At 34.8% G+C, this 72,089-nt stretch overlaps 3 protein-coding genes and 1 long non-coding RNA gene across 5 annotated transcripts; 1 reads left to right on the top strand and 3 right to left on the bottom strand.

Moving 5' to 3' along the window:
• The first annotated feature begins 4,606 nt into the window (after positions 1 to 4,606).
• LOC135218501 (uncharacterized) lies at positions 4,607 to 9,852 on the top strand. Of its 2 annotated transcripts, none has more exons than XM_064254856.1 (3): positions 4,607 to 4,765; positions 7,479 to 7,542; positions 8,510 to 9,852. In XM_064254856.1, exon 3 carries the CDS (start codon positions 8,874 to 8,876, stop codon positions 9,756 to 9,758), a length of 885 nt encoding a protein of 294 aa, XP_064110926.1. In that variant the 5' UTR covers positions 4,607 to 4,765; positions 7,479 to 7,542; positions 8,510 to 8,873; the 3' UTR covers positions 9,759 to 9,852. The 2 variants fall into 2 exon arrangements, with proteins under 2 accessions (XP_064110926.1, XP_064110925.1); XM_064254855.1 differs by having other exon boundaries at positions 8,507 to 9,852.
• Positions 9,853 to 28,101: 18,249 nt separating this feature from the next.
• Positions 28,102 to 30,371, bottom strand: LOC135218165 (uncharacterized). The gene is made up of 2 exons (XM_064254314.1): positions 29,303 to 30,371; positions 28,102 to 28,553 (listed from the first exon to the last, which is right to left on the bottom strand). The coding sequence occupies exons 1-2, from the start codon at positions 30,369 to 30,371 to the stop codon at positions 28,102 to 28,104; spliced, it is 1,521 nt and encodes a 506-aa protein (XP_064110384.1).
• Positions 30,372 to 31,591: 1,220 nt separating this feature from the next.
• LOC135218280 (uncharacterized) lies at positions 31,592 to 32,648 on the bottom strand. The gene is made up of 3 exons (XR_010315273.1): positions 32,334 to 32,648; positions 32,085 to 32,201; positions 31,592 to 31,607 (listed from the first exon to the last, which is right to left on the bottom strand). It is a non-coding gene; the product is annotated as an uncharacterized LOC135218280 (long non-coding RNA).
• Positions 32,649 to 32,696: 48 nt separating this feature from the next.
• Positions 32,697 to 37,168, bottom strand: LOC135218164 (circumsporozoite protein-like). Its single transcript, XM_064254313.1, has 3 exons — positions 36,947 to 37,168; positions 33,835 to 33,979; positions 32,697 to 33,661 (listed from the first exon to the last, which is right to left on the bottom strand). Exons 1-3 carry the CDS (start codon positions 37,001 to 37,003, stop codon positions 32,697 to 32,699), a joined length of 1,167 nt encoding a protein of 388 aa, XP_064110383.1. The 5' UTR covers positions 37,004 to 37,168.
• Between the last annotated feature and the right edge of the window lie 34,921 nt (positions 37,169 to 72,089).

Below are 72,089 nucleotides of genomic sequence, written 5' to 3'. Positions count from 1 at the left end.
TACTCAAATCGGCGTATTTCTTCTGTTTTGTCACTTGAAAAAGTATGATTTGTAATAGAAATACATTTTCACACATACATTCCTGAAATGCAGATAAAGACCGATCATCCTGACCCTCGTCTACAGGAATGTTTAAAAATTACTCCGAAAAAGGAAATTTAAATCCGTTGTAATTACGAGAAAAAAATATATATATCTGTGTGTATATATAATATATATATATATATATATATATATATATATATATATATATATATATATATATATATATATAATATATATATATATATATATATATATATATATATATATATATATATATATATATATATAATATAGATGCAAAGCAATACAAAATATAACTAGTTTTACATTGCATGAATATGGATTTTTTTCCAAAAATTTTTTATTATATTTTAAGCAGCATGAATTTACATTTTCTCCGTTTTTCATATCCTTAGAAGACACAAAGGAACGTGGAAATTATGAAAAAAATGTTTGAAATACTTTCAACGAAGGATCCCGACTATACAAATGTTAAAAAGGACCCTTGAAGTTAAAGAAAAAGTTGCATGGAATATTGCCAACGTAAAAGTTACAGAGCAGGAAATACTTATACCCAGCCTCAAGGGAGTTTCATTGCACCCAGTAAGATGATAATGCTTATATATCCTTATTTCTGCATCCAACAGGAATAAAAATATGGTTGTCAATGAGTTTAGGAGAAGTTCACAAGTACTCTAGCTGTATTTTCCCCACTGAGTAAACACCCGTTCAACCCGAACCTTTCTGCACTGGGACCTACTGCCTGTAAGGCCCTAGGGACATCCTAGGGTAGCAAGTTTCATCGTGGTACAGTTCTCATTCAATGGACAAATCTATTATGCATGGATGATTTTGGACTTGGGTGAAAGAGAGCCTTCTGTCATTTAGGTAAATTTCATAGCCAAAAGGGTTTAGAACTCTCTAGTCTGCATTGCTCTACCTTAGACTTCGGTCTGTTAGAAGCTTAAATAGAACATTTTGAGTGTGGTAGTGACCACTGCTGTAAATCTTTTTTCAGTATCTGCTACCGAGGGAAACAGGTTATTGTTGAATAAAATTAAGTATGTGTTTTGGTCTGAAATGAATTTTATAATTTTGAGTGTTTGAGAAAAATAATGCACTCCATAAGATGCACAGATCAAAGAACCGCAACACCAATTCACAGTTTTTATAATTGGTTGGTTTTGCGACAACGGGAAACCGTCTACTCGCTCTAGAGAGCAGAGACGTGACGACAAAAGTTTTGAAGTTTTATTCATGCTTCTGAGAAAGGTCAAGTTGTTACCTTCACGCTCCAAGTTCTTCACCATGCTTGTTATTTTGTATACCGTCAGTCTGAATGCTTTTCAGAATTCAAAACTAATGCTTCCTATTTTACGATTCATGTAAGATCTGCGCTGGAGTTCGGGGGTCCTGTTATCGCATTTCCAGTGCAATTCAGTTCTGTGTTGAAAATGTTGAAGGGCAGCAAGGAGTATCATTGACCGACTTGATGTTTTGACATTTTTATTTGTCGAATTTGTTATATTATTGTCCATGTCAGACTTGTAACTCCTGCAAAATTCGACAGTTCTTCGGCGTGTTTTAAAATACGTTTGCCTGTAATAAGAGATACTCATATATGTGTGAATTTCAGTTATGAACAATAAAATTTTCCACTGTCGTCAGGTTTTGAAATATTAATAGACATGGTTACCTCCAAAGAGGAACTCATCATTAAGGGAAATGCTAATCAATGGAAGATGATGAATTAAACAAAAACCAGTTGAAATTCTATACGAAGTCCAAAATATGACGATTTTTTTTAAACCTTCAGTAGGAATTCAGTCACTGGAATGTTCCTGAGCAATATTCTATTAGAAACATAATTTTTTTTTTTTTTTTTTTTTTTTTACCATATATCACTTAATGGTCCACTGGGTGATCGTGTAAAAATAATGAAGTGAATGAAGAAACAACAATAAAGTTAGGAAATCACTGCATTGGGAGATCTGAAGCCGGATTATAGGATCAATAACATTCAATTAAAAGGGTCTAAGCCTTCAAGTCTAAAACTTTGTCCTTGACGCTGAATAAACTACTAAATAACATCCCAGAACAAGAAGTAATTTTTTAAGTCGTATTTCATTATTGGTGGTTTTACCAGGCCAGAATGGGTAACAATAACTGTGGTAATAATCTTGCGAGTGCTGTTTCTATTTGTGATATGGCGTTCAGGCATAGTTGAAGACGGTGTTTTATCATAGACATCTGAACTTGTCGCCTGCGACAGTTTTGTTCCAGACATCTTCGTTACATCAAAGGTCATGAAAAAGGTACGTCATGCATAGATCATAGGCAAACATGGTGTATTATTGGCATACATACGACCTTGCGGCTGGAATTTTATGGAAAGAATTGTTGAATTGTATAAACAGCAACCCGCGCATTGCTATGAAACTAAATGTGTTGGCTACTTGCTGTCCGTTAAAAGCATATGACTTGTTTAATCGTCCTGTAAAAGTGATTATAATTATGATGACAGGCTTTTGGTGAGAAGATTTTGAGATAGCAATGATTTTGTACTTTACATGTTATGTTATATTCTGAATATTTATCAAAAGTACTAACTGTTGCAAGTGTGGTTACCGTTTACTAAATCTGGAGTACTGAACTGCTTTAGTTTTGGGGCTACTCAAGTACAATTAAAAACATTTAATTGTCAATTATAATAGACGTATATGAGAGCTAAAAATCATTTTAAATTTTCATGCATACTGGTCTTATATAATGGCGACATTAGTATTCTGTTCATGAGAGGTTAAACTCTGAATGCTCTTTTAGATTTGCAATAGTTGTTACCGATGTCTGTATGAGTGAATTATGGGTACAGAAGAGACCTGGATCCTGGGCAGCTCGATAACCACAAAACTTTCATATCGCACATTTAACTCTTATCTACATCATGCATTATCATAATTAGAAGCTCTTGAATACTGGCGCACTTATTGAAAGGAGTGGCCGTGGTAGTAGTTACTATCAGACCGACAATGACTTCCGGACAAACTAGATTTCGGTTCGAATATTGTCAGCCAAGCAGATATCCGAAGTTGCTCAATTTTCCCTGCTGGAGATTCCCGCATACGTATCAGCTCTCAGAGTTACTCCTACTAGCAATAGTAAAATTCCAACTTCAAAACTACTATCGATTAATAGATTTACTGTCCGGTTAAGACAAATTCACTCTATGGCTTTAAAGTGTTTTTTTTTTTTTTTTTTTTTTTTTTTTTTTTTTTACAGATTGTAGTACAATGTATCCATGCCCCACCCCCCACACACAACATAACATTATATATAGTATATAATATATATATGTGTGAGTGTGCGCGCTTGTTTGTGTGTGACATAGATAACCTTATTCTACAATTTTTAAAAGAAAAATATTTTAAGCAAGTGAATGAATTTATATATCCATCTATATAAAAATATTACATTTATATATATTTCTATATAAAACACTATACCTATATATGATATATATATATGTATATATAGATATATATATATATATATATCATATATATATATATATATATTATTTATATATATTTATGTATGTGTGTATGTAACCCAGTATAATAGTAATTAAAACATTGATAATGATATTAGGTATGTGCAACACGAATGAGTTTCATCATGAAAATATATCTCTTTGTATCTTGGGAAGTTGTCTCAAAGAATGTTTATTTTCATCCACTGAAATTGTTATTTCTAATGAATGTCTAATCATCTCACATATTTCATGGTTTCTACTTCGTATTTGTCAGTGCGTAGAAAGCTGTAAAGGAATATATTCCAACCATAACCGGATTTCACGGTGACGACTTCCAGCGCCCCAGTGGCGTGGTCGGTATGGTGTTGGCGTACCACCTCGGTGGTCGCGAGTTCGATTCTCGGACATTTTGCGGGGAAGACAAAACATGAGAAATGATGAGACAACCGATACACGTGTTTCTCTGAATCCGGTAAAAAAAAAAAAAATTCTGATACCGCTTCTCCAGAGACGAAGTGATAAATTCATGGATTAGAATAATCCGAGATATGTAAACATTCACTTTTTTTATTAATAATATTGAGAAAACGAATATGCTTAAAAGGATCTACCACTCTGTGAAAGAGTCAGATCTAAACAAAGTAAAACTAAACAGATTAGTCGTGGACTTCCAAGTAAGCATTAAATGAGGCTTGCTTTGGCAAAAGCTTCAGATCTAAAAAAAATAAAAAAAAATAAATAAAAAAAAATAAACAAATAGGGGCGTACATTTCCAAGCAAGCATTACATGAAACTTGCTTTGGAAGCCACATTAAGTCAAACCGTCTTATTAACCACTCAAATAAATAAAAACTATAAAGGCTAGATAAATTTATAAAGGCTGAAATCTTCTGTCTAGTGAATGAAGCAAGAACTAATGTAGTAAAGAGAGTGGCTTGAACGAAGACGCTTCAAAGGAAAAGGAAATCCGGTGAAAATTTATCTTGCCTAACGCTGCCGTGGGATCGGCGCTGGTAACCTTTTCAGTCTTTGAGAGCTAGGGATTCAGCTAGGAGCACCATCATCAGTGCAAAGGGATAACAAGGAATAAATAGACGAGGAATCGACACGAACATGAAGAAGACCCGTCTTTTAACGCTGCATTTACTTCTCACTGTAGTTCTTTTAGCTCAGTTGACGTCAGGAGAGGTACGTTCGATATATTCTCCGTTGCTCTCAGCGAAAGTTTGTGATTAATGAGCAGCTGTTGTCCTGAGTTGTCCACCTATAGGAATTTTTAACTGTGGAATATCATTGATTATTATGTGAAATTTCATCGCTAGAGAAGGAAGGTGTGTCTGTGTGTGTGGTTGTGTTATGGGAATAGTAAGTAAAGTCTACGGCCGATGTCCTTCAGATTGTGAGTTCAAATTTATTAAATTTTTCTAAGTAGAATGGTCTTTTTTTCAATGTCTGTTGCTTTGTAATTATCACCGCTCTTTACCCTGGCTTCTCCCACCACAAGTCCACCACCAATATTATATCTCTCTCTCTCTCTCTCTCTCTCTCTCTCTCTCTCTCTCTCTCTCTCAACTTCTAAAAGATATTTCAAAAATATATTATCACTCAATCTCTCAAAACAAATATAATAAATTAAGTATCTCTATAAATAGGCCAATCAGAACTCTCTATAAGTAGTAATGGGACTCCAGTTTAAATGTAAAAAAAAGAAAAAAGGTATCTAGCAACGATATTTTGTTGTATGGAAATTTGAATATATAATATATATATATATATATATATATCTATATATATATATATATATATATATATTATATATATATATATATATATATGGAATAATTATCACATCGAACCGTGATCCATTTATATATCAATTCAAGCTACAAATGTCCTTTATATCTAAATTCACTTTACCTCCCAAATGATATATTTTCATATATGTACCGAAGGGGAATTTTTTAATTGATAATAATTTCGTCCCCCCATGGGATCGAACCACCGTCCAAGTGGACGGGGACGAAATCAGGACAGTCAGTGACGCGTTCACTGGGGGACGAAATTGTATTATCAATAAAATTAAAAATTCCCCTTCGGTACAATATATGGAAAATATATGATTTGGGAGGTAAAAGTGAATTTAGATATTAAAGGACATTTGTAGCTTGAATTGATATATATATATATATATATATATATATATATATATATATATATATATATATATATATATATATATATATACATATATATATATATATATATAATATATATATATATATATATATGTATATATATATATATATATATATATATAAATATATATATATTATTTCGTTTATATATATATTATATATATATATATATAATAGTATATATATATATATATGTATATATATATATTTATAAATATATTTATAATATATTTACAATATATTATATATATATATATATTTATAATATAGCTATATATAATAGATAATATATATATAGATATACATATGCTATATTTATATATATTAATATATAGATATATTATAATCTTATATGCATATATAACATATATATATATATATATAATATATATACATATATATATATATGATATATGATTTTATAATGATATTACATACCATATATATATATATATATATATATATTATATATTATATATATATACTCATATATATTATATATATATATATATATATATATAATATATACATACATATATATATAGTATATATCATATATATATATATATCATATATATATATATATATATATATATATATATACTATATATCATATATATATAATAATTTATTAAAGTATATATATTATATATATATATATATATATATATATACTATACTATATATATATATATATTATATATAGATATATATATATATTATATCATATATATTATATATATATATATATATATATATATATATAATATATATATACACACATATATATTATATATACTATAATTATATATATATATATATATATATATATATTATATAATATATTATATATATATAATACTTTATGGCTGAAGCGGAATGGTGCCGCGAATACGTGTATATGACGAATATTATAATTCTATCAGCATTCGAGCATTCAAACGACACGTGAATTTTGATTTGAGGAAAAAAAAAATGAAAGTTACCGCAAATTGTAAGTTTTTCCTGTTGTAAACAATCTGTTGTGAACAATGAGCATGCCCTTATGGGAGCGAAAGATACAATTTAAAGTAGAGTTTGTGATTTTTTCCACGATAATTCTAAACTTATATATGAAAGAAAACTCACCGTCGATAACATTGTCTTTGCTTGCCACCTCGGTGGCCGCGAGTTCGATTCTCGGGCATTCCATTGAGGGGTTAGAGATGCGTATTTCTAGTGATAAAAGTTCGCTCTCAACGTGGTTCGGAAGTCACGTAAAGCTGTTGGTCCCGTTGCTGAATAACCACTGGTTCCATGCAACGTCAAAACACCATACAAACAAACAAAACAACTGAGACTGCTCAGACTAAAATTTCCGGTCATAACGTTGGAAGTGTTTGGTGGTAATTTTGTAGCAATATGATGAAAATGTGTGATGGTTACTTTTCAGTAAATCACGACAGTTTCAATGCCCTAGGCCCGGTGGGTCACTTGCCTAAGGGACAATTTCAAAGATTAATCTTTTTCTTCCTACTCTTGTTTTCCTTGAGGCCTGATTTATCATGGCCTATATTTGTGGCATCCTTGGGAGCTTTCTGTTGTTTTCTTTTCACTTCCCTGTTCTTCTTTCCCTCTTATGTGGTGTATTGCGCTTTAGGAGTTAAAAGTCACTTACCCTAGTTAGTGGCCCACATTTACAAATAGCTTTTCTCGATTTCTTACAGGTGAGAGAGAAAGCCCACCAAAAGAGCTGCAGTAGCGGCAGTCGGGGAGAATCTTGTGGTACAGGTAGGTAGAGCACCATTATATGGGAGTACTTTATTTCAACCAATTATGATAGTTGGATTATAATGAATTTAATTGTTTTTCTTGTACTTGGATTATAATGAATTTAATTGTTTTTCTTGTACTTGTATTTGAATTATACTGACTCGGAAATTCTCTGTAGAATTCTATCTTAGGAATGGTTACTTTTGAATAGAAAAGCGTTTATTCAGATATATTGAACATTTTTGGCAACTGATTCTTTAAGCTAAATGACGGCTCAGCAAGTTATTAGTTTTGCTAATGATAAAATGCATGCTTACTGTACAAATATAAAGTTTCTCTCTCTCTCTCTCTCTCTTCTCTCTCTCTCTCTCTCTCTCTCTCTCTCACTGGTAAATTTAACAGCAGAGATTACACCTGTCCATTTGAACTAATTTCTCTCTCCTACTTTGCTGATCAAACAATTCGATTATTCAGATCAGTTCAGTACTAAATAATGCCTGATTTTCATGGTGGCTGATGTCATCCGACATTAAACTTGGAAATTCTCTGTAGAATTTTATCTTAGAAATGGTTTACTTTTGAATAGAAAAGCGTTTATTCAGATATATTGGAAATTTTTGACAACTGATTCTTTAAGCTAAATGACGGCTCTGCAAGTTATTAGTTTTGCTAATGCTAAAATGCATGCTTGCTGTACAAATATAAAGTCTCTCTCTCTCTCTCTCTCTCTCTCTCTCTCTCTCTCTCTCTCTCTCTCTCTCTCTCTCTCTCTCTCTCTCTCTCTCTCTCTCTCTCTGGTAAATTTGACAGCAGAGGTTTCACCTGTCCATTTGAACTAATTTCTCTCTCTTACTTGTTGATCAAGTAATTCAATTATTCAGGTCAGTTTCAGTACTAAATAATGCCTGATTTACATGGTGGCTGATGTCATCCGACATTAAACTTATTGCTTTTTTCCTTAAGTGCCATTTTTCATTTTCAGAAGAAAGGAAAACCAGATACGAGAAGGAGAGCCAAAAGAAATATATGGATGATGATATGATGATGATGAGGATGATGATGAATCAAGTGATGAAGAGGACGATTACAACGGCGACGATGACACCGAAATTGATGAGCTGTCGGTAGCAGACGGAGATGGCGTCGACACTCGAGGTTCTACGAAGAAAACGGAGGCGCAAGAAAAGCGGACTAAGGATAGTACTAGAGCCGATGGAAAGAGTTCGGAGGGAAAGAAGAACAGGGAAGCGAAAGGAAAGCATCAGAAAGCTCCCAAGGATGCCACAAATACAGGCCATGACAAATCAGCCTCCAAGGAAAACAAGAATAGGAATGACAAAAGCCGGCATATGAAAGGCGACAAAGCAAAGACGACGGGTGACAGTGAGACAAAAAAGGGCGAAAGGAAAGAAGGGATTGGCAAGAAGGGATATGATCCAAAGAATCCCTCTATGAAATCAGGGGAGACATCAAGAACGGAGCGAGATGTAGGCAACAAAGGTAAGAGCGGGGAACGGGCTGACATAGGAAAACCGAAGAAAAAAGGAGGAAAATATACAGGAAATGATGAAGGTTCTCCTGAAACAGTAGCTGAAGCTGATGAGAACGTAGATGGCTCAACTGATGATGCCAGCTTAAGAGAAGACCGTGCTGGAAAACGGAAGTATGCCTGTAATCTACGAAAGGAATCAAAACTATCCGGATCCAGTGAAACTGACGTAGAAGGAAACCCCGTAGAATGTACAGGGGAAGCCGATGAAGTTGTCAATGCAGATGAAAGTAGAAATAGTATTCCTGAGGCATCCGATGCTACAGAGACAACTGACAAAAGAGACCAAGATACAAATAATGACATTCACGGAGCGGGCTCTGACAGTGATGACTATGCCGGCAGTGAAATGAGTTCCTCAGAGTCTACCACAGCAACCCCCGGAAGCTATGAGCCACCCCCTTTCCCGCAAGTGACACCAGAATTTGATTCTTCAACTGGGAAAAGTGACGTGAATGAAGACGCAACTGACACAGAGAGCTTGGAAAGCCACTTATCAGCTGGTAGAAAAGTGGAGGTTGATATCACCGATGAACAAAACGAAGAAGTCATTCATGATAGTAACATGGATAACCTGGAAGACTCTAAGAATCTGCTCAATATAATGAAAACTCAGCGGAGGCCGAGGGAAATATACAAGAAGCCGATGATTCGGAAAATGAAGAAACGGAACCAGAGCTTTTAGTTCAGGAAAATCCAGATACACTGGATACAGAAGATGCTTTTGGATTAGACCATGGGAAAAAGTAAGTAATATTCGTGAGTGATATATATATATATATATAATATATATATATAGTATATATATATATATATATATATATATATATATATATATATATATATATATATATATATATATATATATAAACAGTGCTTTCAAAATGTAAACTACAATTATTTACGTTAATGAGTTACTTATATACTGATAATTGCATTTCTTGTTTCCATGAAACAAGAAATGAAGTTCTGAAATTGTATATTATGAGATATGAAAGGTTTCAGTAAATATGATTATGATTACTGTGACTTGATTTATAAATTTCTTAGAAAATCTGCATTATAAGTTGAATTTCTGTAGTAATGTTTGGGCATTTTGACAAATATAAAAATATAGATTCATCGCAGTGTGAAAGGACCATAAATGAATCTAGCTGTGAACACGATACAGAGGCAAATAAGAAGGGCTACAGTAAAAGTAGTTTTTCAAGAATTGCTATTCTTATTTTATCATTGAAAGGTTCAAGGGAATATGACGGAGTTCATTTGGATATGTATGACGAATTCTTATTTTTGTTATTATGTGAACTGTAAATAACTAAATTTTCAAACAACTGTACCTAATTAAATATTTAGAAATGAAGATTTTAACTTCCTAATTCTAAATACAACCAGAAAAATAATGTTATATTAAAACAATTTGTATATATATGTATATATATAAATGTGTGTGTGTGCATGTGTGTCTGTGTGCATATATATATATATACACACACACACACACACACACACACACACACATATATATATATATATATAATATATATATATATATATATATATAATATATATATATATATATAATATATATATATATATATATATATATTTAACATATATGTGTATGTGTATTGGTTTCAGGAAATGAATTTTATGTTTATACTTTTTATTCTTTTTATCATTATAATTTAACATGATATCACTTATTTTAGAAAGGCCGACAAAAGACTATTAGCCTACTGGAGTAGTATCCTCATATATGAGAAAGATAGAAAAGATGAAAATATCACCACCAACAATTTTAATGTTTATCAACGGTAAAGTTTATTTACAGCCTCTCTTCAACTTTAGAGCATCCCCAACCATAGACTTTAGAAAATGAAAGACTTCTGTTCCTGGGCGTGTTACATTGTTGCAGCTCAATATATTATGAACCCTAACCATTAAAAGAATAAGTAGCCCGAAGTGACTCCGAAGTCAAGGGCACTAACAGTGATCAGTGAATTCTCTGTTCAATTTGAAAGATGGCCATTCGAAGCCATCTAGTAACATTAGGAATGTTTTAGTGCAATGGATAATGCCACCATGTGGTAGAAGGTACTAAAATTATTGTGTTTTTCTTTCCAGTGAATAGTGGAATATAGGCTTCTTAGTACTGGACTTTTGAAATCTGAGAATTCTGCAGCAAGAGTTACATTATAGCCATAGTGTACTATCATATTCTTTTAAAGATATCTATATATATATAATATATATTTATATATATATAATATATATATATATATATATTATATCAAATAATATATATATATTATACATATCATATATATATTTATTATAGATATATATATTAATGTATATTAATATAATGTATAATTATATTATATATATTATTTTATATTATTTAATATTATATATATGTATTAATATATATAGATATACTATATGTAATATATAGATAAGTATTATATATATATATAATATATATATATATATTATATTATCTTAGATGTATGGTATGTGTGTGTGTGTGTGTGTGTGTATGCGTGTGGGCGCGTCTTTCCGTGCTTCCATGTTGTTTTCACAGATATATTCGTTGTATAAGCTATCAGGAATGGCACTGGAATAGATTGGCAGTAGATATGAATTTACCTTTATCTCTAGGCTAACAAACCAGAGGTAATCAGCATTAAATTAATGCATTTTATGGCTTGGTTACAGTGCTCTGACAAGTCAAATAAGGTATGGCCAGCTCAGTTGTCATGCCATAGACAAATGATCTTATCATGTCACACCTGCGTAACTACCTCACGCCAAAAGGGTCGGGCCATACACCGAGAGATATATCACAAGATAAGCTTCGAACGATTACGAAATGTAATAAAAGCTGTTATCACAACAGCTTGGCGATAAATTCTGAATGATTGATATATGTGAGATTCGGCAGCAATTTTTTGTAAATGAGGCATACAGTTGTGAGGGCGTAACGTGAATTGGAATATGTTCGACTTAAAAATTTTATAAAGAATATTATTCATTTAGATGAAGCTAGACAGGTCGCTTAAGCGGTTCCGCATGAAAGTCAATTGCATCATTACACTATTTCATGCTGTACATGATTATGAATAAGAATATGTACACACACACACACACACACACACACACACATATATATATATATATATATATATATATATATATATATATATATATATATATATATATATGTTTTTATTTCTTGCATTCCTTCTTTTTGCCACACACTCATTTCCTTACGAGGAGAAAAATCCACTGCATTAACACTTAGTCTTTTAGTAACCCATTACTTTAGACTAATTACAAGGAACCTAATTCACTTACTTGACAAGTGAACAAGGACTTGTGGAGGTAAATCGATGTTGTCTTTATTCCCTTAATACAAAGGATAAGGAAGATTAGGGAAGGAAGCCTAAGAGTGGCAAAAGAGGACTCAGAATAGGAAGCCATCTGAGGATTCTTCATCACACAATATAAGAGGAATAAAAAAAAAAAAGTCAAAGGAGTGAGGGGCAGGTCTGTTGCCATTATAAACTTCAACCAGAAACGAGGGGAATTTGTGAAGAATTGGATAAAGAATAATAAATAGCAACTATTGTCTGAAGTTAATCCAATACTCATACAAGTACATGCATATATACGTACTATATATACGTATATATACTTATATATACACATGTATGTATATGTGTAATGACATAGTATATATACGTGCCAAGTCTAGTAAGCTATGGTGAACTCACCTGTCTAGCCAGAAACAAATGGTCCATATCTGTCACACCTGTGCAACGACTCGCAAAACTTGTGTCGTTGATATTCCGAGAGATTTATCTCGAGATGAAGTATAGACGATTATCATATGGAATCAGAGTTATGAATAGATATTGAATGGTTGAGTTGTGTGCTTTGTTTGCAACTTTACAAGGTCACGCAGCGCTGGAACGGAAATTGAGAGTAAAAAGGAATTAAAGGTGTAACAGATGGAAAAAAGAGAAAATCGACGGAAGCACAGTAAAAGGAATGAGAGGGTTTATAGCTCTGGCCCGAGGGAACGTTAAAAAGATTCTTAAGTAATGCCTACAGTGCACCACGCGAGGTTCACTGACGGCACTATCCACTATGGGGTTATCTTAAGGATAAGGAACTGCATAGGCGGACTTCTGGCATCACCATACAAGAGGCCATTATCTAGATTCGACAACAGTCATTGTATATACATTCTTCCTTTGTATTTGAAAAATAATGACAAATTAACAACTGATGTCTTGCTTTATCCGATACACATACAACGTATGTATATATATATATATATATATATATATATATATATATATATTATATATAATATATATATTATATCTATATATAATATAATATATATATATTATATATATATATATATATATATATATATATATATATATATATATATATATGTACACTTCTGACTCACCACGGGTCCGAACATCGGTTTTTCTAGTGAGAGACCACTATAAGTCAGAAATTTGATACTGTGAAACACAGTCCCATGTGTTCATTTCCGTATTATTTATATAAATAAATAAATTATATATATATATATATATATATATATATATATATATATATATATATATATATATATATATATATATATATATAAGCGAATACCACAGGGGAAATGACAGCCAGATCATCAGTAACAAACGCTTTTTCCTGTTTATTCAGGCATCGTCGGGGCACAAATGAAGTACAGTTGAAAATAAAAGGTTACAAGGTAAAACAAAAAGGTCAAGATTACCAAATGTTGTATTATCAAAAGGGTACAAACCAAAGAGATAATCCGGGATAACTTGGTCACAAACTAAAACAATATGTTTAACCATAAGAGATACGGAAACTTAGCCATACAGAATCCAAAAACACGTATAAAACTCGATATATTAATTTTGTTGCTTATATTTATTAACAACGTTTTAATTATGAAGGTATCGAGTTGAACAAACCAAGACTTAAATTTAGAACTTTTCCTGTTAATAAGGTGATCTAAATCTCTCATATATTCTCGCAGAATATAGGTGTTGTTTGATTCGTTGTGAAAGTGATTTTCCAGTCTGTCCGTAATATATTTTATCACACTTTTTACAAGGAATTCTATATATGCAGCCAGAAACATCTTTAGGAGAATTTTTTTTTTTACTCTTAACATTAAAATGACTGAAAACAACATTTATGTTGAAAATCTTTGAATTTCTAAAAAATTTTCATCATATGGTAATTTGAGAATGCTATGCTTACTCAGTTCAAGTTTATCATTAGTTAAATAAAATGTTCTAACTCTTTTCCATGCTACATCTACAAAAGTCCTTGGGTATTTACGTTTCAAGGCAATATCATAAAAAGTTTTAATCTCATCGTGAATATGCGGGCTACAGACACGCAGATCCCTTAGGAACATCCCAGAAAAAAAGTAATAGAAAAAAAAACAGAATTGAGCACTTTGTTGGTGATAGGAATAATAATGAACCGAAGAGGCATTAGTTCTTCGATGACGTCATCAACCTAATGTTCCGACACCTGCAAACACTCGGCAGTCCAGGCGTGCCATTTCATCATGCTTTTTTATTAGCATAGCATATTCATTATGAATGTCATTCATATATTGTTATCATCATTGTTATTGATAATATAGGCATTTTACATGATTGACTACATGCCTACGATAATAAATCTAACTTATAGGATCAAACACACACGCAAAGAAACTTACTTAACAAACCATATCTAGAGTAAGTTATGTTACTTAAAACAAAAACCAGGCCACCCCCCCGGTAAATGCCCCTTCTCCCCTCCTTTTTCTTTCCCCTTTCTCTCTCTTATACTTTTCAGTGGTATTCATTCATTACTTAGAATAGACACAACCTCTCTCTCTCTCTCTCTCTCTCTCTCTCTCTCTCTCTCTCTCTCGACATTGATATTAAGACACACTGACGTACACGTTGTATTACTTGTAGTTAAAGTTATCAGTACAATCCATTATCATCCATTGAACAGGAATTTCACGTTCATAGTAAGATTATTAATATAATGGCGTATCCGTTTATGTCCACAAATGCAATTATGCACACGGAACTTATTTAACTTTGTGCATCTAATAATAATAATAATAATAATAATAATAATAATAATAATAATAATAATAATAATAATATTATTATTATTATTATTATTATTATTATTATTATTATATTATTATTATTATTATTATTATTATTATTATATACTGGTCATTAAAATCCCGTATGTCATAAGTTTTTATTTCCTAATTACTCACTGTCAATAATGAAGGTATTTAATTACCTGGAAATCTCATTTTAATAGTAAGGGTGTTTTGTTCCATAATTTATCATTATAAAACAATAATGTAATTATATTGATATCTTTCACGCAAGCACCTCGCACGCACATAGGGTTGGGTGGAATTTACTCCAGAGAGAGAAGAGAGAGAGAGAGAGAGAGAGAGAGAGAGAGAGAGAGAGACAGGAAGCAAGTACCAGATACCATATCGCTTTTGGCCTTATTATCGTTAGTTCATGAGCTCTCTCCTATACGACTTAGTTTTAAAAAAAGAGGAGAAGGAGAGAGAGAGGAGAGAGAGAGAGAGAGAGGAGAGAGAGAGAGAGAGGAGAGAGAACTCTAAAACGAGTCCAGTAAACAGCCGTCGTTGTCAAATAATTACAAGAAATACAAATGTAGTTTTAATCGACTGATTACAGTGACAGACATGCCTCTCTCTCTCTCTCTCTCTCTCTCTCTCTCTCTCTCTCTCTCTTTCTTTGTATGTACACAGACACATATATATGCACACATACTAATGTGCATATATATATAGATATATATATATATATATATATATATATATATATATATATATATATATATATATATATATATAATATATATAATAATAATATAATAATAATATAATAATAATATATATATATATATATATATATATATATATATATATATATATATATATAATATATATATATATACTATATATATATATATATATAGATATATATATATATATATATATATATATATATATATATATATATTATATATTATAATTAATATATATATATATATATATATATATATATATATATATATATATATATATATATATATATATATATATATAATTCATACAGACATGCATTATGCCCATATAGAAAACTCAGATGATTAAATTTGTATATTAATAAGAAAAATCTTTTGCGTTCCAGGTATTCTCATAGTGGCGTTCTGTCACGATCGCAGAACGTTGGTGACAACGACCTGACGTGAAGAAACAACGACAGCAAAATGTCGACCTGTCTCACCTCGCCAATGCAGTGGTGTATAGTATATACTTTTAACCCAGGTCACGACCGCAACGTCGTGTCGTGTAGAAAAAGGGAGTCGTGTTGCCCACGGTGGTCGTATAAGAAGGGCATTTTGCCGTGGTCGAGGAGTGTGAGAGCTTGTATGCTTATGTTTATGTCTTGCAAAGGCTCCAACGAAAGCCAGTGGGTCATATATAGGTCCCAGGTTAATTTCTAAAGTACGTAGATCTGCTGCTAAAGAAAATATCAAAAAGATAAGGTAAGTGTTGACATTCTTCATTCTATACATGTTGAAATACTTGAAAGATTTAAGCTAACCCTAATGAATAAGGAAAGAATATAGGTTCCAGGATAATTAAAAAGTTTCGCAGATCTGTTCCTTAGAAAAATGTCTGAAAGATAAGGTAAATTCCTACATTAGTAGGCTAAGGATGATGAGATATATGGTCAGTTCAATTTAATCCTTATGGAATGATGAAAGAAATCCCAACGGGATTTTTAAAAGGATAATCATTGATTTTTTTTTTCAAGACTTTCACGAAAGGACTTCGACACCTTCGAAGATTATAGATACACACACTTTCTGCTGGAAGCATGTTATTTTCCAAAGTCAAGACCAAATGCATTCCAGCCAAGCAAGGCGAGAGGTGACGACGAAAAGAGGAAGAAGAATGCTGGAAGAAAAGGGATTGAGCCATCGGCATGCATACTTAAGGTTTACGGTAAGAGTGTAAGAGCTTCATCTTCTTGAAGTATGTTCGTGAATTTTGTACACTTTGTTTACATTTTTGTGAGCACGTGTATATGCACACACACACACACAAAAACACATCATCAACACACACACACACACACACACATATATATATATATATATATATATATGATATATATATAATATATATATATATATATATATATATATATATATATATATATATATATTATATATATATATATATATATATATATATATATATATATAATATATATATATGTGTGTGTATTCTATATATACATTATACACACACACACACACATCAACACACACACACACACACATATATATATATATATATATATATATATATATATATTATATATATATATATATATATATATATATATATATTATATATATATATATATATAGTTAGTGTGTATGCATGTATATATATATCGTGTCGAATGATTCAGACGTGTACGTGCTGTCAAAATAAGAAAGAAAAAATAGAAATAACAAAATAAACAAAATAAAATAAGATAATCTCATATGGGGTTAAGTTGGCAAAAGCTATTCATCCATTATAAAGTGGACAACGATATAGCAGATAATAAAGAATGTTACGTTCCTCCATAATTCATGGTACCTTAGGTCAGGTTAGCAAGGAGATCCTAAGGAGGGGAAATTCTCCACCCCAACACCCCCCCCCCCACATTCCCCCTTAAGTCAAGTAATTTTTTGGAACTTTAAATTTAGTTAAGGGAATTTAAGTTAGGAAGTATCCTCGTTTATCACTCATGAATTATGGCACCATAATTTCTTTGTTCCCTCACACTGCACCATAGTTTCCCCTCTATGGGCCCACCTAATTTTCATGCTTGCGAGATAGTAACTAGTGGGTTTGTTAACTATTCCTATGGTCATGATGTCAAATTCGTCAAAATCACATAAAAAAATATATTTTAAAATTAAATTGCACATCCGTCCGACGGTGCAAGTTTATAACTAACCTTTTAAAGTAACCATTACCTTTATTTAGTCTGAAGGTAACGTGGGCACCAGGAATAGAAAGAGGCAAGTTGCAATTTGTTAACAAAGACGAAAGAATTAGTTGGAATTTTAGGAGCATTCCTACCCTCTGCAAAATCCAGTGTTGATTATGTACCACTAAATCTACCGCTAAATATACGTCTGTTCATACAAGCTTCATCGATCAAATCTTTATCATCGCCAAGGATTAAAACGAGAGAGGCAAAAGGGTTGAATGTTGAATACATTCTCATTCCCATTCCCATTCCCGTTCCACCCCTCGCTCCGAAAGGTCAAGGCACGCGATTTATTATAATTTTGACAGGTGTGTTTATTCACCTGTCGGGAAACGGCTTAAATAATTTCGGTATTAAGCGCTATGAAAAAGTAGGAAATTTGAGAAATATGTCCATTTTTTTTTTTTTGTATCCTAAACCGAGGTTGGGATGGTTTTAGCTCCTTAAGGAATACCTGGAAAATCCTCACCATTTCTGTTGAGGGCTACGAAACCCATACATAGTAAATAGGGCTAACGAGTACTTAAGGGCATACACAAGAATGGCGCATGCGCTGTTGAGGAAGGAGGGATCAGGCTTCTGAACGATGCAGGGAAGGAGTAAAGGAAGCTTTCTCTCTCTCTCTCTCTCTCTCTCTCTCTCTCTCTCTCTCTCTCTTTCCTGTTAACTTGCGGGGGTTTGTCATAAGAAGTGATTATTGATCGCTTTGGTAACTCAAGAGATCGAATATATTTTTATAACAAGTAATATACATTGCTAATCAAGGTCTTAGGTGCTTTTTATTGATTTATCGACTATCGTTCTATCGTTATTTGGGAGAGATACCAGGGGCAGCCATGTGCTAGATTCTTTGTTGAGTTTAGGTTTAGCTAAGAGTAGTCAAATGTACTGTCTAGCAGGATTTTTTTTTAATAAACCTGTAGCCGAATTATGAACCATAATTCATGGCCTTTGAGCGTCATATCAAAGAAAATTTAAAATATGGGGCTTCGGCCTAATCAGTGGGATAGTTTATGGGAAATTAGGGCTTTTTCGGAGACGATCGCAGATCAGACCACAAAAATCGTCCAGTTGTGAATCGATAAGACTTTGATGAAGGAGAAATGGCAGGTTTCCAAGATGCAAATTACCACCTACTACCAGACCTGTATATGAATGGCTTGTATTTCAGATTTAGCATTTCCTATTGCATTTCCTTTGTTTATATATTCTGCATTTCCCTTTACCTTCTTTTTCTGCATTTCCCATTTCCCTTTACGTTCTCTCACTACTTAATAAGAACCATATTCTATGGAAGCTTGAATTTCAAGCCAGTGGCCCCTGTGGGCTTGTTCCATATGAATAGGGCTTATCTTCTGAATAATCTTACTATACTATAATGGACGTTTGTCTGTCCGTCCGTCTGTCATTCAATCACAACCAAACGGCTGGTCCGATGGCCATGAAACGTGGCAGGGTTATAGTGGGGAACTATAAGATGGTTTATAATGGGATTTCATCCTACCTCACCCCCTTCCGAAGGGGGTGGAGGTGAGAAGGGATTCCCTAAAACGGGGCTGGTTATGCCCGTAGACTTAGTTACTTTACGTATTTATTTTCACACATAATTTCAGTATACATATGACTTATCATTTGGAAAAGAATACTATAGGGTAAACATCAGTGACATAATAGATAAAAAAACACTAGCTAGTCACTTATATGAAGCTGCGGATGAATATGCTTTTGGTAAGGATTGGCAAATTGCTAGTCATAATAATAATGATACTATACAGCTTCCAGTTTTGATTTCTCTTCACGAAACAACAACAAATGGCAGGCTGTGCCTTTGTTACATAACACTTGGTTCTCTCGGTGTGTGCGAAGAACATCGCATGAGCTAAAGTAATGGCTGGTGGAGATATACTGTATACTTATGTTTTCACTCTCGTAGATTGGTCACGCCATTTTTCTTTTGGATGCCAAGTTCCCTTAACAACCAGAATCATCTCTGAACATCGCTTCCGCATCGGTATATACCTGTGCATAAACTCAGATGAGCTACTAGTCTACATTATTATTATTATTATTATTATTATTATTATTATTATCATTATTATTATCACATGGAAACATCTTTGATGATATATGTGATAATATATAATATATATATATAATATATATATATATATATATATATATATATGTGTGTGTGTGTGTGTGTGTGTGTGTGTGTGTGTGTGTATGTATATGTAGTTTCATTATTTTGGATAATTCACCATATTATTATTATGGTGAAGAAATCGACAATAGGGTAAGTGTAATTATTATTATTATTATTATTGATTCTGAAGGTACCAACTTTCTTTACGAAGAAATTACACCTTTAGAGAGGAAAACTTGTCATGAAAACAGAATTTTAGTCGACTTCAGATGAAAGAATAGGAAACCCCTCTTCTTATAACCTTTGCTCTTTCCTTTGGGTATCCATACCCACATGAATATCGGCAGTTGAGAAATATTCTGAGCCTTTTCACGTCGTGATTCCATTTATATTTGATTCTTGAAAGACACCCATCGAAAACTAAGTATTTTTTTTATAGTCTTGTGGAGGACAGTTGCGGTAGTAAGCATTGAGCGAGATTTACTGTGATTTTATACTTCGTTTTAGTTGTTATTCTAATTCTAATCTGGATTCTGTGCATAATACTGTGCTCACGCCTCACAAGAGAGAGAGAGAGAGAGAGAGAGAGAGAGAGCTTAATATCGTGATTATAATAGTGCGCCCTCATGATTTTATGTCCATCTCGCAGAGAACGTTTAGTCTGTGATTATGCTCTCGTGCACAGAGGAAGAACGTAGATCACCACCCTGACAGGAAAAAGACGCCAGTTATTTTGAGAGAAATTCTCAGTACTTTTATAACCTGATTACGTCACCTACAAAAAACCGTCTGTCTTTCCTTTCTCTGGTTGATTCATCAGCTGAAAACCCTTATGGGCAGAGTTAACAGACTATAAATCGAAGAGGACTCCAAAGGGAAATCAGCCTTCAGAGAGAGAGAGAGAGAGAGAGAGAGAGAGAGAGAGAGAGAGAGAGAGAGAGAGAGAGAATTCGGGGAACGTCAGTAGAAAGAAGAAATGAATGTCCTCTTTGCTGAACGTTCGGAAATCACCCAGAAATTTGTCGTTTTCATCTGTTGCGCAATGAACAATTTTATTTTTCATGATAGTGTATATATTTATAAGTTCTCAGAAAAAAAATGCAGTCGTTTGATTAAGTGTTTTTCATACAGACCAGTGTTTCTTAAACTTTCGTGTGCAACGGGCCCCTTTTATTAAAATTGCTCATGTAGCGAACCCCTTATTATGATAATTTCGCTCCTGGGTTTAAAAGTGTTTTCAGTGTGTAATATATAGTAATAAAATTACTACTGAATTATTTATTAATGGCTTATCTTCAGCATAAAAGTTTACATTTTACTTAAAAATAACTTTCACAACATTATTAATTTAGCAATTTTACACAAAAAGTTTTGCAATTTTGCACACAAATTGAGCCACGTTTTGGCCTAAAAGTTATCTAACTTTTAGGCCAACGACCAAATTATCTTGCGGACCCCTTGGAACAATCCACGGGGGTCCGCGGACCATACTTTAAGAAACACTGATATAGGCTTTTCACTCGTTCTAGAATCTATTCGTTTGTCTATAGTTTTCTAATAATTATAGGAAAGATTCGAATCATATTTTTCCTACGTAAGAGCAACAAAGACATCCCTGGTAATCGGGATTGGCCTCACGGTTAAACTCGATTTTAGAGAGCTAAATAGACATCATTTGCAGATGCCAGTCAACAACTCAAGTGAAAAACGTTTTTCTGTCACATAAATTATGCCTGGGTCCCCTTATTTCTTTCTAGTTCATATTTTTCCTCAAGGCTCAACTACGAAATAACACTTAATATTAAGGCTATTCATTTTAATGATAGTCACGGTTTTATAAATGCCTAAGTTTTTTACATGAAAAACAAGAAGCTTATCATTTATGAAGGAGCAATCAATCGGACTTATTGTGGTTGTCTGTGAAAGAGCTGAGAGAGCTTATAATGAGGGTGTGAAGGAGATCTTGCTTTCTAGTGGCGATGACCTTAGGTGGTGTTCTTCTCTCTAGGCGTCACCACCCTTGAGTTCGTCCACTTGTAGGAGCTGATGGAACCGCTGTATATTGCCCTGAACGGATGGCAGAACTTTTGGCCCAAGCGTTTTTAAGCACACAGTATGGTGAGTCCTTGGTGTTGCCTCAGTCATGTTTTCCAGAGCCTAAGTTGTGTTCAATGGCCTTAGGTCTAGAGAAGTCAGAACTTTGCCACTGGTTCTGTACTTCTTGACAATTATGGCAGCTTAGACCCTAATGGGATCTTTACCCTTTTTGTTTTAAAAAGACTGCTGATTTCATTGCTCGTAAGATCATTACTATTTTGAGATGATTAGTTAGGGTTATAAGCTTTCTTTTTCTTTGGACGAAGCCTGTCCTCAAGGCCCTCTAAATATAGGCTGATTTTATTTAATTCAGTTTTATTTAAGGTTTTTGAGAAGCTACTCTAAGCGTTTTTTAACGTTTGTTGAAGACAATAACCTGCTACCAGCATTACGTTGTTGTTTCTGAAAGTCCTTGGTACTTGCGATGAACTCTTGTAGATATCTACTGTCTTATAGAGTGCTTGTGATTAGGATCTAGCACAGGCATGGATAGTCGGTCTAGATTTTAATGGAGTCTGGCCGGGTGAAACCTGCTGCATTTATCTACAAACCAAGATTATCAGAAATTGGTGGATATTTGATTAATATTGTAAATGAATTGTTAATAAGGGTCTTTGTTGGTGTCTATTACTTATAAAAGCTTTAATAATGTCATTCCAGGTATTCATCAAGGTAGGGTCCATAGACATTTGCTCTATCAATACTAGGGACATGTGATTAGGTCTAGAGAAAAGACTGATGACAAATGCTAGTGATACTACTCTTCTAGCTGTCGTTTGTTCTCCGCGTTTTAAGCCTGTGGTTGAGGAATCCTTGAACAGAGATCTGGTATGACAGTTGATCCAGAACATTTTGCTTTCTAATTTACAATTAATTGGTATGTGAACCCGGCAAAGCCCCATCGACTTGAAATTCACGCCATGAAGGCTAACTCTATTTTAACTCTTATTTCAAGCGTCCGTGATTTCGAAACGACTTTGCTTGCACGTTTGACAGGAGCTAAAACAAATCTGGCTTTGGGTCTTGCACTGCACAAGAGACATGAAAATCGTTTTGAACTGGATGAGAATTATTTTACAGATTTCCTCTGGCGCGTTTCTTCCATGGACCGAGCCAATGCTGGATAACTAATAAGCAAAATTTCTCATCAACCAGATCCGCAGTATGTACATTCGGAGATATACTTCTTCTTATGCATTATTATCAAATTCCTACTATTCCCTTTATTTGAATGACTTATATTCTGTTGTTTCAATAAGTTTACAGATTTTTTATAACGATAAATCATTCTAATTATCATTGTCATGCATTATTGTGTCTTGTTTTGCATTATATATGATTTTAGATGTGTTATAAATGGACACAATTCGCTTTGACAATAACGAAACTATAGTGGATTCACATCAACCGTGCATTTGATGTCTAGGCCAGTCCCTTACGACGCTCCTGATTGGCTGTTAATAAGCCAATCACAGGGCTGGAAACTCTCAGTCTCTCGAGAGTTCACGTGGGTAGGATCTTGCCCCACCTCTCCTGAGGGATACGTTTTTCAAAAATATCCCTCAGGAGATGTGGAGCATACATCCTGCCTATGTGAACTCTCTCGAGAGTGAGACTGAGAGTATCCTGCCCTGTGATTGGCTTATCAACAGCCAATCAGTAGCGTCGTAAGAGGCTGGTCTAGGCATCAAATGCACGGTTGATATGAATCTACTATAGCTTGGTGGCTGGCGCCCTGGGCGGACGCTGAAAGCGCCGCCACAATCCCGGTCTAAAAATTACTACAGTTGTGAAAATTCAACGCCATTTTAAGCCTTAACATCTCAGTCATATAGTATTTTATTTCACAAAGGTAAAACAAAAACAACACACCAGGTTTACAACGGAACCCTACGACGAGCTCTGTTATAAGCGAATTCGCTAATAACATCAAAGTCTTACTGATGAGTAATTTCACGCTCTATTGACTATATCGGGAGGTTTGACAATCTGAGCTGACTCATAGTTGATCTAGGATGGTTTTTGATTAGTTCTTTTTTAACTTGGAGAAGCTTCTCTCACAACTGGCTCAAAAGATGGCAGAGTGCCCCACTCCCCCTCAACATACACACAAACATACACGCTCTCACGCCACTGCGTACAGGACTCGGCACAATCTTCATAGACTATTCCTCAAATCTGTCACTTAAATCTAGCATTATTATTTCCCCACTTTGTGAAGATATCACAATTAAACGCATACGATCAATGTTTTTTCTGTATCGAACCTTCTGTTAGGCGCTGTATCCAGCCCTTGTACTAATTGTTTGTGTTGGAAGAGAACCCAGAAGGACATTAAAGCTTCCACCAGTGGACGTTTTCTGCTCCTGTTCGGCTGGCGTGACCAATTAAAATGCAGCATCGCCAATCTCACATTCTGATTGGCTGCAGAATCGTTGGTGATCTAATGAAAGAAAGTCTACTTCATAGAATATGTGACTACCACTCTCAGATACTACTTGTTATGACACTCCAGTTACTTTCGTTTTAGTGTATTTTGTAAGTAAGTAATTCTATTATTTGCAAACATACATACAAAATAAGCGTTTTTATTGGTAAATATAGAATTATTAATTTATTCTCTCTCTCTCTCTAGATTTTCAGTAGATCATGGAGAATTTAACTAACCCAGCCTGAATTTCCCCTTTGATATATAACAGAGGTTATATCCACGGTTATCATTAGTAGAACAGTTACAGTTCAAGTTTCAATTTACTATTACCAGAAAGCGTTTATTTGGAAGGTAGCAAATAGTCTTAAGTTCTGGTTTCAAATCGGGATTATAGAACAGATTATTGTGAAATGATTGGAACAAATATCGTTGTTTCGAAATGTCTTTTGCTGAAATATGCTGTGCATATTCTTCAAGTTTTGCCTAAATTGTAATAATGTATGTCATTGTTGGTGTGAAAGAGAGAGAGAGCGAGAGAGAGAGAATGAAGGTAAATAGTAAACTTTTCATTCCAAATATTGTAGATAGATTGTCAATTATGTCTACTTTCACTGACGGTGTTTTTTCTTAATCCTTAATTGATAACGATATTTTTAGTAATTATTATATTTATATAAAATATGTTAATGTACTTGGAAGGCTAGCAATCATCATGAAAATCCTGGTCAATGTGCAGTGCTTCTATACGAAAAGAAAGGAAGCTAGTTTTTACTCTATAGTTCTTTATGATTATTATAACTCGTAATATAATTTAATTGTAATAATTATATTAATAATGACAATAATAATTCATACTCAGAACCATTTGTGCAGGCCATTTAAAATCCTCATTACATCTTTAGATTTCATACTGATCGTTTAAGAAAGATTTCAAGTACTTCTTATATATGACGTATTTTTATTAGCAAATGAACACGTTCTACTTATTCTATCAAAGTAAAGGTTGAGTACAAAAATTTAATTTTGAATTCAGAAGATTCCTGTCTGAAGTATCAGCAGAAATCTTTCTGTTCATAAAGGTTTGTGAGAATATTATTTTTTTTTTGTTTTATTGATCAATGTTTTCAGATCAAAATATCAACATTGTAAATTTGGACATTGGGAATTAACTGTTTAAGAACGTTATTCATATGTTCTGTATTTGTTTCAAAAGTGTTAGTGATTTTGAAATTTGGCCGATAAAGGAGTAGACATATTTTCCATTGGTTCAATGGCATTTGATTGTTTTTTTTCCTTCTTTTTTTATATTGTGAAATCAATATTTTCAAATAGATAAACCAAATGATAAAGAGTAGTGAACCGTGATTTCGATAAGATTTGTTGAAAAGGTTGAAATAAATGTGTGATCTTTAAACATAAAAATAAGTTACAGTAAGACTACAACAACTCTCGTATTTTGCATAAAAGAAAGATTTTTCGGAAAAATAAGTGTCCATCGTGCCAAGATTATTTAATATGATTTAACATAGCAGTTTCATGAATTCAATAGTAATTCATGACAGAAGGAGGATGCACCTTTATTTTATTAATCAATTAGTACGTGTAATAAGTTTTTTTTACAGAATGCACTTTAAAAAACGAAAAACATTGCACCCTAAAGGCATAATTTAAATGTGTTGCCCTTCATGTCTCTTCCTCACTAATGAAAGATCATAGAGTATACTCGTAAGTGTGAAAACGGGAGAATAAAAACACTGAAATATCATGTTGTGAATAAAAGTATAATACACATATAAAAGCCTTAACACAGTTTCGTGAGTGATTGCTTCCTTACTCAGACGAGTATACAGTGCGTGATATACAAGTTCATTTACAAATGTGGGACAATGACGTAATAATATTGCCAAGAACAAATTAGTAAAAAAGAACATAATAGAAAACAGAATCACACATATGTATCTTCAAATCAGCGCATTTAGTTTCTTGTACAGAACTATTACAAAGTGGGTAAAATGAAGCATTTGCTGTACACAAGGCATAATACATTTAGTACTCTTAAACTTTAAGATTCAATGCCTTCTGATGATTGTAATCTCCTTGATCATCATTGCCGTTCTGATACTTTGGATCCCAATTTTTATGAATTTCCCGATGCACTCCATCCAGATATTCCAGTTCCTGCAGATCCACCAGATCCTCTTGAAGCCCCGAATCGCCCAGATGATCCAGATCACCCTGAAATTCCTGATGCACTTCCTCCTGATCCTCCAGATGATCCTGATCCACCTGAAATTCCTGATATACTTCCTCCTGATCCTCCAGATGATCCTGATCCTCCTGAAATTCCTGATATACTTCCTCCTGATCCTCCAGATGATCCTGATCCACCTGAAATTCCTGATGCACTTCCTCCTGAACCTCCAGATGATCCTGATCCACCTGAAATTTCCCTGGATATTACTTCCTCCTGATCCTCCAGATGATCCAGATCCTCCTGAAATTCCTGATGCACTTCCTCCTGATCCTCCAGATGATCCAGATCCTCCTGAAATTCCTGATACACTTCCTCCTGATCCTCCAGATGATCCAGATCCTCCTGAAATTCCTGATATACTTCCTCCTGATCCTCCAGATGATCCAGATCCTCCGGAACCTCCTGATATACTCCCTCCTGATCCTCCAGATGATCCTGATCCACCTGAACCTCCTGATATACTTCCCCCTGATCCTCCAGATGATCCAGATCCTCCTGAACTTCCTGATATACTTCCTCCTGATCCTCCAGATGATCCAGATCCTCCTGAACCTCCTGATATACTTCCCCCTGATCCTCCAGATGATTCCAAGTCCTCCTGATTCCGATGCACTTCCTCCTGAAATTCCTCCAGATGATCCACTCCTCCTGAAATTCCTGATCAGTCCCCCTGATTCCTCCAGACCTGATTCCAGATCCCTTCCTGATAAATTTCCTTGTGTATACTTCCTCCTGATCCTCCAGAATGATCCAGATCCTCCTGAAATTCCTGATTACCTACTTTCCTCCTGATTCCTCCCCAGATTGATCCAGTTCCTCCCTAAATCCAAGATCTTCCTCCTGATCCTCCAAACCCATAACCCTGATGCTCTCCTGATCCTCCGATGAAATTCCTGAATCACCTGATGCCTTCCGCTGTTCCTCCTATCTCCTATGATCCTGATCCTCCTGAAATTCCTGATATACTTCCTCCTGATCCTCCAGATGATCCTGATCCACCTGAAATTCCTGATGCACTTCCTCCTGATCCTCCAGATGATCCTGATCCGACCTGAGTAACTGCCCCTCTGCACTCCTTCCTGATCCTCCTAGATTGATCCAAATGATCCACCTGAAATTCCTGATGCACCTTCCGCCTGATCCTCCAGATGATCCAAAGATCCTCCTGACTTCCTCCCGATGCACTCCTCCTGATCCTCCAATTGACCCTGATCCTCCTGAACCTCCTGATGCGCTGCCACCTGATCCAGCAGATCCACCAGATCCTCCTGATCCTCCAGACCCTCCTGAGATTCCTGATCCACTGCCTCCTGAGATTCCTGAACCTCCTGACCCTGCAGATCCTCCTGAGGAGCCACTTCCACCTGTACCTCCACCTTGGGAGGGGAAAATAATAATATTACTGATTATCATCTTTATCAGTTATGTTTAATAATGTTCAAGAAAAAGGTTCATAATTTCTTGCTGTGTCTGGGAAATAATTAAGTTTTATCTTGTGAACACTTTTATTTTTATGTGTATGTGATTATCATCAAGATTCACATGCTCTCTTTTTATCCATTTGTATTCTGTAAATGTTTAATGTGATTAGTAAAGTACTCGATATGTACATTTATTTGTTCCGAAAATGATATTGTTAATATTAAAATGCCAAGAAAACTGGTTTGAAGTGGGAACCATTTGATTTAAGTATTTTCAGAAAGGTGAAAAAATATTTATAACAAATATTTCAAAATTTCTGTTTGAAATGGAACTCATCCAAGGTATGAAGCTTTTTCCTTAGATGAAAAAGGGGAAGAAAAGCAATATTGCACATGCAGCCTAGCTTACAGTGCGCTCCTTTGAATCTCATGTTGCTGCTTTTACTGAGATAGCATAGTACCGGGGGAACATGCATGAAGCTATTCTATTGACTCTTAGAAAATAATCAAGATTAACATAATTAACCATTTTGACTCATACTTTATGAACTTATATAAACAAGATATTAGGCAAACAGAATGAACGAAATTAGCACTTCTGTATTGTTTTCTGGTACTGAAAAATCGCAGTTAATAGTAGAAGTAAAATACTTAGTTTGACTCACTTAGATCTTTTCAGTACTAAAAATCGAAAGCATATTTACCTCCGGATGACCCACTCCCTCCTCCAGAGCCTCCAGACCCTGCTCCAGTTCCTCCAGACACTCCCCCGTTTCCTCCTAAATCCCCTGCAATTCCTCCAGTTCCTCCTCCACTTCCTCCAGAACCGATAGCTCCTCCAGATCCGCTTCCAGTGCCTCCAGAACCACCAGACCCTCCTGCAGCCCCTCCAGAACCTCCTCCTGCCCCTCCAGACCCTCCTGCAGCTCCTGCAGAACCTCCTCCAGTTCCTCCAGATCCAATTCCAATTCCTCCAGCCCCTCCACTTCCTCCAGCACTACCTCCACTCCCTCCAGATCCTCCCCCTGCCCCTCCAGACCCTCCTCCAGCTGCTCCAGAACCTCCTGCTCCTCCAGACCCTCCTAGAGCTCCACCTCCTGTTCCTCCAGAACCACTTCCAGTTCCCCCAGATCCTCCGCTTCCTCCAGCGCTACCTCCACTCCCTCCCGATCCTCCTCCTGCCGCTCCAGACCCTCCTGCAGCTCCTCCAGACCCTGCTCCTGCCCCTCCAGACCCTATCCCTGTTCCTCCAGAACCTCCTGCCCCTCCAGGCCCCCCTGCAGCTCCTCCTGAACCGCCTCCTGCTCCTCCAGACCCTCCTGCAGCTCCTCCAGTTCCTCCAGCCCCTCCACTTCCTCCAGCACTACCTCCACTCCCTCCAGATCCTCCTCCTGCCGCTCCAGACCCTCCTGCAGCTCCTCCAGGTCCTGCCCCAGCTCCCCCAGAACCTCCTGCACCTCCAGACCCTGCTCCACCTCCTCCAGATCCTCCTCCTACCCCTCCAGACCCTCCTGCAGCTCCTCCAGATCCTCCTCCTACCCCTCCAGACCCTCCACTGCCAGCTCTCCAGAATCCTCCTGTCCCCTCCAGACCACCTCCTCCTACCTCCCCCCTCCCAGAACCTCCTCCAGATCCTCCTCCTACCCACCTCCGAGAACCTCCCTCCAGATCCTCCTCCTGCCTCCCAAATCCAGACCCTCCTGCAGCTCCTCCCCAGACCTCCTCCCTACCCCTCCAAGACCCTCCGGCCCCATCCTCCAGAACCTCCTCCATACCCCCTCCAAGAAACCTCCTCAGATCCTCCTCCTAACCCCTCCAGCCTCCCCCTGCCAGCTCCTCCCAGATCCTCTACCCCTCCAGAAACCTCCTCCAGAATCTCCTCCTGGCCCCTCCAGACCCTCCTCCTGCTCCTCCAGAACCTCCTGCCCCTCCAGAACCTCCTGTCCCTCCAGACCCTCCTGCAGCTCCTCCAGAACCTCCTCCTACCCCTCCAGAACCTCCTCCAGATCCTCCTCCTGCCCCTCCAGACCCTCCTGCAGCTCCTCCAGAACCTCCTCCAGAACCTCCTCCTACCCCACCAGACCCTCCTCCAGCTCCTCCAGACCCCTCCTGCAGCTCCTCCAGAACCTCCTCCTACCCCTCCAGACCCTCCTGCAGCTCCTCCAGAACCTCCTCCTACCCCTCCAGAACCTCCTCCAGATCCTCCTCCTACCCCTCCAGACCCTCCTGCAGCTCCTCCAGATCCTCCTGCCCCTCCAGAACCTCCTCCAGAACCTCCTCCTACCCCTCCAGAACCTCCTCCAGATCCTCCTCCTACCCCTCCAGACCCTCCTCCAGATCCTCCTCCTACCCCTCCAGACCCTCCTGCAGCTCCTCCAGATCCTCCTGCCCCTTATAACCTCCTCCAGAACCTCCTCCAGAACTCCTCCTGACCCCTCCAGAAACCTCCGTCCAGACCTCCTCCTGCCCCTCCCGAACTCCCCTCCAGAATCCCTCCTACCCTCCAGAACCTCCTCCAGATCCTCCTCCTACCCCTCCAGACCCTCCTGCAGCTCCTCCAGACCCTCCTCCAGATCCTCCTCCTGCCCCTCCAGAACCTCCTCCTACCCCTCCAGAACCTCCTCCTACCCCACCAGACCCTCCTCCAGCTCCTCCAGAACCTCCTGCCCCTCCAGACCCTCCTGCAGCTCCTCCAGAACCTCCTCCTACCCCTCCTGCCCCTCCAGATCCTCCTCCAGAACCTCCTCCTACCCCTCCAGACCCTCCTGCAAGCTTCCCGCCCCAGAACCTCCTCCTGCTTCCCTTCCCAGAACCGCCTCCTAGCCCCTCGCCTGCCCCTCCTGAAACCTTCCTTGCAACTCCTCCAGAACCTCCTCCTGCTCCTCCAGAACCCTCCTCCTTCCCTCCTGCCCCTCCATGAACCGCCTCCTGCCCCTCCTGAACCTCCTCCCTGCCCCTCCCTGAACCCTCCCTGCGAAACTACCTCCAGTCTGCCTCCAGATCCTACTGCTGCTGAAACAAAGAAAAATTATTTTCTGAGATTTATTCTAGTATTAGCAGTTTTAAATATATTAGTGCCCATCCCCTATCCACACACTTGGATATGTTTGTGAATATACATACAAACACACACACGTGTGTGTGTGTGTGTATGTGTATCATATATATTATACATAAAAACATATATACATACATATATACATTTTAATGCGTATTCCTCGTTTGAGAGAGAGAGAGAGAGAGAGAGAGAGAGAGAGAGAGAGAGAGAGAGAGAGACTTGACTATATGTATTTCGATCCAGTGGGTGATGTATTCTTAATAATATATTATAATCTTGTAAATATGAAACCAAATCAGGCCTGGAATAAACATATTTTACCATACATCATACATGTTAAGTTTGATGAGGTTGCTTACGTAAAGTTAAGTTTTATGGTATATTTCAAATTTCGAAATGGTATAGAAATTGCAATAGCTTGCACCTACTTGGCACGCAACACACGCAGCCTCTTTTGCATCGTCCCTGTTGAGATTCGCCTACATTGCACTGATTCCTGCATGTACCTCCGGCTTGAAAGCAACGTTTTTTCTGCCTGCACCCTCCTTGATACAGTTTAAAAAAGGACGTTTTTTTTAAGAGAGAGATTCATTCATTTTCACTTGAATATAAGACAAAGATATCTGTTTCAGTATTTTGCAGTTTTTTTTTTTTTACCAAGCTTCCTGGTGACTCACCTTGATTTGCTGCTAAGATGCAACATTTGCATGATGTTCCCCTTCCACATTTATTCAGAGTCCTTCTGCAGTCGTTAAAGAAGGTATCTCGGCATTCACCTCCTTTCCTGGAGCACTTCCAAGTACGTGCGCATATTCCACTGGCTACTACTCCTGAGGTACCACCGTCAGCTGCTCCCCCTGAGGTACCGCCACCTGCTCCTCCGCTTCCAGTTCCTCCAGCAGCTCCTCCTCCTCCTCCTCCTCCTCCAGAAGCTCCACCACTACCAGCTCCGCCAGACCCTCCTGCAGCTCCACCAGAACCTCCTCCTGCCCCTCCTCCTACCCCTCCAGCTCCTCCAGAACCTCCTCCTGCCCCTCCTCCTACCCCTCCAGTTCCTCCTCCCGCCCCTCCAGCCCTCCTGCAGCTCCTCCAGAACCTCCTCCGCCCCCTCCAGACCCTCCTGCAGCTCCTCCAGAACCTCCTGCCCCTCCAGACCCTCCCCCAGCTCCTCCAGAACCTCCTCCTCCTGCTCCTCCTCCCCCAGCTTGACCACCAACATGTGAGTTGCCAAGTTTTCCTCCAATACAACAGTAACAGTCACTTCCACATGTATTCAAAATACTGTCACAGTTGTAAGAGTTGGCTACATTTGCACTGACACATGCCTCACCTGGCTGGTAGCACTGAGAGGTCAAGTCACAGTAGCGCCACTGGTTATCGTTTCCGGAAGCAATTTCTGCACCAGACACAAGGTTACCAGAACCTCCGTTTGCAAGTTTGCCACCAACACAGCAACGACAGTCAGAGCCATCACAGTTGTTGTAAACATAATCGCAGTTGAAGACATTTGCAAGTTCAAAATGAACGCAGTGGCCACCCATTTGCTGACACACCGAATTTGTAGGACAGGTTTCTCCTTGTTTATCTATGACAACCTCAGAAATGCTTATCCATGGCACGACGTTCGTGTATTTATTATGTTCCAAATCTGGCTTTTCACCATTGTTCTTGTCAGGTTTATCTTTGCCTTTATTAGGCTTTCCATTATTGCCATTGCCTTTCTTCTTTTTCTTCCTTTTCTTTTTCTCTTTACGATCTTTACCATTCTTTTTACCATTTCTGTCTTTATTTCTAACTATTGGTTTCCTTTGACCAGTGCCTTGTTTATTAACATTCTTCACTTGAGAGCTGGATTTTCTTTTAAATGCTGGTCCCTTATTTGGTATTTTCTTTCTGTTCTCCGATGATTTGCCTTGGGGACCCCTTTGTGTCTTTTGACTTTTCTCCTTTTCCTTCTTCTGATTCTGCTCTCTTCTATCTCTGCTTCTCTCCTCTAATAACGTTCCTATAAAAAGAAAATGGAAAGGAACAATAAATATCCCAGGAGTTCTATAACAATGTATAAGAAAACAGCAAAAAAATTAAAATATGATTCTTAATGAAGTAACATGATCACATAACAATGAGAAGAAATGTTGAAAAGATGGGAAAAGGGTGACAGATAAAGATAGTAGATACCTTTGGACTTTTGCACGTTGGGGAATGCTCTTACATTCCTCACTGGAAGAAGGGGGTCAGGTAAGCCTAAGTTCTCAGGGAAGAACTTAACAAGTTTGGATTCCTCAGGAACTTCATCTACTTCTTTCTCAGCAGATGCAGAGGCCTGAAATAAGGATAATAGGATAGTGTAGGATTATAGTTATAGACGTATAGATAAGGATATATGAAAGGTCAAAATAATCCTAACCAGGAGTAGCAAGTAATGACTATGGGATACAAGCATAATAGAGCGGAGAAATAAATGAAGAGAACAGAGTAATTACAAAATGTAGAAGCTAGTGGAGAGCAAATCAGTGGATGCCAATTACTTTGAGTCAGCATTTCACATCAATAATGTTATACTCCTGCGAAGAGCATATTTTAATCTGTCATCATCTACTTATATTCTCTTAAGTATGACAGTTATTACCTAATAGCTCTCTCTCTCTCTCTCTCTCTCTCTCCTCTCTCTCTCTCTCTCTCTCTCTCTGCACGTAAGAAAAAGGCGTGATCCGACCTCTTGCTAATTCGGGCCGCATGTTAAAATCTACGGTCAAATAGTGTTGTTTCACCAACGAAAATTTAAATAAATGCGATACATTTTATTATAAATAATTTTTCTGTAATATTTAACATGCACATTATTTATTTTTTACATTTTCATTCTAATGATTAAATCATAAATATCATATCCTAAAATTCCTGTATCTTTAACTCTAGGTGAAACACGTATTTTAGACTTCTTAGGCTTTCCCCGAGTAAACGAAAATGAAATCATGGACAGCTACCAACTTTTTCTTTCAGCAGATTGTTTTTATACTCTGTGACAAGCTCTTTTCCTTGTTTGTAATCTCAGGCAAATGACGAAAGACTTCGGCAATGCAAATAGAATATAGTTAAAGATAAAACAATTATAATTAATGTTCTGGAAACACTAATGGAATTTGGTCCAAGCCTCTATACATGCAAGCAATTTTTCCACTGGTGCAGAATTGTTAGACGTATCTCCAGATGAGTCATTCCTTTGAAGAAATAACTCATATAATTCCAAGATTTAATTCAAAGGCTCACATAACTGAATTCAATATACCGTATCATATGTGCAGATTCAGCATAAGTAAATTCAGTTGTCACGCATAAGAATACTAAAAATTAAAATGAAAACTCCAGTAATTCTTAATGTTTAACATTTCGTTTCGCAGTCTGCCGTCTTCTTGGCCAGCATCCAATGTGATTCATCTTGGGAGTTTCTGTTCCTTTGTCTTGCAAATACTATTACAATATGCTTCCGGCATTCAACATTTGTATGCGTTGTCGCGTCTGCACGATGTTTCTTTGTCCAAAGTTTGGACGACGAAACTGTTGTCTAAAATTCGGTTAATGCAACACCGAAGAATTAAATAAATGACCTTAACATAGACAGAAAAAAGAAGCGGCAAGAATACGTACAAATACTAAATTACTGATTTGGGAGGTAATGCAATGGCAAATTAAAATTTAGACTGTTTCAGCTTCTTGCCTCTGTAATAAGCAAAGTCACATCTGCAGTCACTGATCAATGTTTAGCACAAATTGATACAGCTTCAAATATGGGTAAAAAACAAAGAAAACAAAAAATGAACTCGGTTGAACAACTGCGATTAGTTGTCCCAGGAAGCATTAAGCTAATGTGGAAATATGCTAAATCCCTCGCTGGAGTGAATAAAGGTACCCAATTTATGGCAAGTCGAAAATGGGTCTGTAGATTCTGAATTTAATAAGTGATCGTGTTATGTAAAAACACCGGGAGAACCTATATACTGATGAAGATGTCCACTAGAATTGAAGAGTTTCATATCGATAAAAATATACCTTTAAACAAACTTCAACTACTATAATGACGCAAGGTTATTTAAAATGGCCAAGAAGATTCAAAGATATTTTCATAAAAGTTCAAAGAAGAGTATAGTGTTCAAGATTTATTCGCGCAGGTACTGAACTTCGTTTTGCAAAACAATAACGAGCTTCCAGTTATCATATCTTGTGTTTATAACGAAGGGCCTTTGCTATTATTTCCTTCCTGATTTAAGGACTTGCCCTGGGAGAAGAACGGTTTTGTTTGCGTCCTAGTCTTATCCTAGGCAGCATATTTTGACGAATACAGGTAGACAAATTGGTACTGTCTTACCTGTATATCATTGAAAATTGCGACTTTTTCTCCTCCCCATTCGGTCTTACCCAAACCAGCCTAAACGAAACGTACTTGTACTTTCTTTGATACCAGGATCCAAAGTGATACTAGTAGGACTACCTCTAATCAGTATACCTACAACTTTCACCTCCATAAAACTGTCCCATTTCCCTTCCATTTCTACATAGTACATCTACTATGTGGCTGGGTCACTAGCAAGTTGTATCCATACACGCGTTTCTAGCACCGAAGACCCTTGCGCATTCGTATAGGTCTAGCAATATCTTTCGGAAAAAAAATTTGATGAATAAGGATAAAAAAGGATTGGAAAATTACCTGAAATTTAACGATGTGGCATCACTGCCTCTCATGGGAGAAATTATCATGCTTAAAAACTACACACACGCACACATATATCACGCACATATATATATATTATATATATATATATATATATATATATATATATATAATATAATATATATATATATATATATAATATATATATATATATATATATGTATGTATATATATATACAATCTTGCAATGTTAGCCACAGCTATTGTGCCGCCATCATGCCAAAAGCAATCAACCAGTTCCTCCAGCGTTCTTGAGCTTTTGTCGTCAGAAAGACCAGCGGTTTGCAAGCAGCCTCGAGAGGATGTCAGTCAGAACTGTACTTTCATTTGATCTAAATAATCGCACATAATTTCTCGGTGTCGTTTTAGGTAATGAAGCAAAAAAAAAAAAAAAAAAAAAAATGAATACTGCTTTTGATGTGCGATTCCCTGGCAGCTAGGAACAGTAGTTGCTAATATTAGCCATATAGCACAGAGTTCATAATTTCTGAGTTGAGACCCTGTTGTCTGGTATTAGGTGTTAGCAAAATATAAACAAAAAATAACGTGTTTTTAACTTACAAGTACCCCTACCATTAGTGGTAGGGCCAGGAAAAGCATCTTCGCCATCTCCTTCATGCTGACTCCAGATCAGCATCTGCTATAGCTGAGAAAATCGTGTTTACACTCAGTGGTGATGATAATATTAAGCAACAAATCTTGAAGGAGTATAACTTGCGCCCGTTCGACGAGACTCGCAGCAGCTGAGTCTAGAGAACGCTGCACTTTCGAAGAGGGAGACAACCTGAGTGGTAAGCGATATTTCTATATATCCCGAACCCGTCTGGTTTGACAGGTGTTCGGCTATAAATAATTTCCACCTCCTCGGGATTGCGTGCTAAGCGGAAGCCTTCTTGATTTTATTCAGCCATGAAAAGTTTTCCAGAAAATGGTAATGAATCCCTTTTTATATAGAATATATGCCTAAAAAAAATCTAAGAGTACAGATGAGTGGAGAAAGTTTCGTGCAGTCGACAAGCAAATTTTCACACTACTTCCGCGTACGAAACTAGGTTCCGGTCTGACAAGTGATAGATAGCGTTTGCGTTGTGTAATGTTTTAACACGCGATCTCTTCAGGAAATATCAGGAACACCGGTGGCTCAATATCTAACCTATCGAAGCTGAACGTAGTTTTTCGTTAACGCTGCCTCATCAATAAAGTTCTGTTGAACTTTCAGTCTGGTATTGAGTGAAGAAACAATCTACGTTATGATTCGTTGGTTTCAGATAACGATGTTTTTTTCGTCATGGAGAGAAGAGAGAGAGAGAGTGGCCATTATACATGGAACTGTGTATCAACAATGTTTTCTTATTTGTGTGGGGAACTGTAAAAATAAATGTATTGAATTGCATAAGCAATTTCGACTTTTATAACTATACACTAATCGGCTTATAAGACTGAACTTGGGACTAGTTGCTTAGAGAATGCACGTCATCTCGACTCATTGTGCTTCAGTTGTCTATTGATAAGGTTTTCATGAGTTTGTACCTTTCTTCACTAATGTTTCTTTGAAACATATTTATATGTAAAGGGAATCAAGTAAGTAAATTTAATAGAATTAATTCTACATCGACCGATTTTCTTCTGAAAATGATATGTTCAATAAATCTTTACAAAACAGTCGAGAGAAGCAATACAATTTCAGTCTAGCTTCAGATATCTTAGATTTAAGGAAAGATTTAACTATAATTCATTCGAAAAAATATTCAGCAAGAGTTCTGCACGATATTACAATAAACAATAATTACTTTTGTAATTCTGGCTGAAACTAGTTGCAATTTTGATGGCAAATAGTTTCAGTTACATGCTCAGCCAGCCACATCAAAATGTAAGAATGTATTGTTTCTTGAATATTTGTCTTCTGTTATCGATGCATAAACAAAAACAAAAAAACTATTATTCTTTCAAGTCTTAACTGTTGTCTCTCAGAGATGAGTTTGCTAGTAATCACTTTAGAATTGATTACATCAGCGGTATGAGTTTGTTAGTCTACTCTCTGTCCTGATATTCCTAGAAGCGTTTACATCAACAGTGTGATTTTGTTAGTCCTACCCTCTGCCTTGGTATTCCTACGTAAACGTGTTTACATTAGCAGCATGCGTTTGCTAGGTCTATCCTCTGCCCTGGTATTCCTAGAGGTGTTTTCATCAGCAGTATGAGTTTGTTAGTCCTACTTTCTACCTTGGAATACCTAGAATTGTTTACATTAGCACCATGAATTTCTTAGTCCTACCTTGTGCACTGGAATTCCTAGAATTGTTTACATTAGCAGTATGAGTTTTGTTTTAGTCCTACTCTCAGTCCTGATATTCCTAGAAGCGTTTACATCAACAGTGTGATTTTGTTAGTCCTACCCTCTGCCTTGGTATTCCTACATAGAAGTGTTTACATTAGCAGTATGAGTTTGCTAGGCCTATCCTCTGCCCTGGCATTCCTAGAAGTCTTGACATCAGTAGTATGAGTTTGTTAGTCCTTCCCTCTGTCTTGGAATTCATAGAAGTGTTTACATCAGCAGTATGACTTTGCTAGTCCTACTCTCTTCCTTCGAATTCCTAGAATTTTTATATCATCAGTATCTTGAATACTGTCATTTATCCTAGCGCCGACAGCATCTAATAAAGCATAATTTCGCAAGCAGCCTTGTTACCATGTTACCTCTGAAGATAATGTCAAGCTATTTTGTTTCCTCATAGCAGATGTTGTATAATTTCCTCTTAACACAGGTGTCTGCCACCTCAGGTGGGGCTGCTCATCAACACATGTCCTTATCTCTTGTGATGACCCAACCTGGTTCCGGTTAGAAAAGGGTGAAGATACTTCTATGACAGATTTTCCATTAACGAGCTGCGTTAACCAATGAATATTTATAATTCCTCTTTGAGAACATCGATCTTCTTTATTTGAAAATGCCGCGAATAAGCATAAACGAATTTTGCGCTACGCTAACTAGGAAGTAGTTTGTAGTATGTGGCTGTATACTTATCTTGCCCATCATATAATGCTGTAGCACGAAATGGCGTGTCCGTTCTATGTGCTGAGAATTTCTTCATCTTTTTTTTTCGCACGTAGCTCAGGAAATCAAAAATGTTCGTCTTTCCTTCTATGTTTTACTTATATCTCCATCAAAGTTTACTCTCCTGAAACTTTTTACTGATGTTAAAATTAACATAGAATTTTGTAAATTTTTTGTTTGCCTAAACAAAAGTTAGGCAAATAAAAGTTGTATAAGATTCTATATTAATTTTAATATTTTATGTTAATTTTAACGTGTATCGTTTCCCCGGTATGCGTTCACTTCCTGTATTTAAAAAAAATGTATTTATCGAAGATAGAATAAACAATAATTACAAAATAAATAAAAACTCATTAACAAGGGGTACTCGTTCAGTTCAGCAGTTCTCATAGATTTTTTGCCTAATGTGCTAGGACACATTAATTCAGTTATTAATATTACATTACTCGGCGGGAGGAAAATTGGTTATTTTACTGCTATAGTAGATTCACATCAACCGTGCATTTGATGTCTAGGCCAGTCCCTTACGACGCTCCTGATTGGCTGTTGATAAGCCAATCACAGGACTGGAAACTCTCAGTCTTTCGAGAGAGACAGAGTTTCCAGCCCTGTGATTGGCTTATCAACACAGTCAATCAGGAGCGTCGTAAGGGACTGGCCTAGACATCAAATGCACGGTCGATGTGAATCTACTTTTTTTTTATAGCTGCACATATATCTAGACGTTACCTCCGTTTGAAAAATACTTTTCACTATAGCTGGTTCACTTAAGGTAGATTCTTGGATGAGCCCTGTTCTCGCTTGACGTTTGTTTGGCGGCCGCTGATTGGCTGGTACCGGGAGGTAGGCAGCTCCCAGCCAATCAGAGGCCGCCAAACTAACGTCTCGTGAGAATAGGGCTTATCCAAGAATCTACCTTAAGTGAACCAGTTATAGTCTTAAATGGTTAGACTGAAACTAGAATCTAAATAGTACCGTTCAAGTATGCATGCTCAGTGGCATTTAAATAGGCTACCTAAATAACGTACTCTAAGGTTAATGCTGCTACTATTACAAATAGTAGTACATACTATTTAAAGTTATCTGTTTTTATTGAACAGTTTCATTATGTGGTTGTTGTGTTTCTTCATAAATCTGGTTACAGAGACTATCTATGTATTAAGGTCTTGCCTCTCCACATTCGTGTCATGCCTGACTGCTTGTAGGTAGGAATGGAGCGTGACATCACAAGGAATGCATGTGACATCACAAGGAATGGAGCATAGTGTACATCACAAGGAATGGAGCATAGTGTGACATCACAAGGAATGGGCATAGTGTGACATCACAAGGGGCTCAGTCTTGGAATTGGGGTGTTGGGGGGGGGGGGGAGGTATATGACTCCAAGCCACATAAAAAAAAAATCCACTGCCGTCCAATTTCCAAACCCATATCCAGAGATATGAAACTAATGCATAGATTGTAAAGACATTTTTCTAATGGCTTCATTTATAGGCTCATATTCCGTACATCACCAACAGCAATCTCACTTGGGGGTAACAGTTTCCTTGGAATATGTCTGTAGGTATCAACTTTTCACCTCATTAATAAGCGCTACCCGTATAATTTTTCTTCCTAATGACTAGCAGTAAAATTACTCAGTGTGCAAACGACTTGCAATGGCGTTTATTCAGGAAAATTTAATTTTTCTGAATTCTTTAGTCACGTCCAATGCATAAAGAAGGTACTAAACGAAATTCATACAAACTTCTGGAGTTGTTTCGAAGCGTAATGTTACAGATTTCATACGATTTTTGCGTTTAATGATATATATATATATATATATATATATATATATATATATATATATATATATATATATATATCTATATATATATGTGTGTGTGTGTGTGTGTGTGTGTGTATGTATATCTATGTGTATATATATATATATATATATATATATATATATATATATATATATATATACATATATATATGTGTGTGTGTGTGTGGTGTGTGTGTGTTGTGTGTGTGTTTGTGTGTTGTGTGTGGTGGTGTATGTATATCTATGGTATATATATATATATCATATATATATATATATATATATATATATATATATATATATAAACAGTGTGTATATGTACTATGTATGTATGTATACTTTATCAATGGTGGCAGTGTAAAATGTAAGAATAAACGTTTGAAGGGAGAAATATGATCAGCTGTTAACAGACAAATAGGTTTACAGACTATAAAAACTTGAATGTTTAACCGAAAGCTTATGTCAGTGTCAACGTAAAGAACTGTGAATCATAATTTTGCAGAGAAATTGTGTGGTTTGCATGTGTCATTCCTGCGAATTTTAAGTAAAATCAGTTGTTTTCATGTCAGTGAATTCAGGGTTAAAAGAACACGACCTTAATAAGTATCGCCTCACGCAAATCCATCTTCACCTTTACCTTAAATGCTTGATGTGTTCGAATTCTGAAAACAGACGGGGTCTTTTCCTTATTAAGGAATACTTTGTTCTATATTAGGCCGTCGACTTTGAACGCGTGAACTTTGGAAAATGAAATCTTGATTTCATTGGTGTTGCACATACCTTTATTGGTGCTTGGTACGTTGAACAAAACAGCTAGGTTTCTCACGATCTGTTTACAAACGCCAAACACACAACAAAAGCATGCATTGGAGATCTTTCAACTATTCCTTCTCTTTGCTGGGTCCCTTATTTATTCCCAATTAGTTGGGATGATGATCTCAATGGCGTCATTGTTGGCTGTGTGACACATTCATATGGTAAAAATATATGTAAATCTCTACAGCAAGTATTCTTTTACTGGCTTTGTTTCCCTAATGAATGAGTATATCAACTGTTAATCGTCTGAAAGTTAAGTATTGTACATCATCTCATTAGGCACTTTTAACGTTGCACTCATGATAACTCCTTCTTTCAGTTAAAATATCCCACACTATTTGCAAAAGAACTTCTTTGCCACTTCTGCATCTTCAGTATTTTTATAGTTTCACAGCGAGTGTCACAAGGATTCTTTCCTCTTTAAAAATTGGCAAGGCACCTAGACTGGATCGTATGTTATTCTGGTCTGAGGAGTTTCAGCTGGACTGTCTCCGAATCTCTGCCAATTTCTTTGCCTAATTGCCAAAATTTCACTTTTCCTTCCTTGTGCTAGAATTTTTATATTATGTTCCCCTTGCTCTAGTCATTACTGTTGCTAGAAAATATGCATTCATTGAACTCTTAGTTTTTAACAATTTTGAATTAATTCTCTCTCTCTCTCTCTCTCTCTCTCTCTCTCTCTCTCTCTCTCTCTCTCTCTCTCTCTCTCTCCTTATTCTTCATAGATAACCAGCAAACCTTCCATAACTATTCCTTGTGTCTGTCCATACATTGTCCCGGACTTCACATACTTTTAAGCTTCACAAAGTAACACATAATATTTGTAATTTTAAGCAGCCTTATTATTGTTACATCTAAAACCAGTTAATTTCGCATTGTAATGGATTAATAAAGGAAAACAGAACTAACAATAAATATCATTAGGAATGGGAAAAGGAGAAGCATGTAGACTATCATTTAATAGAGGAGGTAGAGTACAAAGCATTTCCCATGAAGGTAGAAAATGACTGATTTGTATTTTAATTTTAGTTGTATGGCTAATTTTTTTCACCAGGAAAGTACTCTAATTAAGAAAGGATGATCCATGTTACCGTATTTGATCATAGAATGATGTAGTTTTACAGTAAAAGAAAAAAAAGTTAAAGAATTGCTTCCGTTCTAATTCTTTCAGATGTTGTTCAGCCTCTTAGAAACATGGTCAGCTTTTTCACTTTATATTAGTTTAAGGCAAACGAAGAAAAGATAACCAGAAGTGGTTTACCAAATGTCCTTTCGAAATACGTAGGCGAGACGATGAAATTTAGACTGATAACCTGCCCCAGGATCTCATGCAAGGCATGTTAAGTAATCAATATTTCATTCGTTCGTACCATTGCAAGCAGAATCGCATCCTGTATTTTTTTTATTAAATATATTTTCGTATATGAATCTCCAAAGCGACCCAGGAGAAAAAATGTATTCCGAAATAAGAGAGAGAGAGAGAGAGAGAGAGTACAAAAAAAAAAAACAGTTACATCTGTAAGGTATTTGTTTATGCAATAGCCAGCTGTATCTGGAACCTGATTTTTCATATCGTTAAAACAAAGGTGAATAACGAGAATAGGGTTTAAAAGATAAATGATGGGACGAATCAGGTAAAACAGAGATGATAGAATTCTAGAGTTTGGTATTATTATGTGAGATAACATAAAAACGACCACGAAGTCCTGCAAGAAACAGGATAATTCAGACATGTTGTCTAATTTTTCCCTTCAGTTTTGGAGTCTTATCCTTCCTTCGTTGGAGAGGAAATTCTAACAGTTGTTTTTGCTCTTACGATGATTTTCTCTTGTTTCTCTATCGGGTTTTCTGAGGCCATTTACTTCATTCTCTTGTTAAAAAGCAAATGAATATCGAAGAGAGGAGTTTAATATAACTTCATTCTCTTGTTAAAAAGCAAATGAATATCGAAGAGAGGAGTTTAATATAACTTCATTCTCTTGTTAAAAAGCAAATGAATATCAAAGAGAGGAGTTTGATATAACTTCATTCTCTTGTTAAAAAGCAAATGAATATCGAAGAGAGGAGTTTAATATAACTTCATTCTCTTGTTAAAAAGCAAATGAATATCAAAGAGAGGAGTTTAATATAACTTCATTCTCTTGTTAAAGAGCAAATGAATATCGAAGAGAGGAGTTTAATATACTATGCTAGAGCTACCATGTATTTTATATTTGCTCTGCAAAAAAAGAATTCAATTAGATTTTTATTTGAAAACTATTAATGACATTGTGTACCGAACACTGAGGATTTGTTTTCCCCCTGATTCTTACGGCATATTTTTGTATATGCCTTGTAATTTATGGCAAAACTATTATGAAGTAACTTATAAACAGCTGTTAATTACATTATAATATTTGTGAATTTTCATCAACAAATTTTCTATGGTGACAAATTCTCCCGAGGCTTAACTTTTCTTACTGATGTATCTGAAGTTCCAGAAGAAATATATAAAACATTCATATTTAGTTTTTAATCGTAAAACGCAGGGGTAAATCATGTAAAGAAAGAGTCAACGTAATCGCCAAGAGAACAAATGTAAATCTTTAGTGGAAGTTTCCTTAAAAAACAAGAACTTTTTCTTCCTGACAAAAATGCTTTGTAAAGCATCAGTTTCGCAATAACTTAGTTTTTCTTTATTTTTAAAAGATTATGCCCGGCAGAGATAAAGCATGTAAAGAGTCACTGTAATCGCCAATAGAACAAATGTAAATTTTTAGTTGAAGATTCCCTAAAAAAACAAGAACTGTTTATTTCAGACAAAAATGCCGTAAAAAAGCATCAGTTTCGCGACAACTTAGTTTTTCTTTATTCTTAAAAAATTAGGACGGTCTCACATTAATCATTTCTAATAATGATGTACATATTTACGAATGAAAAGTAAGACTGAGATAATTAAGGCTGAAATCTGTGCTTGAGAAACTTAAAGCAGATGAATAAACAAACCTTGTAAGTCAGGAATCCAGATGGAAGGCGACAACGAGGCAGAACAGTAAAGCAGACAAGAATAAATGCTTGCAACAAAAAGCAATCAGCGAGCAACACAAATCTCCTTAATGCGAAGAAAGTCTGCATGACGTATGCAGGTCTGTGTGTGGAGACACATACTCCTTCGCTCGGATTACTGCCACCCGCTGACGGGCAGACTGTGTAATTTACCAAAAGTCATGAAAATGGGGAAAAGAAAAAGGACACGAAAATCGAACGGGCGAGACACTAATCTTATTGAGGTGAGGAAAACCTTTTCGTATCTTAGACGACGTGAGAAAAAGTTTTAGTTGAAATCCATTTTTGTCTTTTAACTGAAGCTCTGCTCATACCAGGGGGACAATGTTAGACCAGTTTTAGACCCCTGTACAGAAATATTCCAAAGTTTCTCGCAGCATTTGTCGGATATTTGAATTGAAATTTCAGGCTATCCCGCATGAATAGGACATGAGTTCACATATGAATTCCCAATTTGCAGATATTTTCAATAATCGGTGTCTCAATTATTCAATTAACTATGCACGTTCTATAAGCGTTCTAGTGTAATTCATATGACTTTCCTTTTCTGTTTTATGAGGTTTGGACCCACAAAATTTTCCAGAGGTTTGTATTCCAACTCTGGCCAAATTATGGAAGGATCTTCCTAGCCTTGTAGTAGAATGATTGTAATATAGTTCAGACTGTGAGCACGAGCCCTATTTCTCAGTTTAATGTATTTATTTGGTTTCTGAATAATTTAAAATTAATGTTGAATTTTTTACTCTGATTTGTATTTTTTCTTGTTGGGGGCCTCGCAGCATTTGTTATGGAAACCCTTGCACTTTGGGGACTATACTACTACTACTACTACTACTACTACTACTACTACTACTACTACTACTACTACTACTATAATAATAATAATAATAATAATAATAATAATAATAATATACTTTAAGACATAAATAGAAATATTTTAATTTTCATAACCTTGCATGTTTAATAGACGGATAATGAAAAAACTTTAGAGACTATTATCACACGCACACACACACATATATATGTATACATTTGTTATTTTTCTACAGCCGACAAGAATGTCTAACGTTACAAAATGACAAGGTATCGAAGTATTTGTAAGTCTGACGTTATTAGTGTCATTTTTGAGGAGAACGTTCAAAGTACAGACCAAGGTGTTCTTTTTCAGCAACATTCAACGGTATCTGGTTGCACTTGCTCTCATATATTATGTTTAAATGTATGTTTTAATACAATTTCACTTACGCGTAATGAATAAGTTTGGATATGTACAGCAGTATCATACAAACTAGGTTATGTCCGCTCTTAAGGGCGGGTTAAATTTAGGCCGTCTGTCTAGGTAAAACCATATATAAAGCACAATTAATTGTTCATTTGCATTAGACAACAAAAGGCCGCAATTACCAGTTAATTAGCCTCGTTTGCTACAGACCTTCTATTTACATCAACGTTATGGGTAACAATTATGTGCAATAACTCTCATCGATGTGTTTGTTTTTTGGCTCAATGGTTCGTCGACAAGTCTTTTATGATAATTATCTCAGCCATGGCCTACTCCAATTTTTATCTGTGTAAAAAAGTTTATTATTTTTTTTTTTTAGGAAAAGGGGATAATGCTCTACTTATATGTTTTGGAAACTACTTCGAAGTAAAGTATTTAAAGTAAGGGGGTTGAATTTCATACACTTTTACTTGAAGTTACTGGAATATCAAACTGATAGGAAAAACTTATGTTCATATGTCTTTTTTTTTTTTTTTTTTTTTTTTTTGTTTTTTTTTTTTTTTTTTTTTTTTTGAGGTTAGGGGGCGGGGCGTGGGATGGATAACAGGGTAGCTATGTGTTGTTTTATTTTGGCTCAATGGTTCGTCGAAAAGCCTTTTATGATAATTATCCCAACCCTGGTCTACTCCAATGTTTATCTGTGTAAAAAAACAAAGTGGATTTTTTTTTAGGAGATGAAGGATAATGCTCAACTTGCGTATTTTGGAATCTACTTCTAAATATTTTAAGGATATAAGTTAACGGGATTGAATTTTATACACTTTTACTTGAAGGTACTGGGAACATCAAACTGATAGGAATAACTTATGGTCAATGAGTTTATTTTTCTTTTTTTAGGAGAAAGTGTAACAGGGTAGATATTTGTTTTTGGAGAGACATCGAAAGATTTAATACATCTAATTTTTTATGATATTCAAAACGACTTTTCTAAATATAAACCAGCCAAATTGAATTTCGTATTCTTACTTTTGATGATTATAGAAACATGGAACTAAAAGTGAAAACTTACTCTCAGTTTGTATACGCATATTTCAAGGTAACTTCTTCAAAGTAAGTGACGTTCGAGATATGAGGTTAATGGATGAGAGTATGTAGGTATAGCTATCCCTTAGAGATTCTAGTGGCCAAAAAAATGTAAAAGTCACTAAAATATTCATTTTTATTTAGATTTTATTATTTTCAAGAACATGTAATGCAGGGTAATGGTTCGGTATGTGATACTCTAAGTAATATGAACACAGTTTAGTGATGTTTCTTTTATATATATATATATATATATATATATATATATATATATATATATATATATATACACACACATCTATATATATATATATATATATATATATATATATATATATATATATATATATATATATATATATATATATATATATATATATATATAGTTTATATATATATATATGTGTGTGTGTGTGTGTGTGTCTAGATGAATATACTACCTGAATGTTGGTAAAAACATTTGTGATATAGACATGCAATAAACACTACAAGTATCTGTTATGCTGTAACCCAAAAAACTAATTGGGAGTCTGCTAGAGTTTTATGATTCTTCCGCAAGTCTTACATGTTTATTTCTAGTCGGTTGGTGTACGTGTATTTGTTTAGTTTTTGTAACTAACATAAAATAAGTGTGCAGTCATTATCATTACAGTACAGAAAAAAATGCTGTTAAAATTCCGACAAAAACTCACCTCGGAGTTATTGTAATGATTCCTTAGCTTCCTAATTCAAATAATGGAGCCCTTCGTCAACTTAGATTGTACTTTAACTTACTATATTTCACCAAGTTCACTCTTCAGTTTACTCGACCAGCATCTAATTATTCCATGTAATCAGTTTAAGACCGAGTACTGACACTAGCATTTTAATCAGTAAATAACTGTGGTATGTTTATTAATCATAAATAACGTCCCTAATTTCCCCTTTTAAATTTGTATACACAGCTATACGGAACGTAGTAACCACGTCATCCGTGTATAAAAATAGATGACTGATATATTATCAAGATTTAATTACATTTCTATTACATGTGTAACACTGCTCTTGAAAATGATTAGACATGAGTACATAAGGTGTTGTGAGTTATTGCGTCCGGGCTTGTTTGCGTACACTGTAGGTACTTCTGTTTACACAACGAGGTTGTTTACAAAACATATTGACTTTTACCACTCTTTGTTCTGAACCACGTTATTTTCTACGTCATTTTTCAAATGATATGTTCATTGTAAATACACGAAAATTGTATAATGAATATATTTTTTACATCTCCAGCTTTTTATTTCAGAAACACTTTCCTCAGCTAAGCCCTTTCTCTCCGAATCCTCCCTCGCTTTGTCACGCTATATATATCTCAGTCTCGACCTTCTATCCCTATCCTTTCTCCTCACTCGTTCTTACCTTATGCCCTTGACTCTTTTAACATATCAGTAATCTTTACCCTCTCCGCACGCCTCCATATTTCTTCACTCTCACATTTCCCCCAAAATCCACGGCAGCATTCTCATTTCTGTTCGCTCCATCTTCTGTTCCGCCTTCCTTCTAAAAATCCCCTTGTTTCTGAATCATACATCATCTTTGATCTCATTACGGTACAATAAATCCTTGTTTAGTTTATCTGACCTGTGGGCTAACCCAAGCTTTATCAGCGTTAGCTGCATTATGGACGTGACCACAAGACATTATCAGCAGCTCATCATGTGTTACTAAATACAAAGTACCTTTTACTTTTAATTCTGCATAGTATTTTACTTCGTTTACACTGAGGCCCCACCTCATAAAGTCTTAACAAACACACTGCTCATTTCTTCTGTAGTACTGACAAGAAGTACTTTATTTCTGCAGTCCGAGCTTCGCTTTTCATATACCTCTGTCTCACCATCTGTCTAGAGCTTTTTAATTATATACTCGTCCTTATCATACACACAAGCACCCATGATACTCATGCTCTTCTGTCCAAATATCTCTTCCATTGCATCCATTCACCCTTTACTAATGTTCCTCTCTTCCTTCTCTTCACGACATATTCTTTACTAACCTACTGATGTTAGTATTCCCAAATGACCACTGATTTCAAGTTACCCAAGTCTCTTCCCAATTATTTATACATATTTTGCTAACAGTTTTGCTGACGTATTCTTAGGCGCATCACTTCATTCATCACACCATTATCTATTATATTTATGAGCATTTATGCAAATCAGCTAATACTGTTCTAAGATCTATATTAATATTTTTTTTCCTACTCTACACTTTCTCTTCTTTCAAATATTTCTATACTTTTCTAGTCAGCAGTTCCTCATCACTATCTACCGTCAGTTCTGTATTTTCTGTGAGTACAAAACATACAACAAACTACTGACGATTGACGTTACACACGCACAACACGTCCTTGTTTTTTTACTTCATGCAATCATAATTATATATAATTTTTTTCGCTCCATCAGTATTTTTAGATTTTTATTTCCTAAATGATTTATTTTTCCTCATTACATTAGAATGCTATTCAGATGTATTAGATTCGGATGATTATCCTTAAGCTGCCGACTACCTCTAAATACATTTCCCCCAGATTGAACCTCTAAATACATTTCCCCCAGATTGAACCTCTAAATACATTTCCCCCAGATTAGAACTCTATAGAAATCATTTTCCCCCAGTTGAACCTCTAAATACATTTCCCCCAGATTGAACCTCTAAATACATTTCCCCCAGATTGAACCTCTAAATACATTTCCCCCAGATTGAACCTCTAAATACATTTCCCCCAGATTGAACCTCTAAATACATTTCCTCCAGATTGAACCTCTAAATGCATTTCCCCCAGATTGAACCTCTAAATACATTTCCCCCAGATTGAACCTCTAAATACATTTCCCCCAGATTGAACCTCTAAATACATTCCCCCCAGATTGAACCTCTAAATACATTTCCCCCAGATTGAACCTCTAAATACATTTCCCCCAAATCCCCCAGAGTTGAACCTCTAAATACATTTCCCCCAGATTGAACCTCTAAATACATTTCCCCCAGATTGAACCTCTAAATACATTTCCCCCAGATTGAACCTCTAAATGCATTTCCCCCAGATTGAACCTCTGAATGCATTTCCACCAGATTGAAAAAAACAAGGGTTAGAACATTTTAATCTTCGATAATGCTTACAGTTACGTACTATATCATTGCTCATCAATAATCAGGCACTTCTTCCTGTCACTCTCTCCTTGGAAATCTTTTCTCGTATCTGGACATACGTTATACATCTTTGTTATTTATTCAGTCACCAATGCACTACATCTCACTTATAGCCTTAACAATCTCCGGTTCCTTCTGCATCCTGAAATTACACCTCCTTACATCCTCAATAGTCATGCCCAATAGAATTCTTATAATGATGTTAACCTATCCTCCTCTTGCATTATTCAGATCTTCTTCAATCTTCCACATTCAGCAAGTCTGGAAGATGGAAACTCCATCGATTGAAGACTGCATTCTCTTCAGACATCGTCTTTCTATTTCCACGATTTATTTGACGATCAATTTTGCCCTTTCACCTTTCTCTCGAACTTCCATTCCATAAAAGGCAATAAGTTTTCTACCAAGATTTCTCGTTAAGATTTACACTTATGTTTTATAGTTGACCTTTGTTTTCCTTCTTATTACTTGGATTCCTCATTTGTCTTCTTGGATATCGGTTCACAATATTTGTTTTTGTTAAATCATTCTGAAGTTGGCAAACATTTTTTTCTTAGCAATATCACTTACAATACATTACTTTCTGTGACACATATATTATTGGATATCTGGCTTATCGTACATCATGGCTACAAGTATTTTTTCTTTTCTTCTATATCTGTGACAGGCATAATCATTTTAACTCAATTCTAGCAAGAATAAAAATTGAAAGATAATTGGCATAGAAAGATTTGTACAATGTAGTCAACACAGGAAAACAATTTTGTAAAAATTTGTAAATTTTTTTTGAATTGCACATATTTTTTTAAGGTATATTGCTTTCGAAAAGGAATATCCTCTCTCTGATTCATATATGTGTCAGATAGAGAAATGGCAGTGAAGGGAACTTGTTAGATGGTAAATCTGGAGAATAAGTTGAATGATGTAATAGTAAGGAGGGGAGTAGCAAAATAATAATTAATTTTAAGAGCATGAAAGAGTAAGAAAATAAAATGCTGCTGCTACCTAAATTAACCTACGTGATTTAGATAAATAGGAAATAAGCACTGCATACATACAGGCTGAAGCAAAATGAGAACTGGCCGATAGTTAAACGCAATAATACTGAAGCAGAATACGGCACATTAAAATTGAAGGATGGACTTAGAACCATCATGGAGTGTTTCTGTGGGAATAAGAGAATGACAGTACTACACAACAGCAAGGGAATAGGAAAAAAGATTTTTAAAAATTAAAACTGAAGACTAAATAACAGCACGGGCTTGAAAAAGGAAATATCTGACTCAGAGTTGAAGTCAGATATTTCCTTTTTCAAGCCCGTGCTGTTATTTAGTCTTCAGTTTTAATTTTTAAAAATCTTTTTTCCTATTCCCTTGCTGTTGTGTAGTACTGTCATTCTCTTATTCCCACAGAACACTCCATGATGGTTCTAAGTCCATCCTTCAATTTTTAATGTGCCGTATATTCTGCTTCAGTATTATTGCGTTTAACTATCGGCCAGTTCTCATTTTGCTTCAGCCTGTATGTATGCAGTGCTTATTTCCTATTTATCTAAATCACGTAGGTTAATTTAGGTAGCAGCAGCATTTTCTACTCATGCTCTTCAATTAAAAATTATTTTGCTACTCCCTCCTTACTATTACATCATTCAACTTGTTCTCCTGATTTACTATCAAACAAGTTCCCTTCACTGCCATTTCTCTATCTGACACATATATGAATCAGAGAGAGGATATTCCTTTTCGAAAGCAATATACCTTAAAAAAATATGTGCAATTCAAACAAATTTACAAATTTTTACAAGATTCTTTTCCTGTGTTGACTACATTGTACAAATCTTTCTATGCCAATTATCTTTCAATTTTTATTCTTGCTAGAATTGAGTTAAAATGATTATGCCTGTCACAGATATAGAGAAAAAAAATACTTGTAGCCATGATGTACGATAAGCCAGATATCCAATAATATATGTGTCACAGAAAGTAATGTATTGTAAGTGATATTGCTAAGAAAAAAATGTTTGCCAACTTCAGAATGATTTAACATACACCAGAATCACCAGAGTATTCTTCAACTCGTATGAGTGTATTCTGATTTAGTGCTTTTGCTTTGAGAATATATTACAAGACGTATGGAAGATATGACACCCTCGGTCTATTTGGCTTTCAGACATTCATCTGGCGCGAGTTTTCCATATAAACTTGCCTGTTTTATTCCCTTTTTATTTGCCGTCTTTGAGTCGCTCAATCGAATGGGGCTCAGAGTGAAATGGTTTCATATTGATATATTTCCTCTGACGAAATGTTAACGTCATATGGACCAATTCAAAACTAACATGCCAGTGCAGGGGAGTAACAATTCTAAGAAGATAAGAGGAATCAGAAAGGCAGAATACTTTGATGTTTGGGAAATTGTGTTCAGTCCGTTAGCTTAAATTAGAGGATCTAATTAAAACAATGAATGATTTTATACTTTCATTATACACAGAAAGATAATTATGCTCTACGGTAACAGCCTCCAATCCCCACGATGACGTTTAGGATTTTTACAAACAATCAATGTGCACTAAAACCACCTTGTTAGCCCCAAATCAGTTGTGAATATGTCTCATCTCCTATGTTATCTCAAATCATCATAATTCTAATATGGTCTCGGGAAGACAAAATATTTAGAGGAATTACGGGATAAATAAAAGAAAAGAAACGTCTGTTACACTGTATTCCCATGCAATTTGTTATATAATTTATTTCATTATTATTATTATTATAGTAGTAGTAGTAGAAGTAGTAGGTGATATGAGGCAAACTCATGGAAACAGACTAGATTGTGGCTAGAAGTAGTTTTTATAAGGGAATCAGTTTGGAAGTAAATTCCCCCTATAAATAAATCCAAATCTGTAAAGCAGGTCATGTATTATGTGCATTCTTTAAATTAGATAAAAATTATTGTTAAGAATGATATCGTGTTCAGACTAGCAGTGTTATTATATAAGTAATGTATCATTTATTAAACAATATCACTGCTGCCCCACAACTACAAAAATAGTGAGTATAAAATTATATATCATGGCGAAATGTTTTTTCTCGTTTTTTGAGGAAACGCCGGGAAATACATCGACTCTAACTTACTGGAAGCATGGAATTTAATAGAAATATGGAAAAGGGTTCTTTCGCTGGAACGAGAAAAATTACTACACTTTTTACATTCATGTACTGACAGGGCTTTTTTTTACTTGTGTCATGAAAGAGGTTTTGTCAGGCTGTATTTATACGTAAAACTCGTCTAAAAATGCATAAAAACACAAGCATATCTATACACGCGCACACACACACACACACACACACACACATATATATATTATATATAATATATATATATATTATATATATATATATATATATATATTATTATAATATATATATATATATATATTATGTAATATTATACTTTATAATATATATATATATATATTATATTATGTAATATTATACTTTATAATATATAATATATATATAGATATATATATATATAATATAATATATATATATATATATATATATATATAGTTATATACATACATATATTATATATAAATATAAATATATATATATATAGATATATATATTATATATATAGAATATATAGATATATATATATATATAATCAAGAATGTGAAAAATCACCTGAAGCAGATCCATGCTCAACCATGTATAATGACCGCAGCTATCTTTCCAATCTATTTCTCTAAATAAATGACGTAGTAAGGTGGTCTGGCCCACGATATAGAAACAACAGGTAGTCCCACGCGCAGGTCCGGTGTAGTATATTGTTATGGAACCGACCATAATGTGTGACGTCACTTAAACCGGTCGAAGCAAAAATTTACTGATGGAAACGTAGGGATAATTGCCTCTGTTACACTTTGAAATGTTATTTAACAATTATCCCTTCATAGATTTAAGCGATGAATACGATTTTGGACATATAAAATATTGTAGTTGATGTGAATATCGTTATTGGATAAATCGATAGGCGAAATGTTGCACAAATAAGGTTTTTCTGTGTGAAACTTTTAAGAGATTGACGGGATCCTGGAGATTGAGGTCACGGGTTTTTCGACCGTTTTTTTTTTCTTACTTCCCTTTCTTGTCGTTGTGTGCATTTGGGACGTCGTTATCAATTGTTTTAAAGTTTATTTGCTTTTGTAAGTTGTCCGTTGGCGCGAGTCTGCCTCTCAAGTCATGTATTTTGTTAAATTAACATAGTTTATTTTTTGTGATAAAATTCGGGTTCACAATTTCTTAAAAAAAAAAAAAATGATTTGTGCAACATTTTGCCTATTCGATTTCTCCAATATCGATATTCACATGATCTACAATATTTCATATGTCCAAAACCGCATTCACCGCTTAAATCTATGGAGGGATATTTATTAAATCGCATTTCAAAGTGTAACAAAGGCATTTATCCTTATTTTTACATCAGTAAATTGTCGCTTCGACTGGTTTGTGTGACGTCACAAAATCACATGCGCAAATGAGTCCCAAATTCGTCGCTAGAGTGGGACTACCTTGTCGTTGCTATATCGTGGTCTGGCCCCCTCCCCTGTACTTTCCAACTTCCTTTAATTTCATCCTTATATCTTCAGCCTTTACCAATCCTCCCCAACCCCCAACAAAAGAAAAGTATACAATTCCTTATCTGGTGTCCCTCACTCTCTCTAAATGGTCGCGTGGACTACCGAAAGGTCGGGTAAATTGATAAATGAACTTCGTTCAGCTTCTTTATAATTTACCTGCTTGAAGGAAAAAACTTATGCGGTAAGTTGAGAAGGCGCTGTATAAGCTTAGAGGCATTCAGACTGCCATTGATTTCCCTTAAATTAATAATAATAATAATAATAATAATAAAATAATAAAATAATAATAATAATATATATTAAATAACCATTCGGGTGTAATATGTGAGATGTTATGAAGAAAAATAATCTAGCAAGGAAAAATATAAAATGTCTGGAATCCATAAGTTGACAGTCGTGTACTGTCCATATATAGAGTGTGACCCGACAGCCTTCCGAAGTCTTTTCTTTACTCTTAAGTAGGAAAGGATTATATAGTCATCTGAAGCTTTCCCTTTTTTTTCTTTTGTGGGGAAGGATTACCTCTGAATTGACAGCTGTACAAAAGGCAATAAGCCTTAGGCTATTTCTAGAATAGTTTCTACGTATTTCCTACTTCTTTCCTTTATCCTCGTGGTAGTTATCGAACTAAGCCGCATACAAGGGGAATATTGCATTTCTATGGGAAAGTGTAAGGGGGTTTTTTCTTTTATATATACTGAACTATAAATATGATATTTGTTATGAGATTTCTCGTCATTAATGCAGTTTTACAAGGAATGTTCTACTTCACTTATTAATTGCTTAAGCCTCTTGTTTTTTTTCTTGTTTTTTTTTTTTTTGTAGTAATGGTTACTTCTGAATATCAGTATGATATTACGTAACATACTCGCTGATACATTATCTCATGCGTGAACAATGCTATACATATTTTGGTTTTTATATTTACTGAGCCCTAGTTTTTTGTGTATCTACAGTTTAACAAGGAAAGATGTCGAGTAGAATGAGCGTTTATATATATCCATAAAACAGGCTGAAATGGTGAAATGGACGGAATAATAAATAGATATGGAAATTCACATAAGATCTAATAGCCTGGAAATGTGCAATGGCAAGTTGGGTTATGGTTAGCCAGGCTGCACTAGACTGACTGCATTACGTAAACCAAACTGAATAAAGCCTGGATGCCAGTGTAAAGACTTCCATTTATGTGTGCATCGGGAATGTAGCTTGAATAGAAAGCATTATTAGTGGAATCTGAAAGGTATTCAGCTTGGCTGTATGCCAACAAAGGTGTACAGTGTGGAAACATCTCACGGGTAAATTGAAGGGAAAGATAACGACTTGGCCATTCAGGAAAAGATTTAAATATACAAAAGGGTACATGTATATTACAAATATATACATACATATATACTTTATATATATTTATAGATAGATAGATAAAATTTTAGGATATCAATTAAGCCTGCCGTGCTCGTGGTGAAGGTTTCTTTTCAAGAAATGAACAGATTGTGCGATATATAGACGAAATGGTTAGATACGAAGGCCAAACAATTAAGGTTTCCATATATTATTATATATATATATTATATATAATTATATATAATACATATTATATATATATATATAATATAATACAATTATATAATATATTATATATATATATATAATTAATAATATATATATATATATATAATATATATATAAATAATTATCATCGAACCGAATGATTTATATATATAAGTTTTTACTTAATATATATATATATATATATTATATATATATATATATATATTATATATATATATATATATATATACACACACATATATATATATATATATATATATATATATATATATATATATATATATATATATATATAGTGGAAAAGCAGAAGACGCGAGAAATCACCGTAGCTCTGTTTTTTGTAAGTTTTAAATAAATTGTATCTTATGCTTGTTATTAAATTGCTTTGGAGCTTTGCCGTTTTTCTTTCTTTCTCTCTCTCTCTCTTTGTTTAATGCCATCATTCAGTTATTTCTTTTGTTGGAATTACACTTCATCAATTTCCACGCTGGTATATTTTTGTATTCGTTACCCTGACAAAATTACGTTACCTATATATTCGTTAAATTCTTTTTAAAAAAATCTATTACAACTAAATTTATATATTTTCCCTGGCTAACTTCATTTCGGAAATGCATTAGAGAAAATGTATGTCAGGTAAAGTGTATTTGAAAAGAATTCGAAACCGAGGCTTTTTCCTCAGAAGAAGGATAGAATGTTGATTGATTTGACGCTATTTTCCTTTCCACGAAGTCGCCTTTTTTTCCGGCTAAAAAGTGGTTTTCACCAGGTGGGGTCAAATTACATCGCTTAAGTTAGATGGAGAGTAGAATAATTTCACAAGTAAGCTTGCAATATTTTGTATACATTTGTATACAGACAATAGACTTTGACAATTGAACTCGACCATATATGAAATATATTTCCCTCATATTGTTCTAAAACAGTACCATTTAGATCCATATAATAAGAATATCGACACTTGCGGTCGACCCTTATATAAAATATAAATAGTCAAGAACATTAATTAGGAAAATCATCAAAAATTCCAGCGACATGTTTCAGATACCAACCAGCAAACGAGGCCTCTCTCCTTCGCTTCCGTCTCTAGGGGGATATCTCAAAGGAATTCCAGACGCCCCCCGTACATAACACCATGTAGTTCCATTTGCATAGTTATGCATGCCTTATCTAAATTTATTCCAATACTAGAATATAACATACGTGCACAAGGATATGTGTCCACTTGTGTTCTGATTTGTTGCATTAAAATTCATGGCTTCGCACTACCATTATCAAGACCGTGGTGACTGAAATTTGACCATGCATACTTAATTTATGCGAATGTATGACTATAATCTTTAATAATGAGTCTGTTACGTGTTCCGTAAAATAATGAACAGCTAAAACAAGGAGTCTCTCCTACCAGCACCTGTGCTTTACCGCACGATCTTCATTTACTCGAATACGAATCTGATATCTACAACGTAAAAGACAGTGCATGTTTTGTAAAACAATAATAACAGAAAAGGAGTTTCTTTCCGTAAAATAATGAATAGCGAAAACAAGAAGTCTCCTACCAGCACTTGCATTTTACCGCACGATCTTCATTTACCCGAATATCTATCTGATATCTACAACGTAAAAGACAGTGTGTTTTCTGTAAAACAATAACAACAGAAGAAAAGTTTCTTACTATGGGAATTGCAGTTGTAACGGCATGAACAATTTTCAGGTGACAAGTTATTCTGTCCAGCGCGTCCCGGCTCGTTTAGTTAATTCGATAACGGAGATATGAATGGGTAATATAAAACGCCTCCGCATATGAATTAATCTGAAGCATGTTTACTTCTCTGTTCGGAAGGGAAGAATTGGAGAAGGGGGAGAATGAGTGGATAATCTGGGTAGAGGAGAAAGAGGCAGAAAAGAAGAAAGGGATGAGGGAAAGGGTCAGGGGATAATGAAGACAGAAAAGGCAAGAGAGAAGGAAAAGGATATGTGGGTAGAAAAGTAGACAGGAGGAAAGAGAGGAGGAAAAGGGTGAGGGAAAAGAGAATAACCAGAGAGGAAAAGGGAAGAGGGAAAGGGTAAGGTGATGAAGAAGACAGAAAAGGCAAGGGAGAAGAAAAAGGTATTTGTTGAGAAGTGCACAGAGAAGAAAATGGGAGGGGGAAAGGATAAGAGGGTAAAGAAGAAAGAAAAGGGAAAGGGAGAAGGAAAAGTGTAAGTGGATAGAGAAGTACATAGAGAAGGAAAGGAGTTGAGAAGGAGACACAGGAGACAGGGAAAAGGGCAAAGGGTAAGTGGATAAAGAAGAGATAGGAAAGACAAAGGTTAAGGAAAGGGTAAGTGGTTATAGTACACAGAAAGACAGGGAAAAAGGGAAAGGGTAAGGTAAGTCGGTAAGGAAGAGATAGGATTGGCAAAGGTTAAGGAAAAGGCTAAGTGGGTAAAGTACACAAAAAGATGGGAATATGAAAAGGGTAAGGGGGTTAGAGGAGAAAAGGGGCAGGAAGTGTAAAGCTGAGGAAAAGGTTCATCTTTGAATTACTTTCCTATACCTTTTACATGAGTGACATTTCTTTTAGTCCAATTTCCCAAACGACCTAAAGAAACAGAGCTTTCCAAAACAAAATGAAAGATGCAAACGCTCTCTTTTTACAGAATGTTTTATGCAATTGTCGATCGGACATAAAACTTACTAGTATGCAGTTTGGGAGAAAGAAATACAATTGCAATTAAGCGAAAGGGAATAAGGCTGTAATTCTGTAGAAAGACACAAATATGATTATTTAAATGTTTTAAAAATTAAATGGGGGAAAACTAAAGAAGCAGCGAAGTTCTCTTTTGCTCTGATTTGGATGGATGGGATATGAGTGACAGTTGAAGCATGCAATAAATAAACTATTATTATCGAGGAAATCGTCTCTTTAAAATATTAAAATATGAACTCTACCAGTCTTTCCCTTGACATAATATATATATATATATATATATATATATATATATATATATATATATATATATATGTATAATATATATATATGTATATATATATATATATATATATATATATCTATATATATATATATATATATATATATATACATATATATATATATATATATATATATATATATATATATAAATATACATATATATATATATATATGTATATATATATATATATATATATATATATATATATATATATATATATATATATATATTATATATATATAATATACACTCTTCAAATCTCACCGAAACTGTAGATCGTGCACTGGGATTGTATAGGGTATATTAGATGTACCACGTTATAATTTTTTTTTTTTTTTTTTTTTTTTTTTTTTTTTTTTAAGAAATTGAAACATACAAAGCAGCTAAAGTTTAAACTTCCTTTATCAGACGAGATAAGAGAGAATTCTTATTTTCTCGTGAATAACATTATATCCGTGAGCTAGATAACAGAATTTAAAAAAGATGGAAGAAATAATGCATCATTTCCTGAAACCAAGGAAGATCGATTGATTACAATGCCTGGCTCTTGATTATACGGTGCAAACATATTTTCCTGCAACTGCTGACCAAATTCTGGTCAACTCAACGAGAATACAAACCAGTCACAGCGAACCTCCTGAGGTTTCGTGTGTATACAGCTTTTCGTACGTCTTTCCTTTCGTTCTCCTTTCCTGGAAAGGTCAAACGGCTATTTTCCAGCCCTTTTTATTCAGGAGGCGTTTCCTTATTCTCCTTCCTTCTTCGGTTTACTGTCAGGCCGAATGCCTCTCAGATTCCAATATCAATGCTTTCTATTCACGACCCATACCGAGTGCATGCAGGAGCAGTCGTCTTTATATTGCATTGCAAAAGGTATCCAGGTTTGCTCGTGCAACGAAGTCAATCTGTGGCCCTACTTAGCAATTTTGCTATAATAGGATATTCCTCGTAGAAGCCACCAGCCATTGAGATGGCTTACGTTTGGAGAAGACGTGAACCAAGAATTGGCAAGGGAGGAATACCATAGAAATCTAAAACTCACTGAATACGATATACATGAATAAAATCCGCCCGAAAATAGCAGTTAGACAATGAGAAATCCTTACAAATCTGTATCTAATGTATTATAGATTTTCAACAAAATTCTTTATTGTTTAACGGTGAATGTATGGTTTATGTAAATGATCTGTATTTTCTTTTGCAAAAATATGTACTAACCTATGTTTCTCATAATTGTGTTAGATATTTCAAAATCCATGACCTAGAATTTTTGGAAGTGAGGTATACTGAAGAGGGAAAAGAATAGTTAGAATAGAAGATAGTGTATTTGATATTTTAAATCCTTAAAAGTATATGATTTTTTTTTAAATCCTTATTTCTTTCTTTTGCAGGATTGGTGATGGGGAGGGAGTGTGTAGCATGGATGCTTCAGATCACTGGTGTTGCTCTGTTACTTGGCCAACGTCATTATTAGTAACCGTTCTCTAGAGACATCCCTTCTGATACAAAGTAATAGAAGGTAAGGCATAAATAAAATGGTAGATAAAAAAAATCGAAAGGTTAACAGAATCAATTATATTCATATCACTGATGAAGCAACATGTTTGTTTTTTCACTCGAAAAAATATTCAGCAATTTAATTGAATATGCTTGGCAAGCCCGAGAGTTGATAACCATACTTTTTATTTGTATACTTTATTTTTAAATAGAAAATTGAAAATAAATACTTCGCGGTAATTTTCACAAAACGATTATGAAAATGTCAATGAAACATTCAGGAAACCTAAATTCAAAGGGCTGTATTCGCACATTTTGCTCTACTCAGATTCATTCATACGATCGATTTATAAGCAATTTGGATTAATGGCGTCCATATTGTTACACAATTCTGGCGTAATCCTTACAGGTTATGACTACATTTTAAACTCAAGCAGGTAATAGTAGGATTGGCACAATTTTTAAAGGGCCCACATTGAATCAAGAAATCCAACGAAACGGAAAATAAAAACTCCATAAAATTCTAAATTCCAACTCAAATTTTGCCCCTCGGTCTGAAGGGTATTTTTGAATCAGTGATGTAATGGACTATGGTCTGTAGTTGTAAAGCACAAAACATTTCGTAAAATAATTGTATGCTCCACAATAGATTCTTAAGAAACAATGAAATTCAACAAACCGCGTTTCATTTTGTTTATAATTAAGACCCGTGCTTCTTTCCAGACCTGACAGGAACATGTCTAGTTGGTTACCAGACAAGAAGTAAAAAGATTCTTAAAACGAAAACGCCATCTTGGTAATTATTCATGCCTTAATTAAGTTAATTGCAGAGACGCAATAACACAACAGGAAAACAAACATCACTTATATTTGTACAGTAACATGGCGAGTTTTTTTTTTTTTTTTTTTTGGGGGGGGGTGGTTGTTGCTTTTCGAGTGAGGTGAGATTAGACAACGAGCTTAAGAATGGAACTCTGGATGCAAACAATAACAAAAATAAATATATTTTCAAAGATTATCAATTATAGCCGTAAATAATATCAATATTTATACGAACTACGAACCTACAAAAAATGTTTTAGGGTCATGCAGCTAAAAGAGGTTGTTTAACTGCTCCAAACTACTTATTTTCTTGAAAATTAATTAATAGTTTGAAGACTTTGTAGCTTCCAGACTAGAAAAAGCTTATTTTTGGCAGACCTTCTAACACTTTTGGAAAGAACATGATTTATTTTCTGGATAAATGGTGTTCCAAAAGGGAAGTTTGAGGATGAAAGTTTTTTGTTTCAACTAATCAAAAACTTACAGAATTTCCCCTTACCCAATGCTATTTTTGAAACAATGTAAAATTGTATGATGTGGGAAGGAGTATACTTTTATATGCATTAGGAGTTAAAGTCAGCATTCGTAAACAAAGTGCAGAAACTCCGGCTGCATCTGTTTTATTCAGAAAGGTGGAGGCCATTAGTTCATGTAGAAGTCACATAAAATATAAATTTGGTAATCTATTATGCTGAATAAAATAAGACTCTAATTACGAGATAATTAGCCTCATTTACTACAGGCCTGCTATTTGCATAAATACATTGAGACTAACAATAATTTTTAACAGCACTCATCAGTCTACTTGTTTTTAACTAATGGGTCGTTGAGAAGTCTTCTTTGAAGTTACTGCATATTTTTACATAATAATTTACTAAACATAGTTGTCGTATTCTTAATAAACTTTTGTTGCGTAACAAGGGATTTGTAATGAGCGAGCCAAGTATATTTACGTGAATTTCTGTTTTTTTTATCTTTTTCATTTGTGAAATATTTTCTTCCGGATGTCAGAGTAAATGTAATATGATCATAATGATGAACATTTCGTTCGTAATTCCCCACAGACATATTCCTTAGCTTGAAGCTAAGGCAGGTAAAGACTCACAAAAGGAAACAAGCAACTAAAAAAACATAGACTTTTGATCATATTTCCTATGAGAGCCTACAGAACATTTCCATATCAAGTAGTATAGAAAGGTCAGGAACAAAAAGAACCAATTTGATAATCTCAAAGAAAGGAAGCTAATCCGTGGATTTTGAAACTGTATGATAACGATCTGTTTGTTGCAGTAGAACTCTCAGAGATGCAAGCATAGACAGAAGCAAAAGGTACGTGCAGGCAAATTTCTGCTATAGTGTTGAGAATGCAAAGTAGAATGCACGAAGCCTAGATAATGAAGTTAAACAAAGATCAGGAAAAGATAAGTTGGATAGAGTAACGATATGAATTAAAAAAATTAGAATAGACGGACTATGCCTCAAAATTCACAAGCTTGCGGTGGAAATTATATAAAACTGAAAAATCATAATTGCCGCATGACGCAATAAGGTTTACAAAGCTTGCAAAAAGAAATACATTATATATGTAGAAAGATGGGGCTCAAAGTAAACTTTACATATGAATAATGGGACCAATAGCATTAAATTAAGGGATGACTGGTAAACCTGAATCTTCCAAATAATTAGAAGCAGTGATGCCCACTATAGGTTCTCTTCAGTTAGCATTTAGTTGAGCACGAAATTCTGACAATGTGCAGCAGGTTGAACGGAATTCGTATGTAATTGCAATATGTTGGAAATCCAACGGACTGTAACTATATACGATGGTAAGATTATATATAAAGCTATTACAAGCTGAAATCTTTTATGGAATCAGACGTGACCTGACGGTGAAAATAAACATATAACGTTTTATCGATTTGACAATTAAGCTTTAAGGCGAATATGACGAATCAGGTGATAGGATAAAATTAGGAAGGATCTCATAAGGAAATTTATTGATCTCATAAGGAAATTTATTAATTAAAAATAAAAAGGAGATAGGGATGGTTTTAACGTGTCATTTGCACATCTGGGGATAGTGTCAGTTTGGGTCCTATTAGCAAAAGACCAATCAGAAAGCTTAGGCCTATCTGGATGAGAATTATAAGAAAGCAGGATAAACTAAGTAGATGATTGGGAGAGAAAAAGCCGTGATATGGCCTCCAACTTGCTCAGAACGCATGTTAAAATCTACGGTCAAATAGAGCGTTGTTTCAGAAACGAAAACTAACATGGATACGATATATTTTATTAGAAATAATTTTTCAGTACTGCTTAACATGCCCATTATTTACTTTTTACACTTTCATTCTAATAAATAAATCATAAATATCCTATCCTAAAATTCCTTTATCTGTGATTTAAAGCAAAACACCTTTTTCAGATCTTTTTAGGCTTTTTCATAGGGCTTTCCTACCCCCAACAAGAACAACATCAATAACTACAACGGCAACGAAGTACTTTGTAAGTTTAGTTTGTAGACTTACTCCCTGAGTAAACGAGCAAAACACCTTTTTCAGATCTTTTTAGGCTTTTGCCATAGGGCTTTCCTACCCCCAACAAGAACAACATCAATAAACTACAACGGCAACGAAGTACTTTGTTTTAAGCTTAGTTTGTAGGCTTACTCCCTGAGTAAGCGAGCAAAACACCTTTTTCAGATCTTTTTAGGTTTTCCATAGGGCTTTCCTACCCCCAACAAGAACAACAACAATAACTACAACGGCAACGAAGTACTTTGTAAGCTTAGTTTGTAGGCTTACTCCCTGAGTAAGCGAGCAAAACACCTTTTTCAGACCTTTTTAGGCTTTTCCATAGGGCTTCCCTACCCCCAACAAGAACAATACCAATAACTACAACGGCAACGAAGTACTTTGTAATCTTTGTTTGTAGGCTTACTCCCTGAGTAAGCGAAAACCACAGGACAGATAGAATGGGGAAATGTTACAGAATCCCTTTGTTTGACGCACCTTTGAAGGTGATGATGACGTCATTAAAACCCCTCTTTTGAAAGGAATAAAACCGAGCACAAAAGAGCTATCTATCCACCACAGCGTTAAATCTTAAATAAAACATGAAACGGAAAATAAAAATTCAGTGCAAAGACCTCTTCCAATAAAGCGGGACTCAAACGAGTCATGTAAATGTTCAGCAAACAAGAATTTAATCTGGAAACATTTATATTTCCTCTCTCTCTCGAATGCCATCGAATCCGTCGGCTTTAAGCTACTTTTATTTCGGGCTTCCAACATTAAGAAGACAGGATACATGTATTTACCCGGCAATTACCCCGAATTTAAGTTTTGTTCCGCGTTCGTTTGCTTTTTCTCCGGCCCTCAATGACGAGGTGCTGTTTTTCAATAAATGTTGATCATGAAAATTTGTTATGTATTTTTTTTATTGTTATTTTAAATATCTATCTATCTATCTGTCTATCTATCTATCTATCTATCTATTCTATCTATCTATCTATCTATCTATCTATCTATCTATTATTATTATTATTATTATTATTATTATTATTATTATTATTATTATTATTATTATTATTATTATCCAGTTCATTTGCATAGTAAATTCTGTCTTACTTCCTTTTCATGATAAAACTGACATTGTTGTTCGCGAAGTAATCGATTATCAATTTCCGAGAATAATTGTGTAATCAACTTTCACTAAAGAATAGAAATGCTAAAAACGAAAATATGGTTGTAAAAGAGATAATCAATTTGCATATTTACATCGTACAATCCAAGGAAATCTATGAAGAGTTAAGTATATCTTTGTTTAACGAGACCACTGAGCTGATTAACAGCTCTCCTAGGGCTGGCCCGAACGATTAGATTTTTATTTACGCAGCTAGGAACCAAATGTTTACTTAGCAACGAGACCTATTGTGGGATCCGAACCACATTATATCGAGAACTGAATTTCTTATCACAAGAAATAAATTCCTCTGGTTCCGCATTGTCGGCAGAGGGGAGCGAACTCGGGCTACAAGATTGATAGGTGAGGAACTGGGAAATCTAAGAAAACCCTATATTGAGATGAGCTTTGATCAATTTCGGTCAAGTGCATGAAGTAAATATTTAAATCAATAATCTCTTTTGAAACCATATTTTGAACATGTCTTCCGCACCACCTCTGAGATATTGGCCGTTAAGGTCTTGTCGACAAAAGACACGTCGAGAAGCCTACACCTACGTGAGCGCCTCAGTGGCGTGGTTGGTATGGTGTTGGCGTCCCACCTCGGTGGTCGCGAGTTCGATTCTCGGCCATTCCATTGAGGAGTGAGAGATGTGCATTTCAGGTGATAGAAGTTCACTCTATACGTGGTTCGGAAGTCACGTAAAGCCGTTGGTCCTGTTGCTGAATAACCACTGGTTTCATGCAACGTAAAAACACCATGCAAACAAACAGAAAACAAAACTAGACCTAAGTGGACGAGAACTATCAGAAATTTAAGAAAGGAGTGTGAGGAATAGTCAAGAATTTTGAAAGGTAACCCACAGGACAGATGCAAGTAACGAAATGTTACTGAATCCATTTTGTTTCACACAACTTTGAAGGCGATGATGAAGAGCTGCAGTGGTCTCGTTAAACTAGGATACACTTAACTTTTAATAGATTTCCTTGAATTGTACGAAGCAAACATGAAAATTAATTCTCTCTTTTAAAACCATATTTTCGTTATTATCATTTCTGCTCTTTGGTGAAAGTTGATTACACAATTATTCTCGGAAACAATGATAAAACAATGTCAGTTTTATCATGAGAAGGAAGTAAGGCAGAATTTACTATGCAGATTAACTGTATAATAATAATAATCATCAAAGGAAAAAAAATTATGAACCCAAAAGTGGATCTTTGCGTTAATATAAAACATGAAGCGAGGGAAATAACTTCATTGTAAACAGCCCCTCCAATAAAGCGGGTATGTAAATGTTCAGCAAACAAGAATTTAATCTGGAAACATTTATATATTTCATTCTCTCTCGAATGCCACCGAATCCATCGGCTTTAAGCCACTTCTACTTCGAGCTCCCAACATTAACAAAACAGGATGCATGTATTTACCCGGCAATTACCCGGAATCTAAGTTTTTGATTTCCCTAAAAGAAAGTCCTAAAAATGAAATTTCTTTACGAAGTCCTTCATAAGTACTAATTAGTCTGAAAGCTCTTAAAGATTAAGCATTATACATTTAAGCTTATTATTCTCGTAAAGCGCATCAGGAAAATTATCTCTACCAGAAAACGTTAGCTTTTGGTGGATTTATATCATAAAATTGTTGTTCTGCTTAGAAATGACTACATTAAAAAAAGCCAAAAAGTTCTTTTGTTGTAATTCAATGTTTAAACGGTAATGAAAAGAAAAAAATGAGTGGTTTATGTTCTCTTTTTTGATGTCCCTTTTTATATTGTTTTTACCGGTTCAGTTTTTGCTTGCACGGCAACAACTTTACAAAAACATTTTGAAAGTATCAGGAGGGGAGGGGGTTATATTTTGTACTGTGTACAAGAACGAAATAGCAAATAATTAAATAAACGTATAGTAAATTATAAACATTGAAAGAGTACACGAACTACTCAGAACACAGCAACAAATTATTGATTTTTACCTGAAGAAATCAAACTAAATATAATTCAGTTCATTTCTAAGAATAAATGTCATCTCAGGACTAATACTGAACAAACATCTGATAATAAATGGAGGCTGTATATGCGTAAAGAGAACGATAGTTTTTGAAAATGTAGTTTAAACAATATACAAAAAGTATTGTACAAAAATAATTTATATTATGAAGGACCTGTCTCTGGTTCTTCATTTTCCATTTCCACTTGACAATAGACAAAATGTATTGCCATTTGTTACAGACTAATCAATTTTCCCACTCATTTTCTATAATAGGAAATAACAGTTGAAACATTATGATCCTGTGAAGTTGACGTTAACATTTCCATGTGTTTATTTTATTGTTGTTCATTTGCTTTATTCTGCTGAATTTTGATACAAGAGGTCATTGCTGTGTTTTGCCACCGGACTTTTATCCGTTATTGATTTAAATTTGCTGCTCGCCAAACATTTGATACCATCTTGCTTCACGTTATTTGTAGTAAGAGAATAATGAAGAAGTTCGAGACTCTTTTGCATTTGAACTGGTTTTAGGGCATAAGAGAAGTACTTATCTATTGAGCAAAATCATATGAGTGATGGACAAACAGAATATCTCCGTGTAATGCCTAAAGTTCTAAATACTAATCGGCATCTCTATAGGGACGAGACGTCACCACAATGAGTAGTTTTCGTACAAGATGACGATCTTGGAAGGAAGCAAATATTATACGATAAATTAGTATCCCAGCAACGATCAGATCCATGACCTGAAGTATTAGCAAAAGCACTATTATCCCTGACTTTATCGCACCATTAGATGGTCATTTTTAAGTGCTACAGAATCAGAAAATAGAAGTTACAGGTAACAGCAAGTATTAATAATTATCAAAAAGATCATGGTCTATGTTACATACACAGGGAAACTCGGCACAATATTGCGTACTCAATAAGATTGGACTTATGGTGAAATACAGTCTCATTACAATAAAATTTTGTGATCTACTGATGCACTCATCAGCTCTTATACGGCTAGAAGTCACATTTTAATCTTGGGAAGGTGTTGATCTGCAAATAGACTTGGACCATATTTTCATATCGTATGGTTCTCCTAGGCCAACTAAATGTCGTTAATAAAACCAAGATTATAAAAAGGGTCCTGAGTAACACAGACATGATGGGTTTAATATTAATAAGACGTCATCAACAAAAATTCTCTATTGCCGGCTGTCTTAAGAAATTGTTGATAAAATCAAATACATAATCTTCTTAGGGCAAAGTTAAAGTTTGTATATACGAGTCTTGAATATAACTAATTACATCTGAAAGGGAAACACGTTTGATTAAATATTTACTGGGAATCAGCAACAAAATTCAAGATCTAGCTGCTTTAGGTATAAGTTTTTATTTACAGTAAGTCATTACAATTACTTCTCTGATATCTGCGATAACAAAAGATTACAAGAAATAAAATTATATTACGAAGACTTTTATAAACAGAAATGGCCATCCAAGACATTGTTTAGGTAAAGTAAGCAGATGTGTATAAAAACAAGACTTCACCATGAAAACAAAATTGCAAATGTGTCCTTTCATCAAGATTGCTGCAGCCAACTTTAAGCTGATTTTCGGATAAGTTTCTCAAGTGTTAATGAAATGACGTTGTGAACAAATTTATTCCACTGTAGATTCGGGTAAAATTTGATATTTTAAAAATTGAGTTGGCTTCCCAGCTTAATGGTTTTTTTTCCTGTTCCATTTATCTCTGCAATTTTGTTTTTCGTCTGCATTTTATTCATTATCATAATCAATACTTGCATGCAATAATAATAATAATAATAATAATAATAATAATAATAATAATAATAATAATAATAATAATAATAATAATAATATATCATAACCATTGTGAGCTTGAAACGAATTAAATAATCTTGTTTAATCACAGATATTTATTTGCAATTATTTCGCTATTCTTACAAATCACCAAAAATTGTGCCCTGGACCTCAAACTGAAATCCCGCAAAGTGATTTAGCTTCATTTCAATGATAACATTATATTAGAGATAGCCAGAATATTGGTCATTAAGTGAAATGTATCTTTTATGTTTGAAAAGCGTTTCAGTAACTAAAGTGATTACCAAAACTTAAAGGGACTTTTTATTAGTGTCCATAATAAGTTATGAATCGTACCTCATGCTAAACGAAAATATAAAAAAAAGGCTGAATTAACATTTGAAAAAAAAATTATAAATGATTTCCAAGAAGTTTAGGGCAGTATAGCATATAAATATAAAATGTATAAAATATTATGCAGAAATTACACCAAAACCAGTAAGGCAAGAGAAACCATGCTTACTCTACCATAAAGAATTCATCTTTGTTCACTTCTTGATTTTAATTTGCTCATACATAGACGTTTTACTGCTAGATAAATAAATAAATTAGGTATATGTATATATATATAGATATATTATATATATATATATCTATATATATATTTATATATATATATATATATATATATATATATATATATATATATATAGATATATATATATATATAGATATATAATAATATATATCCCAGAATAACAAAAAGTTATGCATGGGAGAAATTTCCTGTTTTTCTTTTCTGCCAGTATTCAGGGAAGGCCCTGAAAATATCTTATATATTTTCCTTCATATATATTTCCTTACCAACTTTTTTTTACATGTAGCCCGAAGGTGGAGCTTATGCATCGTTCAAAAAGCAGTTAAGTCTTTCATGCAACATCTAATCGCATTTAAATAGTTTTTACCAAAGAGGAGATTCGCTGTGAAACTGTGGGAGGTTACGTATTTGTTTGGGGTAGAGACGGTGCTTTTTTTAAAGGTTATTATTTTTTTTATTTTATTATTATTATTATTATTATTATTATTATTATTATTATTATTATTATTATTATTATTATTATTATTATTATTAAAAATTTCACAATGTCGTTAAAACTGTTGTACAAAAAAATCCACAATTATTATATCAATAAATTTCATGATTTTATAAGAGGATTATTATTATTATTATATTATTATTATTATTATTATTATTATTATTATTCAAAAAATCACAATGTCGCTTGATGAAAACCCACGCTTATATAAATAAATCTCGTTATTTGTAACAGATAAAAACAAAGGCATTGTTCAGAAGATATTAATTCCAGAATGCTGGTAACATCCAAATATAAAACAAAAATGTTGTGGCAATGGAAGAACCAGCGATCTTAAGCATGTACATATAAATCGGGAAACGGTAAAATTATGATTTATTGTTGCTGAAAGACATAAAACATTCTGGTGGCCCAGTTTTTTTTGGCTGATTTTTACGTAGTAAATTATGAAATGAAACACGGTAAATGTATGCTCATCTAAAATTACATTTGTTAGATTTTTAGCGTAACTTCAACCAATAGTATTTTTTGTTCCAGCATACAGGTATTTTATTTTCCTTCTGCGGTTAGTCATTCTTTCCTAAAATAGTTGCATTTTTAAATACCTTGTCAATTGATAAGACTTGAAGTACTAAATGTTCAAGGACATTAACATGTGCTATCTTGGACTTAGTTTTCATGATTTGATGAAAAGGAAACAGTTCCCTTTCTTTAATATCTTGAGGGATATGGCTCGCTTGGTTAGTCATATGATAATGGTTCAGATTGTTAAATCAGTCAATGATCACAAGATTTACATACTCATTTACTCTAAAACTCCTATGTGAACTACCCATTTCCCCCTGCACCCCGTTCAACCACCCAGATTTCCCCCTTCATGTTTATGAGGGAAAGAGTAGTTAAAACACACAATGTGACTGTTTACTAATTTATTTTTCAAATGTATAAATATACTGATAAACATATTGTTACAGAGTGAAGTGGATAGAGAGCGGTTAGTAACAAATAATAGGACATGAGAAAATTCATAGATTCGTTTTAGTTAGTAGGTGGTGTAATTATTCCCCCCCCTGGTAGCTTCAAATCCGCACACCCCCCCCCCCCTCCCAAGTTTGGGAACCACTGAGTTAGTGTATTAAACACAAGAATTTGTCAGGAAACTAACATTCAGAATAACTTCTTGACAGTAAAATTGTTCCATTAGGATGAAGTTTTCAGATCATATGGGTCATTTTTATTTAATCATGACCCTTCCTTGATGTTAGGTTCGCTTATCAAGTCATTAGGACCTAGATCATACAATTCATTGAGTTGCATGTCAGTCAGTCATAAACTGAGGAGACAAGACGCACGAAAAATGAACGGTATATATCGCTTGCCTGAAGTGAAA

The sequence above is a fragment of the Macrobrachium nipponense genome, chromosome 9 (assembly GCF_015104395.2).
Source record: "Macrobrachium nipponense isolate FS-2020 chromosome 9, ASM1510439v2, whole genome shotgun sequence".
NCBI classification, from domain to species: domain Eukaryota; kingdom Metazoa; phylum Arthropoda; class Malacostraca; order Decapoda; family Palaemonidae; genus Macrobrachium; species Macrobrachium nipponense.
This window is presented reverse-complemented; position numbering and strand designations above follow the sequence as displayed.

What these genes read in the sequence shown, in the direction of transcription:
- LOC135218165 (XM_064254314.1), bottom strand. Translation starts at nt 30,371, where the DNA reads ATGGAGGAGGTTCTGGAGGATGGGGCCGGAGGGTCTTGGAGGGGTAGG. An exon ending in AGGGAGTGGGTCATCCGGAG is followed by an intron (nt 28,554 to 29,302) that starts GTAAATATGCTT and finishes TCCCCTCCCAAG; the next exon opens with GTGGAGGTACAGGTGGAAGT.
- LOC135218501 (XM_064254856.1), top strand. Translation starts at nt 8,874, where the DNA reads ATGAAAGGCGACAAAGCAAAGACGACGGGTGACAGTGAGACAAAAAAG.
- LOC135218164 (XM_064254313.1), bottom strand. Translation starts at nt 37,003, where the DNA reads ATGAAGGAGATGGCGAAGATGCTTTTCCTGGCCCTACCACTAATGGTA. An exon ending in CACTAATGGTAGGGGTACTT is followed by an intron (nt 33,980 to 36,946) that starts GTAAGTTAAAAA and finishes TCCTTATTTCAG; the next exon opens with GCCTCTGCATCTGCTGAGAA. An exon ending in CAACGTGCAAAAGTCCAAAG is followed by an intron (nt 33,662 to 33,834) that starts GTATCTACTATC and finishes TTCTTTTTATAG; the next exon opens with GAACGTTATTAGAGGAGAGA.